This window comes from Mesoplodon densirostris, chromosome 9, assembly GCF_025265405.1.
Source record: "Mesoplodon densirostris isolate mMesDen1 chromosome 9, mMesDen1 primary haplotype, whole genome shotgun sequence".
NCBI classification, from domain to species: Eukaryota; Metazoa; Chordata; class Mammalia; order Artiodactyla; family Ziphiidae; genus Mesoplodon; species Mesoplodon densirostris.
In genome coordinates, this window is record NC_082669.1 from 45,468,248 (window position 1) to 45,540,336 (window position 72,089).

Below are 72,089 nucleotides of genomic sequence, written 5' to 3' on the forward strand. Positions count from 1 at the left end.
AAAGGACAGAGTAGATGGAATCTACTAATATGATTCATTGTAATAACCCAGGCAGGAGTTGATTACAGTGCTAAAGCGTAGCTACAGAGGTGATGAGAAGAGTTTGGATGCTGGATAAAGGATCTGTTGATGGAAAGGATGTGGGTGTGAGAGAAAGAGGGAAATTAAGATGGACTCTAATCTTGTCATTTTATGTGCCTTGAACATGCTATTGAAGCAGCTTTAATAGGATTGTATGTTTGAACCTGTTATAAAAATAGCTTAAATATTAGATCAGCTGGTAGTTACTCTGTTCTATCTTGACTTCAAGATGACCACTCTCTCTTGATTTTTTTTTTCCCCTCCCAACTCCTTTTCTTAAGTTCTTTAACTGGCAGCTGCTTCTCCTATGTGTCCCCCTTAAGGATCAATTCTCCCCAGGGTTCTGTCAGTCCAAGTCAGGTATTCTTAACTTGAAGTTCACAGACCTAAAAGCCATTCTTATAATTCATGGGGACCCATGGATTTGGATAAGAAAAAGCATTGCAAGGCTTCCCTGGTGGTGCAGTGTTTAAGAATCCACTTGCCAGTGCAGGGGACATGGGTTCAAGCCCTAGTCCAGGAAGATCCCATATGCTGCAGGGCAACTAAGCCCATGCACCACAACTACTGAGCCTGCGCTCTAGAGCCCGCAAGCCACAACTACTGAAGCCTATGAGCCTAGAGCCCGTGCTCTGCAACAAGAGAAGCCACCACAGAGAGAAGCCCACACTCAGCAACCAAGACCCAACGCAGCCAAAAATAATAAATAAATAAAGTAAATAAATTTATTTAAAAAAAAAAGAAAAAGCATTACAACTGTATTCATTAACCTTTAATTTAAAATTTGAAGGTAGGCAAAAACCACAGTAGTGGTAACAGTACCTGTATCTTTGTGACTAATAGAAATTGAATATTTTTATATCACATGACAGTTATTGTAGATACCCAATATATCATTTATACCCACCACTAGTTTGAAATTACAGTAGCTATTAGGTTTTCCACAGGAGTTTGTTATTGAATTGTTAGTAAAGAGGCGGATCTGTGATCATAACTCAAATGTGTTTTATAAATATTTTGATAATTGTATTTTAATAAGTTGTTTTCTTTGTGACCCTATTTATTTAATTCTATACATTTAAATGATTTATTTAAGGCTTTCATAGACTTTACCAGTCTGTCAAAGGAGTGAAAAAAATCTGTCAAAGGAGTGAAAAAACACTGAAAAGGTAAAGAAAGTTAAGTCTTTCTATGGGCGAGCACATCACTTCCAAGACTTCAGTAATCATCAAGATCCTAGTGATCCTTGAATCTGTATCTTTAATAAAGACTTCTTTCCTGAACTAGACTATCCAGAAGTCTCACGGGAATGTTAAATTCAACTTGTCTCAGTCTGAACTCACTGTCTGTCTACGACTCCTCCCCCTCCTCATCTCAACCTTCAGATCTGAATAGTCCTGTATCCCCTTGATTTAGTCATATTGTCCACATTCATCTAGTTTCACAAACCAGATCATGTAGTCATTCTTTATATGAATGGCTTAACAAAATTAAAAAAAAAATATGATTCCATCTGGCAGTTTTTGTGCCAGGAGCTATTTGGGATTTGCATCTCAATTTCATTTTATCTTCACACAATCCTCCACAAAAAGAAGGTTATTGGCCCCTTGGTAGACTGAGAAACACTAGCTTAGAGAAACTAGGTATTATTAAATGAAAAAATCAAGATTCAAGTCCAGGTTTGTCTGATTCAAAACCCATGTTGTCTCTATCACATAGGAAGTCAGTGGAGTACATTACGGCTCTTCTCATCCTAGTAGAAATGCAAGAAAGCAAGAGCCATGCTTCTATTCATTCCTCAAATATTTATTGAGCCCCTGCCGTGCTTTAGAGGGTCTCACCTCTCTGTTAGGAGAAAAGACAAAGTTGAATGAGGCATGATACCCACTCTTAAGTACCTTTTTTGCAATTTAAACCTCTTCAGGCAGAGTGAATTACAAAAATTGGAAAAACATTGTTTTAGCAATTGGATAGGGTAATGATAATAATACCAATTTTTTAATGCCAACTGAAATAATGAAAAAAAAGTATAGCTTCAAAGCAGCAGTTACAGGATTTCTTCTGCTATCTTGAATTTGTTACCCAATCATATTCTTATTTGTGAACGTATTTCAGTTTCCAGCACTGTCTCAGATAACAAATTTGCATACAAATGTATAGACTACCATGACAGAAACCATATATTATTGTCAGTGATAAAATCTGAGTTTCTACACTATTCTTACTGTGATTAAAACAAACAAAACTACCACACATTAGTAGGTCCTTGAGAATTCCCACTATAACAGTTATGCCTATATTTCAATATTTGAATAATGTTTTCAAAATGAATTTATTATTTTCTAAAAATAATGCATGTTTGCTATTTTTAAAAATGCATCAAATCCAAATTAAAAAAGTAAAAGATTATCTGGTATTTATATGCAAGTAAATACTGTTAAAAATTAGATTAACACAATTCCATGCATTTCTTTCATATGTGCTAAGAGAAGAACACATGGATAGATAGCTAGAAATACACAGATGGAAAATTTTTAATAAAAATTGGATTATACATGCCATTTTAATACAAAGTATAAATAGTTAAGTAAAAAATTTATTTTTCCTCTCAAGGAAGTTTAATTTCTTAGTGTTTTTCAAACAAAAGGAGAAAACCTAGTTCAGTCTAAGAATGTGTTTATTTTCCCAATTGAGTGAAGAAAATCTGTTATAATTGCTTATTTGATGGCATCAAATATTGTTTACAAGCCATTCAGTAACACTAATTAAAGAAGAAACCATTAGCTCAGTAATTGGGAGGAAGGAAAATCTTGTCCTTGGAAAAAACCCTAAGAGCTGATCCATTTCAATAGCTATCCTCATGCTCTCCACAGAATCACTTTTGCCATGAGCCTGACCTTGTTGGTGGGTCTTTCTGATTCTGTCTACTACTGTGTTTACCCTTGGACAACAGGGGCATCATCATCATTCCTGCATCTATTTTCTCTTTGTGAAGCCAGACGCTACCATTTGACAAGCATTTATCACCTCCCTTAACTTCCTCCTCCATTCACAGCCATAATTACCTTTTGGTTAAGAGTGTCTATCTTTCCGGAGACTGATAATTCACACATGAAGGAATTAATGCATCTTTGTACCCATGTAAGTTGCTTTCACAAACTGTATGTCCACACTGTACCAAAAAGAAGTCGTTGCTGAACATACTTAGTTTTACAAATATTTAAGGTGCTTTGTAAAGCCCTTTGTCTCATTAGAGTCTGCTAGTCTCACAAAAGTCTTCAGAAAGAAATAAGGTATATTGCTCCCTTTTAAAAGATGGAGAAATTTAAAGGGTAGTAATTTCAAAATTTACTGGAATTCATAGAATGTATTATAACACAAGCAGAATCAGGAACCAAATGTCCTTGTTTCTAAAGCAGGACATTCTCCAGTACATCCAAGACTAATCCTTGGATCGCTATTACTAGTGAGGATGCAAGTAGTAAGAAGTTCATAGGAAAGTACAGGGAGGATACTGCTTATTGCATTTCAGTATATATGAACTATTCATGCTATCACAAATTTATTAAGACTCCAGCAGATTAGGGTTAATTTGATTCAGGAAAGGCATTTTACTTGATTTCTTTCTTTTTTTTTTTTTTTTGCTGTACGCGGGCCTCTCACTGTCATGGCCTCTCCCGCTGCGGAGCACAGGCTCCGGACGTGCAGGGTCAGCGGCCATGGCTCACGGGCCCAGCCGCTCCGCGGCATGTGGGATCTTCCCGGACCAGGGCACGAACCCGTGTCCCCTGCATCGGCAGGTGGACTCTCAACCACTGCGCCACCAGGGAAGCCCTACTTGATTTCTTTTAATGCACTGCAGTCATTTCCTTTGAGAAAGCTCATTAACTGAACCAAAAATAGAAGAATCAGTTATTCCATGCCATTTAGAACATTTGTAACTAGGTGCAAAAATTTTTTTTCACAGTTGATTCTTAATGGAACCAAATATTATTATCCCTGCTAGAAAAAGAATTTTGGGATAGGTAAAAGTAAGTATATTAAGTTTGATTGACTACTTTTTTATATAAGGTTATATTTTTCTTCCTGAGCTAAGACACTAATTTTAGAAACTTATAATTTGGTAAAAAACTGAACATTTTAAGTGTCCATAACCTGGCAAATCAGAGATCCTTAGTCCTAACGCAGAATGATTAATGATTTGTCTTTCCGGGATATAAAAGTAGGCTTAGAAAAATTGTTAATGTAGGGAAATCATTTTAATGGAACCCCAGTCTTTCTTTTCCTGGTTCCTTTGCCCAGCTCTTTACATATTCCAGGACTTGTATATTTGTAGTCTGGCTGTCCTTCAAAATCCATTCAGGCCAAGTCATTATCCTCAACTATGATGTTGATTTATCTGAAAGTAGGATCTATTGATTGAAGGACTTCATTTTCTTCTTGAGCTCTGTTCATTGTGATTGCTCTGTTGAACCTATATATGAGGTGAGAGCTGTTCCTCAGGGCTGCCTAACCTTTGACACCTCCATACCTGCTTGAAACAGACAGCCAGCTGAAATCTAGACTTGGGTTTCATGACTTAATAGGCTCCAAAGGATTATCTTTGCACCATGGTTTTGTTTTAAGTTTATAATCCTTACAAGACATAGACCATTCACTATAGCAGCTGTGGGACAAATCACCAAGTTTTATATATTGAATCCTAGAATGTCAAAGTGTGTGACCTTGGCAATAATTGTTTTCCCTTTTTTTTTTTTTTTTTTTTTTAAATAATGGAATGAGGATGCTTCAGTAGATCTAGCCCTGAATTATCTGGGAAATTTTTTTCACTATACAGAAGGTCGGATCTCACCTCCAGAGTTTCTGACTTAACTTGTCTAGGGTGGGCCTCAGTCACTGGTAAATGTTAAAGGATCTTTAGGTGACTGTCATTTCCAGCCAAGGTTAACGCCCACTGATATAGTCTTAGTGATGATAGATGTTTGTCAGCTGAGTAGGAGATAAGACGTCAAGTAATGGTCTAAGCTAGGACCTACTTGCTTTCTCTTTCAAACAAGATCCCAGAAAAGTACACACAAGATATCAATCTCATAACCATACAAATATTAGAAAAATAACTGGCACTAGTTATTTGACTTGGAATTACTTCTCTTTAGTTATGTTTAAACTCCAAATACAATAGGTGTTCACTTTATTTATATAACTGGGATTTGGCTGGTTTTTCTGTAGATAAGTAGTAGGTTGGGTTTAGTGGCTTTGGTCTCTTAGTATTCCACTATGCCAAGAATAGGAATAGGAATATAAATATAATGATTTCAACTATCCTTGTCCTCATTTGCTTTAAGGATAGTGTTGCTACCAAGTATTGCGAGCGTGAGTACTTTGGGCACGAGAAACTTAGTTTGGTTTTATATATATGTATGTGTATGTGTATGTATATATATATATATATATATATATATATTACATAAGAACAAAAAGGATGACTTCCACATAGGTTATTTTTTTCAAAGGACCTATACTTATGTTGGAATGCTAGAGAATGAGCTCACAACTGAGCAAACAAATCTGAGGTTTTGAGATTTAAAGAATATTAGAAACTGGAAGAATGGAAAAAGACACCAAAGAAAGGATAGGAAAGCAATTGCAAAGCCAATGTGTGGTAAAATATCTCAATTCCCATTTGGGATGTGCATGTGTGTGGGCTGGAAACGGGGAGGAGGCCGTGGATAAAAAAAGCTTTCCCAGAAAAGGAAAATATTTTGTTAAAAAGGTAATATATTTTTTGAAAGTATTGGGTGAAATGTAATAATTTAGAGGGCAGCATATGAGTTGTATTAGCCCTATTTAATACAGTGAGGTTGTAAAATATATGATTTTGTTTGGTTAAATACAATGATCAAGTAACTATAACTCATGTATCCTTAGAACAAAGTGTTGCAATCTTTTCAAACTGAGATTATTTTTAGAGAATCCACTAATGCTAAATCTCTCCTCCCTCCATCTCCGTTCCCTAATTGCATGATACTTCATGCCAAGGAGACATGAAGTCTCCTTTCGGTACTCGAAAGGAGTAATACCTACATAAAGATGCGTTTAAAAAAGAAACACTCATGATCATTTACGATATCTGTCCTATCTTGAAATATAATTTGGGGGAAATTTGGCCAGTAGGTTTTATGCATGAACTAGAAAGCTTCATATATATTTCATAAATCTGTATATATATATTTCTGCGTGATTCTTTCTTGGTGCCCTGCCCCGCCCACCAGGAACAAGAGCGTGTTCACTGATGCAGGGTATGGTTTATACCAGATTTGGTACTGCTGTCAGCTAGCATCTGGGGGGAATGGTGTGAAAACTGGAGGAAAGCTGTGAAGTGGCTGCTATTATTCAGTAATGATGACATCGCACAAGTCATGACCACAGTAAATCCTAGGAGATGCCACTGCTGAGTGTGCATTTGAGTGTCTCTGGGTGAAGAGCCTTGTAGGGGACTGCCTTTGCCCACCTCCATGTTATTTAAATCTCCAGTGATGGCTAAGCAAGCTTTTCAAGAGGTTTTAGAATCAGACTGAAATTAAATAAATACATAATGTGAAAAAGTGTAGTTTGTTCTTGAAAACCTTAAGTGAATATAGATATGTATGTGAATATATACATGTTTACACATCCATTTTCTGTTACTGTAATTTAGGCATGATTGGTCCTAATTAGAAACTTGACTTGGTTTAAATCATATTTCTTATAACACAAAGTGCTTTACTGAAAAGAAGAACTTGTCCTTGACTCACCTTCTATTTATCATGGAAATAAATGCTACCTCGGGGCTTCATGGATTAATCATAGGGATGATCCTCAGAAATCCTTTCCCTACAATGTAAAATCAGATACTGTGCAAAAGGGAAGAGAGATGATGAGCTGTTTTTCTCCTAGTGTAGGTAGTCCCATAGTCTAATCAATGCCTAAAAGAGAAAATTATTTTTTTCTAGAGGACAGCTGTGATGGGCATCTGGCTTAGAATTAGAAGACCAGGTGTTGTTTCTGGCACAGCTATGTGATATCTTAGGCCCATGATTTATCTTCTCTGACTCTCTAAACTCTCACTGATAAAGTGAAAGTGGTATTTTTACCTCATAGAGGAATTTTAAGGATTAAATTTATATCCTTTTTCAACTGTATGAACTATGCAAATAATTGTTTTCTACTATGGTTATTAGAATTTATTAAGGGCGTATGAGGTATCAAATATGTAGCACTTCACATAATTTTGTGCATCAGGAATTTGGAAAGTCTCGGCTGGGAAGTGTGTCTCTGACCCTCTTGGTATCAGATGGAGCAGATGGACCAGAGGATCCATTTCCAGTGTGGCTTCTTCACTCACAGGTGTGGTGAGTGAAGTCTAGGTGCCCCTTGGCTTCTCTCTCTCTACCTGGCATTACATCTGTTAGGGCCTCTCCGTGTGGCTCTTACATCTCACAGCATGGTGATCTCAGGGTAGTCACTCTTTTTATGTAGTGGCTGGCTTCCAAGAGAGAGCAGCTGGGCTTCCCTGGTGGCGTAGTGGTTGAGAGTCCGCCTGCCGATGCAGGGGACGCGGGTTCGTGCCCCGGTCTGGGAAGATCCCACATGCTGTGGAGCGGCTGGGCCTGTGAGCCATGGGTGCTGAGCCTGCGTGTCAAGAGCCTGTGCTCTGCAATGGGAGAGGCCACAACAGTGAGAGGCCCGTGTACCGCAAAAAAAAAAAAAAAAAAAGAAAGAGCAGCAGTCAACACCAGTTCAAGGCTGCACCCAGAACTGGCACAGCATCCTCTCCACTGTATGCTCCTGGTCAAAGCCATCTTCAGGACTGCACAGGTGCAGTGGGGAGGAGGAACAGATGCTATCTCTTGATAGGGTGGTGGCCAGGCCCGCTGGGCTTTGAATCAGATCTGACCCATTATCTTCTACTGCTTACATCTGTTTTTTCTCATATGCATGTAATAAATGAACAGTTATAGCTTCTTACATAATACACAAAACGTGCGTGCACACAAAACAGTATATGCAGAGGCAGCTGTTGCCTGCTATTTTATCTTCTGGCAATATCCAGTCCCTTCACATTTGTACGTGCCTTTGTTACCATGACAATTGATAGTTGTATGATGTTGAAAGTGTGTGGAATGTCAAGGTCGAATATCTGTACTTTATTTTGGCTAGGCTAGTCTAAGTCTAAGGAATAGTAGAAGTTTGATGCTTATGACAGCTTGGTGATGAAAATATTTTAAGATGTGGGTACTATGGAGGCAGCTACGTCCTCTGCATAAGACTAGTCATTCTTTTCATAAATTTGTGGAAATACATTTGAGGTGTATATGGTATATCAACCTGGGTGATAATGGCCACTTTATTCCTTAAGATAGTTGACTATCCAGAACACTAAATTCCTTCATTATGTCAGAAAGGAGAGGATTTATTTTTCTAAAACTGTCATGAATTTTCTTTTTAGTGCTCAAAGCTATAATAGCATGAGCTCTACAATGAGCTTAGTAACCATGACAAAATCTTATTGTGGCCCTCCTTCAGTAATCTCAAGTGGACATTGAGGGACCATTTGCTGTGTGTGTGTGTGTGTGTTTGTGTGTGTTACTTCATCCTTTTCCATTCATTCTGGGGAGATTTCAATACCAGTCTTCCTCTGCTTTTCTTTGCCTTGCCTTCTTTTTTTTTTTTTTTTTTTTTTGCGTTATGCGGGCCTCTCACTGTTGTGGCCTCCCCCGTTGCGGAGCACAGGCTCCGGACGCGCAGGCTCCGGACGCGCAGGCTCAGCGGCCATGGCTCACGGGCCCAGCCGCTCCGCGGCATATGGGATCCTCCCAGACCGGGGCACGAACCCGTATCCCCTGCATCGGCAGGCGGACTCTCAACCACTTGCGCCACCAGGGAGGCCCTTGCCTTGCCTTCTTGATGTCCGTTTTCTTTTGCTTTCTCTTGTCATCTTCTGCTACCTCCCTTCCTGATAGGATCTGAAGGAAGATTCACATCATTGGAAAGTGGCAAGACCTTGAACCCTGTGATGGGGCCCTCTTTTGCCCTGTGTCTACATTCCCATTCTCTTCTATGCTGTGAAATCTGATTTCAATACCTGTAAGTGCCTCACAGGAAACAGATGAATAAGAAGAATCATGCAGGCTGGATACAAATAAAACAGGGTCTTCAGGATTACCTGTTTTCTCCCTGTTTGCTTCAGACATGAGTAAATGGAAATATTTTTCTACTAGAAAAAAATTATCAGTGACAATTGACACTCAGACTAATTGTAGAAGAGACAGTGGGGAGTGGTGGAGAGTGTGGCAGATGGAAGGGCAAAAGCCCTTCAGGAGAGGCACAGGCATTACTCAGCTCCAGGTCACTGGAATCTTGTGAGAATGCAGAGCTATTATTACCAGATCCCATTTTATGTGAATTCTCCCAATTTTTAAATGTTGATGACTATTTTAAAACAAAGTAAAATTCTATATAAATCAATAAAATATATCTTTAGACCAAATTTTGCCCATGGACCCCTGTCTATAAATTTGACTTGACTCTTGACTGTTTTCTTCCTCTTGAGCTTTAGATTAATGTCCAGCCTCTCCTACAACATCTTCATCAAATATCTAAAATTCATCATGCTTAACATGTCCAAATCAGAGCTCTTACTATTTCCCCTTAAGTTTTCTTATCTCCAGAAATGACACAATTATCATTTTAGGAATCTACCTTCATCATCTTTCTATTCCTCCCCGTAACCCAGTTTATCAGCAAGTTATACCATTTCTAATCTCCAAAATTTAGCTAGAACATGTCTACTTCTCCCCATCTTCACCACCACTCTTAATATTTGCTCGATTTCACTTTCCTGGACCAGTGCAATAGCCTTTAGGTTGGTCTCTCTGCTTCCATTCTTTTCCCTTTTCATCCATACTATATCAGCATTGGAGAAATATTAGACGACCACAACAAAAACAAGAACATTATTCTTCCACTGGAATCTTTCAATGACTTCCCATTCCTGTTGGAAGAAAAGCCATAACCTTTTCCATGGCCTGCTTTTTATAATACCACTCTCTTGCTCACTGTTTCTGAGCCACATTAGTCTTCCCTGTGTCATCGAAGAGGACAAGCTCTTGTCCCTCTCAGGATCATAGTGGTTGCTTTTCTCCTGGAGCTTTGAATAGTTGGCTTCCTCTCAATTTCATGTCTCAGCCCAAGTGTCTCCTCAAAGAGGAGTTTCCTGACCATTTTATCTAAAGTAGCCCCTTCTACTCAGTTTTTCTCTATCACATCATGATTTATTTTCTCCATTAATAAACTACTGTTAATTTGATTTTTATGTATTTTTTACTAGTTATAACTTCCCCCCCCCTTGAATGTAAACTCTGTTAAAGGAGAAATCTCATCTGTCTTGTTTGCTCAGAATTCCTGGAAATTCTCAAATCATACATTATTCTATGTTTGTCTTCTTTCAAAAAATTGAAATATAAATTGATATATAACGTTGTATTAGTTTTAGGTGTACCATATATTAAAAAGAAGTTGTTTTAATTTTTAAAATTTATTTTATTTCAAAGTATAGTTGATTTACGGTGTTGTGTTAGTTCATATGTTTTTTTTTACAAAACTTTATTCTCACATTTTAAAAATAATGTGAGTACATAGTAAACAGTGATTCATTTTTCCGTGATAGGGTCTAGTCTGGATCTAGCCATAGGATCTAGCCTGGCATATGGTATTTGAGAATAAATATTTGAGGGAATAAATGGTTTGAGTACTTATACATATTTAGCATGAAGACATCACAATTTTACAAAAAGCCTCTAATTCTTAACATGCCCTGTGTTATCTGGACCTGCCTATATTAATCACTGCAGTCAGCACCAACTTTCCTCACTCTCTGTGGACCAGCCACATAATTCCCTCACTTGGCATCATCACAGCTATTGTTTCTTCTGCTCAAAATGATCCTTCAACTCAGACTCCTTTCAGCTAGCCGACTTTTATTCTGTTCTTCCTTCAAATCTCAACTGAATATTGCTTACAGTGAAGATTCCCTTGCCTGCCTCACGTCCCATCACCTGGGGCTTGCATTGGTTTTCCCCAAGTATATACTTTCATGTACTTTTTATTTGTATCCTTTATCCCAATTATAATTAACCTACTTTCTTGTTATAATTTGTTTACCATCTGTAAGGACCAAGTCCGTCTTATTTACTGGAATATTACAGACTTCCTAGAGCAGAGTCAAATGAATGAATATTCACAAACATTTGTCAGTTTATATTTGAAAATATAGAACTCACTTTTCTGCCATTTCTGTTCTCCCAGAGTACAGATTAATTACCATTAATAGAAATTAATTAACATGTCATCCTCAATTACTAATACAGGACCTTCATTTCCTAAAAAAGTCCTCCTCCATTACTTTTGGGAGATCTTAAGGGATTTGCATGTGGGCTCATGAACCATTCCTGTCAGCCACCATAAAGTCTGCTGTTTCCTTTCCTCCTCTCTGACCCTCTCCTGTATTAATATTTGCCACTAGAGGACCTGTGTGAAGGGACCCTGCCACTGTCCCCCAAGCTCTCAGCAAGTTGAATTCCATTTGTTCCTTTTGGGCACCATTGGAATACCATTGAAGATCCTCATACTACCACCCCGCCTCCACATTTTGTGTCAGTAAGAAAACAGCCATGACAGCCAGGCAGATTCAGACCTGTGTTGAAATCTAATGGAAAATGCTTTGCAATTGAAGGGTAGGAAAAATAATTTTCCCTCTACCCTTCTAAGTTCTTGGCTGGAACCACCGCCCACCCCCTCCCCCCGCCTGCACACCCTCCCACCCCACAGTAATAAAAGACAGATTTAACAGGAGAACAACAAACAGAAGTTCAATAACATATATACCTCCTGTATACATGGGAGGTAACCAGGAAAACTGAGTAACTCTTCAAAATGACGGAAGTCAGCACCTTAAATACTTTCTCCAGCTACAAAGGAAAGATGTTGGGGGCAGGGAGGCAGGTTATGGGAAGTGACCAGGAAACACCCAGCCAGCAAGGCTATGAAGGGAACGGTGGTTAAGCAGGTTTAAGTTCTTGCCCTCTCCACTGATAAGAGTTGCTAGAGATTTAGAAATTTTCCCTTATAAATGTAAATTTCTCTTACAAAAGAGTAATTTCTACTCGTTTTTCAGAGGTTTTCTTCTGTCTGCTGTTTCTTAAAAATCCTCAGCCTAAAATAGCCCTTAAGCCAAGGGAGGCATATTTTGAGGTGGCAAATTCTGCTCACCTTCACAATTCCAGCATGATGAACCACCCCGTATTGTTAAATATTGTGACACTGTACAAAGACAAAGTAATGAATGCAGTTTCAGGATCACAGAGCCTGTAATGGGCCTAGGTTTCAGATATATTTATAGCAAATCCATCAAAATGATCAGGGATCCCAGCCAAAGCCGCCTCCTTTCTCCCTTTCCCCATACCATCACTGATGATTGCAAGGAATTTCATAGGCTTATAAAAGTGAAAAACACTGATGTGAGACCAAAGACTAGGAATGGTGTGGAATCTGCTCTTTGGCAGGCAATGTTTTTCCAATATGTACAGTGACTAAACTTTTCCATAGAAAAAATTTTCCACTCAGATAAATCTGCCATGCTTTATGACCAAATGCAAAACAGGATGATAGACACTGAGCAGCCTAGAGACGGCCTGACCTGCCTTTTACAGCCTTGCAGGAGCCAATTTGATTTCTGAGCAGTGAAATGCGTCAGTGCCTGAGAAATACAGAAACACCAGGTGAGAATTCAGAAGAGGCCTGTTGTTCAAATGCAGGAGTTGGAACAAAATAGAAATCTTACTCTTAGAAAATTAGTAGAGATGGAGCAACCTGGGAGAGCAAATGTTTAAATCAAAGGAGATAAAAATAATTAAGGGAAACAAAAATAGACTGAAGAGGTTTCCAGTTCTTAGGCTCTGCTTGTAAATAAAGATCAGAGGGAAAAGTGAATATGTCTAGAAATGAAAAGCATTACTGTGAGCAACTTACTTCAGCATGGATCTCACACGTATTACTTTTGAAATATTTAAATATATTGCATGACTTTCGAATGTGTCCACACAGCAGTTGCAGCTGCATGCTTTGTAATGTCTTTGTTGACTTTTACCACCTGCGAAGTGATGGAAGCTAATACTTCAGTTCAGTGATGAGGGAGTATAAGAAAGCATTATTCACAGTAGGTACTGTTGTATTCAGATGTGCTTAGCCTCTCAGATTCTTGCTGTAATTAAATGAAAGCCCCACCAGGGGGAGTGAGGGAACAAATCTCCAAGCCCTGTCCAGGCACCTTTCCAACTGAAGGTACACTGGATTCCAGAGTGAACTGCTCAATATTCCCTCCACCCTCCACCACTTCCCCACCACCACCACCACCCCGGTGAATCATTTGCAGCCTGCATTTCCCTGTGGGCAGTTTCTTTCAGATTTACTTTCTCTAGTTTTTCAGCTGCTTTTTTTAGTTGTAAATCCATGCTATGGTTGAGCACCAAGCAATATTCCAGCAAACTCCAGCAGGGAAATATTTTCCTACAGGATCTCTAAAACCTTGCATAGTCTCCAGAGCCTTCCCCAGTGCCTTGGCAAAGGTAGCATTCTGGTAACAGCCTGGGGACTGGGAGAGGGGACAAAATTAGATGGGAAGGAGATAACACTGCTTAGGGAAGTTCTGGGAATGGCTTAATGACTCAGAATGAAGAACTGGGGAGCAGGCAGGTCAGCACAATAGATGTAATTAGCAAATGCAATTATCATCAGCATATAAATCCCTCCGTCTTGACTTTCTTCTTTGTATTGCCAAGGCAACCCAGGCAGCCTCCTCCTTTCCCACCCCCTCCATTCCAACAACCCCAGTCCCCTGCCCCTCTCTCTCACTTGCTGCCTCTGCCCTTGGAGTTGATTTTAAACAGGTTGCACCTGGATTAGCACGTGTCTGGGGTGGAGGAAGGGCAAAATGGGCGGGGAGAGCGAGGACCTAGGCTTTGCAGCTGAGACTTTTTGTTGTTGGTTCACACTCTTTCAGGAGTGCCAGTTTGGGAATATTTTATTCCTTTTTGTGATCCTCGCCGGGCATGAAAAACGCCTTTCTTTTCATCCTAACATGGGAGTTTGCAGATGGAGAGAAGTGCACCCAGGTGCTTCACTATATGCTCCAGGTGCACCTTTTGTACATTTAAATCTGTTGTTAGAGCTAGTTTGTTGTATGATGGGCAGTGTTTCGAGTTCATTTTCATGGTCACTGATAGCCAGAAATTGCGAAGAGCAAAGTCACAACTCAGGAAAAGAAATGGGAATGACTAAAAAAAATTGTGTATATATTTATATATGCATATAAACAATAGTAACGTCTGAGTGAGAAGTGGTATTGAGGAAGAACGTAAGCACTTTAGTTTTCTGATTTAAACAGTTTTGCCTTTTATTAAACAAATATGTAATACTTTTAAAAATACAAAACTAACCCCAAAATTAAAGTAAAATTCCCTTAAAAATAAATACATTCTTCCAGCAATCCCACTACTGGGCATATACCCTGAGAAAACCAGAATTCAAAAAGAGTCCTGTACCAAAATGTTCATTGCAGCTCTATTTACAATAGCCAGGAGATGGAAGCAACATAAGTGTCCATCGACAGATGAATGGATAAAGAAGATGTGGCACATATATACAATGGAATATTACTCAGCCATAAAAAGAAACGAAATTGAGTTATTTGTAGTGAGGTGGATGAACCTAGAGTCTGTCATACAGAGTGAAGTAAGTCAGAAAGAGAAAAAGAAATACCGTATGCTAACACATATATATGGAATCTAAGAAAAAAACAGGTCATGAAGAACCTAGGGGCAAGACGGGAGTAAAGATACAGACCTACTAGAGAATGGACTTGAGGATATGGGGAGGGGGAAGGGTAAGCTGGGACAAAGTGAGAGAGTGGCATGGACATATATACACTACCAAATGTAAAATAGATAGCTAGTGGGAAGCAGCCACATAGCACAGGGAGATCAGCTCGGTGCTTTGTGACCACCTAGAGGGGTGGGATAAGGAGGGTGGGAGGGAGGGAGACGCAAGAGGGAAGAGATATGGGAACATATGTATATGTATAACTGATTCACTTTGTTATAAAGCAGAAACTAACACACTGTTGTAAAGCAATTATACTCCAATAAAGATGTTAAAAATAAATAAATAAAATTAATAAAGACATTCTGATCATTTGGGAAAAAAGTAAGATGTAGAATCGAAGTGAAGCCAATAACTCCAATAATAGCAAAGCCTTCCCTGAATGCTTTCTGTGTGCCAGGCAGTATTCTAAGCCCTCAGTTGATTCTCACAACCACCCTGGGATGTAAGTATTTTTATCTCATTTTTGTCAGATGAAAAATGAGGAACAGAGACAGCTAGCCCAAGATTACTTAATGCTCTAAATTACCAAGTGATACTGCCTTTCATTTTCAAAATTATCTCCTGTGATTTGTTTATAACATTGTATTTATCCATTATTCCTTTAGGAGAGAAAGAGCAAAGGAAAGGCAGGCAGCTTGATAACATTAAACATAATTAACCCTCAGGTCAACTTGACTTTGGTCTAGCAAATAATTGTATGGATTTTTGGAGCCAGCTATAGGTAGGTGCATACCTAGGCTTCACCACTTATTAGCCTGGCAGGCTAGCTTCTCAGCCTTAGTATCCAGATGTGTACAATGGATTGAATAATAGTTACCCACCTTCTAGACTACCCACTTTCCTTTAGGTTCTCATCCCACCCACCCTATACCTGTCTACACTTGCCCCCATATTTTGGATACTTTCTTCCCTCTTGATGGAGAAGAAAGGGCTGGATAAACTCATTCAGATAACATTTTAGTTGCATGATGCCTTTCCGAGGGGTATTGACACTCTAAAATAGAACCCAACTAGAAACAAAAATGCTTACACCAAAGGCACCATTGATTATGAAATACTGTGGGAATGAGATCCTTTCAGCAACTACACCCTGATTTGCACCTCTCTTTGTCATTTGCATTTTCTACCTAAGGCTTAACTGTAGTTTTTCCACATTAGTCACAGATATAACACATTACAGAGAAGTAGAAATGAGGGGAAAAAAGTGAGAGACTTTGTAGAACACTCCACATACCTGCATGGTCTCCCCATAAGCGTGCTGAGTCTTGGCTCAAAAGGGTGATACGGCCCAAATAAGGTCTCTTTTTTCAATTGGTTTTCCCTTCAGAGGCTGTTTTATGGGAAAAAAATAAAAGGCTGCCCATTTATGTTTTTCCAGCTTTATTGAGATTTACTTGACATAGTAATATTACACTGATATATCGCAAAATGATCACCACCATAGTGTTAGCTGACACCTGCATCACGTCACCTAATTAGTATTTCTTTTTTATGGTGAGAATATTTAAGGTCTACTCTCTTAGGAACTTCAAGTATATAGTACAGTATTATTAACTATAACCACCGAGTTGTACTTTTTAGATCCCTAGAACCGATTCATCTTGTAACAGGATGTTTGCACTCTTTAACCAACATCTCCCCTTTCCCTCTACCCCCAGCCTCTGGTAACTACCATTCTAGTCTCTATTTCTATGAGTTCATCTGTTTCAGATTCCATATATAAGTGATATCATACAGTATTTGTCTTTCTGTGTGTGATTTATTTCACTTAATGCCCTCAGGTTCCACCGATGTTGTCACAAACGTCAGGATGTCTTTTCTCATGGCTGAATAATATTCCACTATATATATAAAATCTCACATCTTCTTTATTCATTCATCCATTGACAGACACTTAGCACTTAGGCTGTTTTCATATCTTGGCTATTGTAAATAATGCTGCAGTGAACATAGGAGTACAGGTATCTCTTCAAGATTCTGCTTTCATTTCCTTAGAATATATACCCAGAAGTGGGATTGCTGGATCATATGATAGTCCTATTTTTAATTTTTGAGGTACCTCCGTAGTGTTTTCCATAGTGACTGCACTAACTTACATTTCCACCTACAGTGCACAAGGGTTCATTTTTTCCACATCCTTGCCAACACTTGTTATTTCTTGTCTTTTAGATGATAGTCATCCTAACAGGTGTAAAGCAATATCTCACTGTGGTTTTAATTTGCATTTTTCTGATGGTTAGTGATATTGAGTACCTTTTCATATACCTGTTGGCCATTTGTATCTGTTCTTTGGAAAAATGTCTATTCAGTTCCTCTGCCCACTTTTTAATCATTTTTTTTTCTTCTTTTTGCTATTGAGTTGTGTGAGTCCTTTTTATATTTTGACTATTAACGCCTTATCTGGTATTTGATTTGCAAATACTTTCTCCCATTTCATAGGTTGCTTTTGCCCTTAATTTTAGAGACCATCCTTGAATGGGATGTTAAATGGTTTAATCTCATAGAAAAACCTGCTGCCCTCATGGCAGACTTTGGATTGAGAGGTAAACAACTATTAGTTCAGAACAGACCCACATCAGTTCACTGGCTCAAATACCTGCTTCTAGCCACCAAGGATCTGAAACTTTCCTTGAGCTGTATTCAGGCTACAACTTGATAAACACTAGGAAAAAAATACTGCATAGTGTTTCTTGTGTAGATAGTGAATTTGGTTGTATGTCCCAGCTGTTCTATTGAGGCCATAGGGTTTGGCAACTCCCTGAGAACGGTGGGATTTTGGAAGTGGAAAATATGAATTTGGAGGAGAGCTGTCCACTCCCAATAAACACACACACACACACACACACACACACACACACGGGTCTCTATCTCTTTGACTTGAATTTTCAGGGAATGTTAACATGGAACCTGGAGGTTACAGTAGGGACTTTGGTTTAGATTCAGAGACAGATGAGGAATCAAAGAAAGATTTTCAGCCTTGTACAAACGTCTTGACTTACCTTGTTTTAGAGAACAGACACAGGAATGTAGGATATGAAGCAGGGAGACCTGACAGAGGAGGACTGCTGCAATAAACAGATGAATGACGGCTACAGTTTGGATCAAGGTTGGTGAATATTGAAAGAGAATGGATTCTGGATAGACATATATAAGTAGCCCCAAAGGAGGCAGTGACAGGATGAATATAGTACTTGAAAGAAAGAGGAGCCAGAGATAACTGCAGAGTATGGGGTACTCTTTTCTTTGAGAAAACAGGGTTTCATTGCTTTCTTGCTTATCATTAGATGGCACTTAGTGGCACAGTGCTACCTGTAAATTGTCAAAATGGGTTAAATCTAGAGAAAAACTATTCCATAGTTTTTTAAGGACCATGCTTCTGTACTGATTGAGTCCCCTACTGCAAAATGGGCTGGGGTTCTGCATTTCAATCCTGGCGCTGATAGTATCTCACTCTGTTACCTTGGGCAAGTCACGTCAGCTTTCTGGATCTCATTCCGTTTCATTTGCAGAAGTACAATGGCTTTACCAGGTTATCTGAGGTCCATTGCAGTTCAACATTCTATTAATTCTTTGTGCCTATTACCTGATGAGGCAAACAGCTCACTCTTCATATGTAATTGAGACTAATTGTAAAAATGTCACACAGAAGATTGTCAAATGACTTTCTGTCAAAATGAGTTTGGGAAGTATTTTATTTCAGAAATGAAAGCAGAATTATTTTAAAGCATTACCAGTCCGTAAATTGTAGACATTTCTAAAGGTCAGAATATTGAGCCTCAGAAATAAGTGTTTACAAATAAGATAATTCTTTGAATAAATTGCAATTTTTGCTTCCCCCCAAGAAAGACTTTCCTGTTGGCCTTTTTAGCCTAATTGTAAACCATCAAGAAGAAATGTTAATTAAAACCAGAGGCATTCGTTTTTTTCTCAGTGTTTAAGAGTTAAAAAAAAAATCCCTCCAAATTCATTGATAGATTCCCCAGTTTGCATTCTTCATTAACTTAGCTCTATAATATTTATTTATTAGACATCAGTCAAGGATTTACACTTTCTGAGCACAAAGGTTGTATTTTATGATCAAAGTCAGCCTTCAATGAGTAATTTCAAAATAGTAGAATTTTTGTTTTATCCTCCTGCTCAAGGATCTAATCTCATATTTGCCAAGGAACTATTTTTTTTTATAAATTATTCCATAGGTTGGCTGTTTAAAAGCTATTAATTCTTTCATTCACTCAATATATTATACTATGTGCCAGGCACTATTTTATGTAGTAGGGATAGAACTGCAAACAAAGTCCCTAGGCCTCTGGAACTTTGCTATAGTCTATTTCATGTTCACCTTCTACGTGTCAAATGAACAAACTTAGGAGAACCTAGGGTATGATATTGTCTCTAGGTGTTTAGAATTATAAGTCTTAAACAGATGTTGCTGCCTCATATGTTTAAATCCAGTTATTGCTACTATTTGTCATTCTTCCTTCTTTAACTTTCAGTACGCTTAACTCTGAGTACCCTTACCTAGCACTGCTAGGTAAGCTGAAATTTTTAGTTAGTTTTTCATAGACAATGGATCTTTCAACTAGGCCAGTGGACCTTGTACATTTCAATAAATAAAGGTACCATGGTTAAGAGTAAAGAAATTGGATTGGGCTTCCCTGGTGGTGCAGTGGTTGAGAGTCCGCCTGCTGATGCAGGGAACATGGGTTCGTGCCCCGGTCTGGGAAGATCCCACATGCCACGGAGCAGCTGGGCCCGTGAGCCATGGCCGCTGAGCCTGTGCGTCCGGAGCCTGTGCTCCGCAACGGGAGAGGCCACAGCAGTAAGAGGCCCGCATACCGCAAAAAAAAAAAAAAAAAAAAAAGAAATTGGATTGAGAATCAAAAGCTTAAGCTCTGGACCTGTCATGTACTGTGGACTCAAGCAGTTTACTTAACTTGTCTGAGCTGAGGCCTCATTTGTAAAATGGGTACCTCTTGAAGTTTTCTTAAGGTTCTAGTGAAATGATATATCCTATTCTTCTAAACTCTAAAAGGGCATCCTGTCATGCTAATGTCTAAAACACTGATTCTTAGATTTAAAAGTAGCAACCAAATTTGTTGTAGACCTATAACGTAATACATACACATTAAAGAGAATAAAAATAAATAGCTTTTAATTAACTTGAAAATTTTAATCATCACATTATTTTGTTCATCAAGTATATCGGGTCAGAGAACTTTCCAAGACATATCAATTTATTTCCATTTTCTTTAACTTGGAATGGGAAATCAGAATAGCACGCTCAAAACAGAGCATGACAGAAAAGAAAATGTGTTTACCTCTGTTTATCTAAAAGAGGATGAACAAGGATAATTTGTTTTAAAATGAGCGTTTTATTCATTTCAAATAGTACAAATGGCTTGTGGACACATTTTTCTCATTTCTAGGGTGATATTACCCTTCAGAGATTTGTTGAAAGTGACATAGGTGTTCCACAGGTACTAATGATTACTCATCAGGGTGTATTAGGCTCAATGAGATAATAAAATAAGGTACTCATTGAGAGATTTTAGAGTCTCAATAGAGAATGGAAAATGACCGGCACGATCCCTGCAGAATGGTCTTTGAGCTTTCCACAGTAAATTTGAAGACTCCAATGGGCAGAATAAAATAATGGCAATGCCCGGTGTGGAATGAAGCACAGGTTACATCCTAAGACCATATCAGTCATCTCAAGCAGAACAAGCCATCATTTTTAGCTAAATGTTAGCCTCATATTTTACTCTCTTTGTCTCCAAGAATGTCGTAGTTCTACTGTCTTACTAGGGAAAGTGTTTTATTTTAGAATATATACTTTAAATATTTGCAGGGAAGCATTTTATCTTTACCTATTTAACATTCCTCATAAATGGTACAAGACTTCAAGGAGATATCACAGACACTGGTGCCTGAAAGGAGAAAAAAAAATCTAAATGGATGGAGCACATTATTAAATAGTGTTTCTTATTATAAAAGAAGTTGGTACCTAGTCATGTGATTCACATGTGAAAATAATTTATTAAGTGTTCATGTTTGCTTGATGAAGTACTAGACATAGCCTTTATGGATCAGGAAATAGGAATATGCAGCAGGAAACAGACTAGCATAGATCAACACTGAGTTGACGTTCAGAAACTGAATGAAGGAAAAACAAAACCAATGCAAATATCCAACATGGTTGTTTTACATTATATCACCAGGTAAATAAATTAATCAAATGGTAACAGTCTCATATAGAAACCAAATAAATGTATTTGGGGAAAGTTTCAGCTCATAAATTGGTATGTGATGTATGTCTCACACAAACACCTCTGAAGCTGTTCCTTTCTTCCATGCACTAGCAATTGAATGCTCAATGGCTGCACTTGGCAAATCGCTTGTCTCATGCAGCCTTCTACCAATTTTGAGTAAGAAAAAGAGCAAAATTAGAACTCAACTGTTATTCCATTGACAGAATAATAAATAGGAACCCACCAAAAATGTGATTAAAGAACAAAGGCATGGGCAACCCAGTTCTGAAGATGTTCATCCTCACCACGTGTAAATCTAGTTTAATATTTCAAAGAATAAATACAGGAGAGCGAGGTGAAAATAGTTGTCAAACCGCACGACAGTAATCTACATGCAAAAAGGAGAAAGGGTAGTTATTTTAAGAATGCCTTATTATCGCAGTTGACAATATAGACTCATTCAAACTTCTTTCCTCAATAAGTCTTAAATTAATATTTACTTTATTTCCTCGAAGGGCAAATAGAAGACAATCAGATAATATGTCCTAAAACACAAGAGTAGATAAATTTGTAAATTCACTGTAGTGGATGTTGAGGTGCACTCAATAGACCCCCCTTTAGAAACAATGCACTAGTTCCCTCCACGGCTGGGGGTGTTCCTGGCTCACAACCCTCCCCAAGAATTGCCTTCTGCCAAAGGGAGCTTTGTCTCCACAACAGGTGGAGGAGTAAAAGGGAACAAAAGCTTAGCAACCTTGCCTCAATTTGGGAAATCTCTTAAGGGGAACGCTAACTCCAGAGCTCCCCAGGGAACCAGGTCAGTCCTCTGTGGTCACGCTTTCACAGTCTGTCAGTTTCCTCTGACCAGTCCTGCTTGCTTACCTCTCTTTTGGTTGTTGTTCTGAAGAGTGCTGCTCAATACACCACATGCAAGCAAGTGTCAGTCTCAGAGTCTGCCTCCTAGGGCATTGACGTTGGCATTGGCCTCCTCCCTAATTAATTATAATTTGAAACTGTGTACACTCTAACAGGAAATTGGAAAATTTCTGCATTTTCTCATTACTTTACCATCATTTTATTAAATTACTTTGCTCATTTGTCTCAAAACATACTGCTTCCCTTTTATTCATCTTTCACAATCTTGATCAAATTCTGATCACATCAAGAATGCAGGATGCTGACTTTTTCTTTTCTAGATGCATGATTTAATAAGGACAGAAAATTTTGAAAGGTCATTGAGTCCAGTTTCAGTTCTAGTTTTCAAAAGCCAATAGACTATGAACATTCTATTCAGTCCTCCAAATTAGCATTAGTTGTCCCTATTCAAGATGTCCCTGTCTGACAGTTCATTCAGATTTATATTCCCAGACATTGGCTACTCTGAAAATTGAATTTAAAAGAAATAAACCAGGAGTTATATCAGGAGCACTGCCAATTCTATTAGTTACAATTTGTATTTTTAAAAACAACTTAAATGTACCAATAAAATGATTACCCACTATCTACTAATGTTTACTATCTAGTATATATCACACTAAGTACTTTTCCCATATTGTCCCTAAACCTCACCACATACTACGAGATAAATATTATCAGTATCATACAAGGAAAGAGAAATAAGGTTCATGACTATTAAGTAACTAGGCCAAGATGGCATGTTTCATTAGTGGTAGTTTTGAAGCCCATTGGCCAAAGGCTACCAAGGATACATCTGTAGTAATACAATGCCAAGTTTATTTAGCTTGGTGTAGCAAGGGAGGACACTCCACAGGCAAACCTTGGGAGTTGCTCAATCTGAGGAAATAATGACAAGCTTTTATGGGGTATTGGGGCTTGGTTTGAGTGGTTTTAAAATGAGCTGTACACACAGTGTTCATTGCAGCACTATTTACAATAGCCAGGACATGGAAGCAACCTAAGTGTCCATCGACAGATGAATAGATAACGAAGATGTGGCACATACATACAATGGAATATTACTCAGCCATAAAAAGAAACAAAATTGAGTTATTTGCAGCAAGGTGGATGGACCTAGAGTCTGTCATACTGAGTGAAGTAAGTCAGAAAAACAAATACCGTATGCTAACACATATATATGGAATCTTAAAAAAAAAAAAAAAGGTTCTAAGAACCTAGGGGCAGGACAGGAATAAAGACGCAGACATAGAGAATGGACTGGAGGACATGGGGAGGGGGAAGGGTAAGCTGGGACGAAGTGAGAGAGTGGCATGGACATATATACACTACCAAATGTAAAATAGATAGCTAGTGGGAAGCAGCCACATAGCACAGGGAGATCAGCTCGGTGCTTTGTGTCCACCTAGAGGGGTGGGATAGGGAGGGTGGGAGGGAGACGCAAGAGGGAAGAGATATGGGGATGTAGGTATATGTATAGCTGATTCACTGTGTTATACAGCAGAAACTAACACACCATTGTAAAGCAATTATACTCCAATAAAGATGTTAAAAAAAAAAAAAAGTAGCCTGAAGCCAACCTAAGAAAACATCTATTCCTGGGTTCCATGCCAGACTTAACTTAATCAGAATCTTTGGGAATGGGCTCTAGAACCAGCATTTTAAATATGTATATCAGATCATCCCAATGCACTCCAAAGTTTAAAAACCACTACTCTACAACATGACAGTAAGGAAACAGCCAAGAGGAAAACATTTTAAAACTATCGACATATAATTGATATAAAAATATTGAAAATAAATTAGGATTTTGATTTTTTCCTACATATTTTTATTTCCTAGGAGTGTACAAAGGATTTTAGACTGTTTGTTTCCCCTTTCGAGTCTTAAACATTTTGAAATTAAAAATTAAATGTTAAAGATGTTAAGCGTATGAATGTCTATCAATTGAAAAGTTTCCCGAAGTTGCCAAATAATAAATGATCTCTATAATAGTAAGCGAAAAAAAAAAAAAGTTGAGCTGTACAAAACAGTATCAGTTGAGACTGGTAGGTTGAGAGAAGCAGGAGGTATTTACTGATTGGTTGTGGGCTCTTAGTAGAGATATTTTAACCATGGGGAAATGTTTCCTGTAGTTTTCCTTGGTCCATAAGTCTGTGATATATAAGCTAATACCCATTAGAGGGCCCATCAAGCAGTTTCTCAATTGACTTAAAACCCATGGCAGTGATCTGAAAGCAGCCAATGGACATGAGCCCGTTTTACCTATTCAGCTCTATCATGCTACCTTCAACCTGGGCAGATAAGAATGTAACTTTTCCCTCTTCAGGATTGGATCTTATTTACCACAGTTAGCTATACTGACCAGCAGTTTATTTATTTATTTTTTAATTATTTATTTGTTTATTTGGCTGCTTTGGGTCTTAGTTGTGGCCTGTGGGATCTTTGTTGCAGCATGTGGGATTTTTTGTTGCGGCATGCAGGCTCTTCGTTGCAGCCTGTGGGCTCCAGAGCTCACGGGCTCAGGAGTTGCAGCGCATGGGCTCTCTAGTTGTGGTGCATGGGCTCCAGAGCACGCAGGCTCAGTAGATGCAGTGTGCAGGCTTAAGTTGCCCTGCGGCATGTGGGATCTTAGTTCCCTGACCAGGGGTTGAACCCACGTCCTCTATATTGGAAGGCGGATTCTTAACCACTGGACCACAAGGGAAGTCTCTGACCAGCAGTTTAAAAAAAAAGTAAATTTTGGAGTAGACAGGAGAAAATACTATAGAACTATGGAAGGACATGAAAATAAGGATAAGAAGTTGATTTTTAATATCATATATAATTAGGAATTATTGAAAGATTTTAAGATGGAAAACGATATCATGAAAGTATTAGTGGAATGAATTTGGGAAACTATGAAAAAGGTAGTGAAGATATCAAACCCATAAATGGGGATTAGGCAAAGATTTTACAATAGATTTTTTAAATGGTAGACATTACAGAGTTCTGATATTAATTTTACTTGAGCAATACAGTAGTTGAAAATGGTTCTAAGGTCTTGAATCTAACTGACTGAACAGTCAGTGTTAGCTCTTTTCTAAAGAGGAAAGTCAACTTGATCTGCTTTAGAGCCCCTGATTTTGAAGGACATATACACTGACACATCTGCCCTTCTCAGTTTCTCCTAGACCTTGTAAAGCAGAACATGAGTGATTTTGCATGCTCATTATAACATTACATAGTTTTGATTTACTGTGCAAGTGGTGAGACATTCATTTCCACAATTCATCACTGTGGCCACTGCAAAAAGACAGTGCATCCCATTCTGGAGTTAATCTGGTGACATGGCTTGACAAAGATGATTTTCAAACATATAAGGTAATTATGCTAAAGTCAGGATGACTTACTTAGGAGATGTTATGGTTACCTATTGTCCTGATAAACTGCCCTACAGGTTAGTGGGTGAGAAAAACAACTACTTTAATATATCTTCTGCTTTGGGGGTCAGGAATTCAGGTAGGGCTCATCTGGACAGTTCTTCTGCTCCCTGTGGAAATGATTTGGATCACTGGGTGGTATTCAGCTGTTGGCTGAGCTGAACTGGAGAGTCTGAGACTGTTTCACTTATATGCCTTATGTCTTGGTGTGGATTGCTGGCGGGCTGGGCTCAGCTGGGCTTCTCTTCCTTTCTTTTGTCATGCAATGTTAGGGTCTCACCATATGATATCTCTAGCAAGGTAGTTGGACTACTTATGTGGACGTTTGGGGCTCCCAGAGACCACGGTGGAAGCTGCCCACATTCTTAAAAGCTAAGCCCAGAACTGGAATAGTTTCACTGTGCCAAACTCTATTGGTCAGTTGTCGTCGACCAGCCCATATTAAGGGGCAGGGTTGTGAGACCCCAATTCTTAATGGGAAGAGGGCCAAAGCATTTGTGGTCATATTTATTTGGCCATGGCAGAGTGAGAAGTTGTGTGAGGCCTCCACCCACTGCTGCTTCCAACCTGGCAGGTCCTCTCCCTGCACAAGCAGAGTCCACCTGCTCACCACCTTCTGACACATCAACCCTGAAGAAACCAGTGATGCTAGAAAGGCCATCCTTAATGAGCAGTACCCATCCTGAAGCCTTTAGTATTTTTGGTGAAAATACATTATTTGACCTTATCATGGAAAAATGTAGCTTGTAAACAATGCAGAGCGCTCATATTTACCAACTCGCAAAACAACTAAATTGACTTATAATGTAGACAGTTGGAACTAGTGGAAATGTCTGGGATAGCAATATGTATTTAAATACTATGTGAACTCTGCTTTTAATTTTTGTAGGTCATCTAACCAATATATATTTCAATTTTATTTAGATAACTTTTACCAACCTCAATTTTAAAAAGAAATTGGATTCTTGAATGAGATTTTTTTAAAACAGGCAACATTTTTTTGAATATTTTTACTTAAAGATATCTCTAAATCTAGAATCCTATATTGGGCACTGTGCTCATTTAAACAAAATTGTATACATATATTATGTATATATAATATATATATGATGACTAATTGAAATAACAGGTAAATACCATGTGTTCTTATTTTCAATCAACAATTCGTTAACAAGGACATTAGTTTAAATGACAAACATCTTAAAAACAATAAATTTAGAGTTGCTGGTTTGTAAACATGTCACCAAGTTAAATTGTTCATTCTAACCTGTATAATTGAAAGTGAATCATAGTTAGAATACTGTTGTTATTTAAAGGCTGTCATTGCTTTCATTTTAAGAAACATGTGTTTTTATGAATTATCTATATTCATTGAACATAAAAATACCACAGATTAAAATATGAAGTCCAACTGGAATTGAAATACTTTCCTATTTTCATAATTATTAGAGGTCTACATGCATATTTATAGTACTGTATACTTCTTCCCTGTGTATGAGAAAATTATCTCTCTCTTGCATACATCCTATAGTTACTCAATTTTCAGAAAATGATTATGAGAGAAACATTTTCAACAACTTTTTTCAAGTTAAGTGGTAAAAAGATAAGTTATATATGTGTGGTCTTTAAAATAAATGTTGTATACAGATTATCATTTATCCTCTGGCATAGATGTTATAAAGAAAAAAATAGAAGTTTCTGATAAATAGTCACAGAAATTCACCATTTTTACTACAATCTTTGGGTAGATGGTACACATATTCAAAAATGTATTTGTTTATCTTACCAGTTAGATACGAAACAGCTGTGTATCTACCACTGTTTCTCAAACTAATTAAATAGAATTAGTGTTAGTATTTAATGAGATTTATACATCCCCTTAATTCACTTGATAAACATTAATTGAGCTCCTACTCTTATCAGTCTCTTCTAGGAGTATAATGATGAACAAGACAGAGTTAACCCCCATTGTCCCAAAGCTCATATTGTTCTAGAGGGAGCAGACAATAAAATAATAAATAAAATAAATACATATAATTTGAGAGAGTAATTAGTGCCATAAAATTTAACTCAGGCAAAAAGAGAGAGAAAGCTAGGTGGGGGGCAGTGACCCTGTTTTAGATCATGTGGTCAATCAAGTCCTTTATGGAGGTGACATTTGACAGTGCTATATACATAGAGAGAGTGGACTATGCATGATCCTGCCCTCCCCCAGTATTCTATCTCTCCTTCCCTGCCTGAGTTCTTTAATGGCACTAATTAATATCATATATCTATAAATATATATCATAATATTGTATATAAAATGATTTTATTGTCTGCTCCCTTGAAGAGAATGTGAACTTCAAACCTTAAGGATGGTGGATGCTAAGTCAGTCTTATCCATCATTATATTTCTAGAGGGAGTGTTATAAATATATCTAGTTCTATAGATGAGGCAGCAAGGACTCTTTAGTGCTCAGGTGTCTTAACCAAAATCATACAACCTAGTAAATAGGATGAGGAGGTAGAAGGAAGAAAGTGAACACATGAGATTTACACATCCCCTTAATTCACTTGATAGACATTAATTGAGCTCCTACATTGAGCTGAGTGTTAATATGTGCCAGACATCATGGTGGATACTTTATGTATATTATCTAATTTAATCCTTAAAGCAACTGTTGTAGGCTGAATGTTGGCCTCCAAAATATCCACATCCTAATCCTCAGAACTTGTAAATGATACCTGATAACAAAAAGAGACCATATACATGTGATTTAGCTAAGGATCTTAAGAGAAGGAGACTAAGTTGGATCATCCAGATGGGCTGTAGTCTGTCTTTTAAGGGGTCTTAAAATACGGAAGCAGGAGATCAGAGAGGAGGCAGATACTACTTCGGAAACAAGAGGTTGCAGTGATGTGAGGCCAATGAATGCAGCTGACCTCTAGAAGCTAGAAAAGGCAAACAAATGAATACTCCCCTAGAGCCTCTAGAAGGAACAAACCCTGTCAACACCATGACTTTAGCCCAGGGAAAATGATTTGAGACTTCTGGCCTCCAAAGCTGTAAGAGAATAACTTTGCATTGTTTTAAGCCACCAAATTTGTGGTAGTTTCCTATAGCGCTCCTAGGACATTAATACAGCAGCCCAGCTGGGGGACTCAGGTAAAGGTTAGGTAACTTGTCCAATGTCACAACACCTCAGTAACAGAAAGTTAAGTGTTCTATTTCTGTGCTCTCAGATGGTGTTCCAGAGTTTATCATTGTAGGCAGAAATTGCTCCCCTGTTTTAGAGTGTCAAGTAGTTACAAGTAATTCTTACAGTACTTAAAAAAAGGTGGCACAGTAAGTGTTTGGTTTGGTTTTGCTGGGGTTTTTTGATGGGAAACTATTTATTCGTTGTAGGTTTTCACAAACTCAGCATCCAATACACTTCTTCCATAGCAGAGACCACCTGCTCCGGCAGACCAGCAGCCCTTCCTGAATTAGACCTCCAATAGCCCTCATCAACCCGGAAGTGCTCGGCTTTCTTCTCTGCAAAACGGACCTAACACTTTCAACAAGGTAATTCTAACAAGGTTGTGCAGCAATAACAGTGCTTACTGGGGTATGAGATCATTCCAAAGTCTAGTACTGTAGGCTTAGAATGATTGAGTATCAGTATTAGTGGGGTGAAATAGCTGAAAATTCTGTGACGATAATTCTTTTTTTTTTTAACATCGTTATTGGAGTATAATTGCTTTACAATGGTGTGTTAGTTTCTGCTTTATAACAAAGTGAATCAGCTATACATATACATATATCCCCATATCTCCTCCCTCCCACCCTCCCTATCCCACCCCTCTAGGTGGTCACAAAGCACTGAACTGATCTCCCTGTGCTATGTGGCTGCTTCCCACTAGCTATCTGTTTTACATTTGGTAGTGTATATAATGTGACAATAATGCTTTAGAGGAGGCCATCAAGCAGATGCACAGCACCCAGTCCTCTTTTCTGGAGGTAAGTGAGGGCAGTGACCGTAGTCCATGTGGCTTATTTTTGATGTGTCATCCTCAAATCAGATCCCTTGTCTTAAATGGACTTGCTTCCCCTCTGACCCTTCCTTGTTGCTTTGATAAAATAGAAGGCGCTGGGCTTCCCTGGTGGCGCAGTGGTTGAGAGTCCGCCTGCTGATGCAGGGAACACGGGTTCGTGCCCTGGTCTGGGAAGATCCCACATGCCGCGGAGCGGCTGGGCCTATGAGCCATGGATGCTGAGCCTGCGCGTCCGGAGCCTGTGCTCCACAACGGGAGAGGCCACAGCAGTGAGAGGCCCGCGTACTGCAAAAAAAAAAAAAAAAAAAAAAAAAATTGAAGGCGCTGTGCCATATGCTTCTTCATATTCACTTAACACGGTTCTGTTGACCTTCACGCTCACATCCCATTCAGCCTAAATAAGGTCTAGGGCTTCCCTGGTGGCGCAGTGGTTGAGAGTCCGCCTGCCGATGCGGGGGACATGGGTTCGTGCCCCGGTCCGGGAAGATCCCACATGCCGCGGAGCGGCTGGGCCCTTGAGCCGTGGCCGCTGAGCCTGCGCGTCTGGAGCCTGTGCTCCGCAACGGGAGAGGCCACAACAGTGAGAGGCCTGTGTACCGCAACAAACAAACAAAAAACAACTAAATAAGGTCTAGAAGAGTTTATGGAGACAAGGAATTCATCTGGGTTGTTGAGCTGGGAGCTCAGAAGAGAATACTGGGACATGGAGACTTTTTCCCTCCCAAGGTAAGGTGACCTAAGAAAAGCGTACAGAGACTGGCCGTGTCTTTAAGAAAAGTAGACTACAGCACACCATGGTTGAATGCTTTAAGAGGCATAGAACCTCAGCATCATCTTGCAACTTCCCTTGTAGTTGAACGTGAGACATTGCTTAATTGAATCCAGGCAGAGGGGAAGCATTCATGTACATGAAGACTTAGGCCTGTTTATTGCCTGGAGTCTTCTGTGGGTAGGAGAAAGGGTTGAACAGTCCGCCATTGCAGAGAGACCTGAGGGGGTGAAGTGGCTTGCATTCCTGCTGTTGGAAATGACAAGGATTCATAGGCCAATGGATGCAGAATAGGGTAGCCCAGCTCGAGTCTTCTTAAATGTGCCCCATGAAAGAGGGAAGCTGCCAACAAGAGTCCCCAGACCCTAGCATCCACACTACAATCCTATGCATTGTGGAGATCCCCCCCGGCCCTCTGAAAAATCCACACATATGCCCTAAGAGAGCAAACATATAAGAATGCTGTCATGAAAAACAGCAAAGGCCTGACTACAAAAATATGAGGAAAGACTGTTGCCCCTCTTCCTCCAATTCCCCCTTTCTCACCTCAGTACAAGAGGAAGCAGAAAAGGAAGGAGCAGAAGGATGAAGGAAAGTGAAAGATAAGTAAAAATGCCCTTTCTCACAGGAAGACTTTGAGCCATGGGTTGTGGAGAAGAAACAAGCTTTAAATGGAATTAGAGATTGAAGCTCCGATTTAGACTAGATTGATCTTTTGAATAAAGTTGACTGAGAGTGAGTCATAATGATTGAAGAGGAAATAGAAGTGACTTGGAAGTTATGAGATTTGTATAATGTTCCACCAGAGAGGAGCAGGGAAGGATCAAAAAGGAATGATAAGTGGAATAGTTGCTTAAAAATAAAAAGACTTCCAGAACACATTTCCATCAAATTTAGTTCACTCCGTAAACCAGTTAATCTCGTAAGATGTGGGATGGAACAGTTAGGGCTTGAGACCAGACTTCCCATATTACTTTCAGGTTTTCTGGGCTCTGATATCCTTAGAAATCACCCTAACATGAGAATTTAGTCTCTCGTGTCTTTTATTTCCATTGGATGTGCCTCTATAATACATTGTACAGTGCAGTGACTTTAGTGGTCATCTGTCAATTCTCTTCCTGCTTTACAAAATCAGATTAACTTTATACTTCCTTGGTAGGTGTTTTCTCATTTTATTGTTTCAATTTCTGGTTTGCCTAACTTGCCACACTTTGTTCTTGCTTGGAAATTTTTACATTTTCTCATGTAATAGTCAAACGGGAAAGAGACATGGGATGATGAGAAGTTATAAGATATACTTTCAGTAGCAAAATTTAGAATATCTTTGATAACACAAAGACAATATTTGGGACTTCCCTGGTGGCACAGTGGTTAAGAATCTGCCTGCCAATGCCGGAGACATGGGTTTGTTCCCTGGTCCGGGAAGATCCCACATGCCACAGAGCAACTAAACCCATGAGCCACAACTACTGAGCCTGTGCTCTAGAGCCTGCAAGCCACAACTACTGAGTCCACATGCCCCAACTACTGCAACTCACTGTAGTTGCAGTGAGCCCACGCACTGCGACTACTGAAGCCCACATGCTCTAGGGCCCGTGTGCCGCAACTAAACCCAAGTGCAGCTACTCCCGAAGCCCACGCACCTAGAGCCCATGCTCCGCAACAAGAGAAGCCACTGCAATGAGAAGCCCGTGCACCACAAGGAAGAGTAGCCCCCACTAGCCACAACTAGAGAAAGCCCGCACACAGCAACAAAGACTCAGTGCAGCCCAAAAAATAAATACTAAATAAAAAATTTTTAAAAAAGAAATAGTAAAAAAACCCACAATAGTTGTGTTTCTTTAGGGTTTATGCTTTTAACCTAAGGAGAGGAGTAAAGGAGACATTACTTTGTCTGAATGGTTTCTTGAAAAATTTAAGGTGCCTTGAATGTCAACCAATAAAGAGACTGTCGATTTAAATAACTCAATCATGGTTATATGAAATAGGTGGAGAATCACAATGGGAAAGGGAAAACCTATGTTCAGTCATTAAGTGGCCTTAGGACATTTAGAAGATAATTAAATAAACGCATCTCCTAAACCTGAGGCAAATTTAAATACTAAATATTAGTAAAGCTGTCATACAAACTGTCTTTAAAGAAGGAAAGCTCTCTTCCCTTTCCTGTACTACTTGGAAATTATAAGAATCAGCATGTCTCAACTTTCCATTTCAAGCTTCAAATCTTATTCCCCCACCAAAAAAGAAAAAAACTCCAAGGCGTTTAAACTGAAATATGTCAGGTTTAAGGATGGAATTCTTTCGCTATTCTAGTTAAATGTCATGAAAAACATATCTGTCCATCAAAAATGCTTTCAGCCTACTATATATGTGTCATTGCAGGATGGTAAAGATCTATTCTTTTCCCTGTTATAAAATAAGCAGTTCAACAACAGAGTCAGATTGTCAAATCTGGTTGAGATCTTAGGGCTTGTCTAGATCACTCCCCGTGTGGTTGAACTCAGTAGTCCAAGGTTTCTCATCTGCTCAGTTACAGGATTTGAATCACCATTTCTGCTGACTCCTCTCCAGTATACCTGTTCTCTCTGGAGAGCGTTTGTAATTTGTATCCTGGTTCCAAATAGCATACACATTCTTCCCCCCCACCCCAGATACTCCCACCCAAAAATACCAAATAAATTTTGGAATGAATTTTATTTTTCTAAATATTTTTTAGTTTCAAAATTCACAATCATGTTGCTTTGTGAAGTACCTCTCCCCCTCCATTTTTTGTCTCCCTATTTCTTCTGCTCTAAGCCTGAATTCCTTAATTATTTGCACATTTGAGCATCTTTGGACGGTACTGTGGCCTAGAAGCTGGAGGTCAGTTTTAGGGGACATAGGACCATCTGTAAGAAGATGACAAAACAGAGAACTTAGACAATTTGACCCATTTCCCAGTCACTCAATGTGCTTCCAAGGTTGTTGTATTTTGTGTCAAATTGGCTACTCGTACCAGCATGAAAATAAGATAATTTTGGTAATGTTTCCATAATCATTTCTGAATTAGATAGGGGAAGCTTAAGTCCTTTAACAATAGACTCCAAATTTAATGGCTGAAAAAAAAGACATAAAAGACTTTTGTTTCTTTTTGCATAGTAGTCTAGGACAGCACTTCTCAAAGTATGAGAAAGAAAATTGTCAGGAAAGTAGATTCTCGAGCCCCACTCTAGATCTATTCAATCAGAAACTCTGGTGTGGAGGGCCAGCAGTGGGTGTTAAACTTTCTAGGTGTTTCTGATGTACATTAAGGTCTGTGGGACAATTTTCCAGCCCAAGGAGATGTATGTTTATGACAGTGAAAGGGGGTTATCTCTGCTTCACTTAGTCATTCAGAGATCCAAGCTGATTATATCTTTGCCACTTGACTTGCCCCCATGAAACAGGTAAGAGCACAGAGCAGGATATGTGGGAAGTTTCATAGGACCATTGTAGTGCTTCTTACCTACCTTCGGAGGGAATTTCAGCAAATGGTCACAGCCAACTGCAAGAGAAGCTGAAAAATGTAATATAACTGGGCATATTATATCCAGTTACTGCTAAAGAAGGGAGAAGGGACTTTGCTGGATAGTCTATGCAACAATCACATGATTATCTTTGGACAGTCAGGTTTGCTGATGATGTGTTTCATCTCTTTTCTTCTTAAATTCCTACTGATGTTGCTTTCACTCAGGTACTTTAATTCTGGCATTGTACAAGAGTATTGCATCATGAGAGCTAAAGTAAGAGGGTAATACAAGAAAGAGTAAACAGCTAACAGTGCCAGATGCTGCCGAGAAATCAATGAAATGAGCACTAAAAATGTCCCCTAGATTTGACATGAGGCCAAAAAATGGAGGCCATTGATGACCTTAGGAAGAATTGTTCCATAAATAAATGGTACAAAAGCTGTGTTGGCACAAACTATGTTAGTAAATGCATAGGGGATGAAAAAACAAAGACAGCAAAACATAATTTTTTTAAAAGAGATTAACAGTGGAATGGCAGAGAGATAGGGCTGTAAGTAAGGATGATATGGGATAGAGGCATAGGAATGATTCCATATAGATGGAAAAGATCTAGTTGAGAAGGTTTGGTTGAATATTCAGGAAAGGGAAGTTGGATAATACTTCTGAAAAATTATAATGGCGTCCAAACACACAGATGGGAGGAGTTACCTTAGATAGGAAAAGAAAAACTGCCTCTAATGTAACAGGAAAGAAAGAGGAAGGAGGGAAAGAGAAAAAAAAATTGAAGTAATAATTGGGGAAATTGAGAGATGAAGTTTCTAGATTAACACAGATAGATTGCTGAGCAGTATGAAATATGTAATTGAAGTTACTTTGCACAAATCTACATAAAATCATTGTAGTAGCCTGTTAATGTTATATTGGGTTGCTATATTAATTTGGCTGCTATAAGCCCCCAAAATTATATTTATTGGAGTGTCTCTGTTAATTTTTTTAAAACATTTAAAAACTGACCAAGAGTAGGGAAACTATGATATTTTATTTTTGCCTAACCCTGCTGAATTAATCTGTGGTAAGAATTCCTTTGTCAGCAGGTTTATTACAAATACAGCACTTTGTGAAATTCAGTAACTCTCTTAAGGCTTTTAAATGAACACTCATATGGGAGGTTTTTAAGAGCTGACATCATTTCTCCGTATTTTACTGGAATTATAGAAAATTCTGAAAAGAATCTCATCAAATGAACCAGTATTTCATGTTTATAAAAAAGTAATTAAGACAATTGTGCCTAATTTAAACATGCAGTTTATGTGCCAAGAAATGAAAAAAAAATAGGCCTTTGTCAATCATTAAACAGATTTTTTAAATTAAATCTCTAGGTGCCTATAAATTGTGAAGGGACCTGGATATTTATCCAGTGCCAGGCTTTCAGCCTTGCAGTGCGGCTGCTGTCAGCCTCTGAGTGTAGGATGCGCTTTGCTAGAGCCCACCATGTGCTCTGAAAAGTTAACTTCCCTTACCAGGCGCTCACACTCTGGGCCATGTGGCATCACCCTAATCACTGCAAGTACCAGACTAGGGATAAGCCCTACACTAAATGATTCAAATCAGCCAGTCCTCAGGGAGCCTGCAAACCCTAACTAACCCCACACTGCTTGCCAAAGCTGCCTACCTAGCTACAACCCACAACTCTAGTTTGCTGTGACCCTCTCCCTGGGTGTCATTCCCTGTGTGGCCCTGCCCAGCGGCCATCTCTCTCAGTAGCGTTAAGTAACAAAACATTCAGCCTTTCATCTGCATGAATCAGTGTGTTGTATCCCACCATCAAAAGAATTCTTAAAGTCTTATAAAACAGTTGGCACTACGGCCACAACCACTCACTCTTGGATAACTTCTTTCGAGACTGCTCCTTGGCTCTCTAATTGGCTCCAGACCACAAGGAGAGCAGTTTGGGATGGAATTTGGGCTTGGGCTTTAGTCTTGCAGCCTGAGGCTACTTGAGCTGTGCTTTCCAGGCTGGAAGATTTGGTGGTTCTGCTTTTAGTCACAGTCTGTGTTTGGCAGAGACCTATTCCAGGCGACTCTCCTTGATGGTGGTGGTGTTTCTTCATCATTATTTGGGGCAGAACTCTGGTTGGTCTGTGTGTTTCAGGGGACTCCTGTATAGGAAGATGTTGGTTGGGCTCCCGCCATGGGAGAGAAATGGCAGCTGGGTGTCATTTTGATGTTGCTCAGGTGTGGGTAGCAGCTACCTCTCTTTGTTGCTGCGTATCTCCTTGCTGTCCACAGAGAGCTTTATGCTCCCTAGACTGTCAGGAATATCACAGGCTGCACCCTCAAAGAGCAGCCACCCAACACGTAATCCAGAGGGGCCCTCTGGCTCAAGGAAATAAAGATTTCATCCCAGCAACCCCCTTCAGAACACCTGCCAGGTATCCAATTACTTAAATAATACAAGACCCCTAACCATTGTGCTTGGGCCTTAGTAAGCGCCCCAACATAACATATGAAGGGACTGATACTTCTGACAGTGGGTCTTCCTGCACTGTCCCAAGGAGAGGCTGCAAACCCCAGTCCTCTAGTGGTGGAATGGGAAGGCCTGGAGTAAGAGCCGGCTGCCTAAAGGCAGGCCTTGAGCCCCTACCCACTCCTTTCCTGTAACCACCTACATGGTTCACACTGAGTTATCAGACAGAGACAAACTGAAACCACAGGCATAGGTGACTAGAAGCCCAAAACAGAGGGAAAATAATGGAATGAAAGGAAAAAACCTAGATACAGAGGGAGAAAATAAAAAATGAATTATATATGTGTGTGTATAATATTTTTTTAAAAAAAGGTCCATAACTTAAAACAATTGAAAATCCAAAATTTACTAAAATAATTTCTATGACAAAAAGATTAAAAGGGTGCTGATTGCCTTTTGTGCCTCTACAGCATAGGTGCTAAATTAACTAACAACTGCTAAAATGCACCAGTTGACAAAGCTTCATGGATTTAATCATACTGGATCTCATATTACAGTTTTCTCAGAAGATCCTACTAAATTTAAACATGGAACTCCCTGTAACCCTAGGAGAGTAACTAAACATAAAATACAGAAAAAAAAGGTATTCCTTATTTTATGTTATAGCCCTGCCTAAATTTCCCATAGTCATAATATCGCCCTAAAATATTCTATATTGGAAATAGACTCTGTGAAATAATGAGTAATAAATTGAAGCTAAGTAAAGTCTTTGGCACTTAGAAACTGGCTTGACAAAAGAAGACCCAGTTAAAATATTAAAGTGGTCCAATTTAAGTTAAAACAGGGCCTTCAAGAACTCAAACTTCATATAAGACCTAATTAATAAAGGGGTGATTATGTCCACCTCCTCTCCATTTAATAAGCAAATTTTGCCTGTTCTTAAACCTTCAAAAATTGAAGAAAAAAAAAAAAAGAATAATGCCTCACAGTGGATTACTGCAACTTTAATACTATGATCCCATCCATTAAGGTCCCCATTCCCAATACCCAATATTATTAAAATTACTGATGTCATCCAATTAACAACCAGTAAATATTTTGATAGTAAAAGGTTTGGCCAATATGTTCTCTTCAGTGCCTATTTTAACAGCCTCTCAGCGTCAGTTTGCCTTCACCCCCAAGGGAAGCAATGCACCTTTTCCAGCCACCTTCTAGAGTAAGGACCTCTTTGCAATTGCACACAATCTCTGCAGACAACATCTAACTGCATCCACTGTTCTCCATCAGCACGGATATGATATTCCAGCGATGACATCCTCCTTTAAGGACGTTTGTTAACACACTCATTAAGGACATAAGACTCCAGCATCAGTCAGTCAGTGTTGCATTCTGGAGGCAATATAGTCCTCATATAGAGATTCTACTTACTCTCTCTGATACTCTTACTTACTAATCAGCCCACCTTGAATGGGGCCCCCTCCAACAAAAGGCTATAAAACTGGTCCAAATTAACATCGATAGGCCCCACGGGGAAACATTCCAGAATGTACACCTGGGTAGTATGTGGGGTTGGTCCAGAGTGGTTCACTCTGGGCAGAGTCTTGGCTGACTGCACATGGTGACCACAAGGGGCCACATGTGTGGTTGCCTTCTTGGCCCTGCACGGGTACTCCCTGGGGTGCCTGGCTTTGATCTCGGGGTCAGTGTCCTTCCTGCCTGTCACTGATATGTTCTTTGCAGATGCTGTTCACTGGGGTAGGCAGTAGCCCAGCCCAGCCCCATCCCACCCCTGCCCTTGCTCCCTCCCCCACTCCCCATGGTCCCCAGGAGGTTCTTTTGCTCCTTACCAGACTCCAGAGCCAATCGCAGTAGGCCTGAAAGCTAGATATGCACCTGTGCAAGCACATGGGGAGAGGGCATGGGTTTGTGATAATGAAGAGTGTAGCCAAGCCATCACCAGGGACTACCCTGGGAGATGCCACATCCTGATCCACATGGGAGAACAGCTATTTATTCTTCAGAGAGTGGTTGTGATTAAAAATTCAACACAAGGGAATTCCCTGGTGCTCCAGTGGTTAGGACTCTGTGCTCTCACTGCCGAGGGCCTAGGTTCAGTCCATGGTTAGGGAACTAAGATCCCACAAGCTGTGCGGTGTGGCCAAAAACATTTTTAAAAATAAAAATTCAACAAAATCAAGCTTGAAGAAACATTCTGAGTGCAAACATGAAAATCAGCAAAAACAATACGTATGCCAGTTTGAAGGTTGTAAGAAGACCTTTAAGAACATCATCAGCTAGAAATCCATCAGTGCCAGCAGAAAAATGAATCACTGTTCAAGTGAAACCCTGAAAGAAATGGCAAGCACTTTGTTTCACCCGGCAGTCTGAAAGGATGAGAAGAAAAGTCTACGAGAGCCACGTTATGTCAAAAGGGATGTTCACTGTGGCAAAAACATTTGAGAGAAACCCGCTAAAAAGAAAATAATGTGAAGTATGCCAGAAAACATTCAAGCAGAGAGGTGAGGGTAAGCAACACGTGAAAACTCGTGTCCCAGAAAGGGATGTGTGTCAGTGTCCAAGAGAAGACCATGGTGGAAGCTATGCAACATGCTTGGTCTCAGGAGCCGTATTTTCTCTCTGCCTGAGGAAAAGCACCCATTTATGTATGAATATGCTGGCTGGTGCAAAAGGTTTGCAATAAAACACAGTCTCACAAGGCATGCCGACATGAAGAAAATGAAAATCAAAGTAAAACCATCTCATGAAAAATCGAGTTGGGCCTTTCATCTCAGTGGATGTATCTCTTCTAAAAGGAAACACCAGTGAGGCTTCTCTTTGCCTAAATACAGAGTCACTGAATGGTATTGACCTCAATAATTACTCTCAGCTAAATATCAGGTTGTGTTGTTGAAAGGACTACAAACCAACAAGCTCAGTTACTTTCTCTCAGAAGCAAATTTCCCTTTATTAAAAACACTGATTTAGAAAAAAAAAAAAATTGACAGGCACTCGTGTTACTCTCCTCAGAGGCTCCTTCACTACAGAAGTTTTAGCAACCTCTTCTCACACCTTCAGGAGTCTCAGGACTCTTATGAAGGCCATAGGTTGCTGTTGGGCTTCTGATGTTAGAAACTGACCTTGGCTCTGTGCTGTACACCATTAGAGCAAAAATCACTGGCCACATACTGGTCTTTCCTAGAAATCGTGGTTCTGATGTATCCCTGGGCCTGTGACTTTCTATACCCAGTTACCCATTATGCCTTGGGTCATAAATGCAGCACCCCTCAATCTGAGCACCTCTACATAGGCCTCCTTGATAAAGAATGGAACCACACCTGGGCCTTCTGGCATATTCCACCTGGAGGGAGGGGTTTGTCTCTCCTCTCCTCAGTTTCTTGCCAGATGCCAGGCTGCTGGATGAAGTTTCCCTTCTCCCAGTTACATTAGCTACCTGGGGAGTCCCTTGGGATCAACTGATGGAACAGCAGTGAAACTTCATAGACTATATGGGTGACATTGCCACCATCATAACTGATGCTCAGTGCTATGGCACTGCTTTCCATCTCCTAACTGGTATGTCCGTGATAAAGGACAGGGCCCAAGAGTCAGAAAATTTGCCATTCCACCCCCATAGCGCTGGAGGCCAGATGTAGGGTACATACTCTTCTGGGACCCATTAACCATAGACTGTCCCATGGGCCAGGAACCTGCCCATCTGACATGTGACTCATTTGAGCCTAAACTTCTACCACTCAAAAAATCTTCATCAGTATTCAGGTTATAAGGGGTAGATAATTAATCCTGGCTCTCCATCTGATTCCCTCCAGAAAATTAAAATTATTTTTCCAGGACTATTCCCTCAGACAATGTGGGCTGCTAGGGAGCTAGGAAACTGGACTTGGTAAATAAAAATGGAGATAACATTAGGAGCTAATAATAAAATCAACTCCATATCCCATAATGATGAAGCCAGACAACCCTTCACTGGTAATAATACAAGCCAGAGAAAACTTGACATCAAACAACAAAGGTCTATCAAGTGCAGCCACACACTATTTTGTTGACAATTGGTCTCATTGCTATTGGTCTGGATGTTTTCATTGGTTTGAAATCCAGAGGCTCCAACACTCCAAGTAAACCATTGTTTTAACCAAACTTAGCAGATGCTGGAACCCACACCCCTACAACCTGAAGTCTTCACTGCCTTGTCCATTACCAACCAAGCCAACATCTGAGGCAGAGGGCCCATGGTAATTGCCTAAATTGGAGGGCTTGCCTATAGGCTATGCTGGAGCTCCAAGCTCAGCCACAGATATTTTAATTGACAAACGTGACATCCTGTTAACAAGATGCACCCCAGTTAGGCCATGTGATTTAAAAACCTATCTGCAGTAGAATCTCTTTCATCACCCATCTGGACAGAATCTTGGAGAGTTGGGAGCTTTTAGATTTGGCCACCCTTAATCAGGGATTTAATTACGTCAGTTGGGTTCCGGTGCTTCGGTTCAATGATGGCAACTTCGTTGAGGCAAGCGTCATCTTTGCTAGCTGTGCACCCACGAAGCCTTGGTTTGAAAGATATTTATAAGTTGAGCTCCCAGGACCAAAATCGCCTTGATATTTTACAAGAAGCTCAGTCTTGTTATAATACCACAGAGCCACAAAAACAAAACCCATGTTAACTTGAGTGGGTATCCACTTATAAAGGATAGCCCCAGTGCCATATCCCAAACCGCATTGCCCTGGACCACAAACTTGTTCTTCAGAAGGTATCACCCTAGATGACACTACTTGGGCCTAAGACTACTCCACTGGAAATGACTTTGCACCCTGTGCCAGAGACAACTACTCCCTGGACACCGAGACCACCATACCAGCAACACCCACCAGTTGCCTCTCCTAAGATGCTGACATGAAACAGTTATTGTTGTTTTTTTTTTTTCGTTGGACATTAGGGATTCTTTGTTTCCTGAGTTTGCTGTTTACTTAGCTTGTGGTATGCTCCTTGTTCTATAGCTATACTTGCATACCTAAAGGGAAATCTTATAAAGGTTACTGCTCTCTGTGCTATTAAAAAATCAATGGAAATTAGTTCTTTCCCAGGTAGGTAACTTCCTCACATTGGTCCACCCTTCAGTTGGACTGCCCACTCCCCAGGGCCTTCTCCTACTTCCCTTCTCGCTCTACCTTGCCCCCAACAAGTGCCCACCCTGTGTCTACGGCCACCAAAACCGCCCCTTCCCCATGGCTACAAACAAGTAAGACTCACCTATACCTTGCTGAACTAGCAGTTCACACTCTCCATCAACAAAACTGCTGTACCTACCACCTTGACTCAAGGGATACACCAAGATATTATTATCAAAAACTACATAATTCACACTGTCACACACCTTACAAGTCCACCATGATATTGTTAGAGACCCCCAAACTTCAGATCTGTTTTTGCCATATAAACAGTAAACTTGGATACGGTTGACCTATTTATACTTCTACTTGTTTCCCTCCTTCTGACTCCCATAATAAAATGTTTTCCTAGGCAGTTTAGGGGCATATATATGCCACTCAGTAAAAGTCTCCTCTACTACTTGGGCTACTGGAATTCTTCAGATAATTGAACTCAAAACTGATGCCAAGACAACAAGAGGTCAACTGTAAGAGAGGTTTGTTTTTGCCCTGTCTTGACCCAGTTTTGAGGACCTGACTAAAAGCTGGTCAGTTCTTCTTGAGCGGCTGATTAAGTCCACAATCCAACCACTTCCCTTATCAGGCTCTCACGTTCAGGATCACGGTGCATCCATGCTAACTGCCTCAGGGTCAGGAACCAGACAAAACTGAGGACAGCCCCTATGCCCTGAGCCTGAAAAATCATCCAAATTAGCCAACCCACAGGGATTCCTCTGAACCTCGCTAACTCTCTCCCCTTTATCCCCTACAGCTATAGCTTGCTGATACCTGTTGGGGTGGTAGAGAGGGCAGTTCTTCTGTGTCCCTGTCTGGCAGCCATCTCTCCTCTGGAGTGCTAAATAGCAGACTTCTCCCTTTCATCTATCCAAATGTCCATGTGTTGTGTTCCTCTATCAAAAAAATCCTTAAATCTCATAAAACATGTAGTTTGTTTTCTTTTACTATAAATCAATTACAGGAATGTTTCACCCAAATCTGAAGTTTCTAAATTCTTAGAATTGCCCCAAAGCAAAAATAAGTCACATCAAGTTGCTGAAAAATTAGATAAGACATTTCCACCTCCAATAAAAGCCGTGTAACCTAAATGTCAAAAGAACCTAAATCTCAAAAGAAGATTAAACTCTTATAGGCGTTGAGTCATCATAATCATTTTCCTTTTTTGTCTTAATATTTCTTCTGTCCTTCTGTTCAAACCGGTTTTATCTGTTTCCTGTAACCTCAATTTCTTTGAGTCATTGGTATTCTAGAATTGCACTCTTCAATACACTAGCTCCTAGTCAAAGGTAAATAAAATAAAATTGAAAAATGTTTTCCTTAGGTACACTGACCACATTTCTAGGTCTCAGTAGGCATGTGCTACTAGTTGTGACTGTGTTGGTGGGTGCAGAACAGAATTTCCTGCAGAGCAGAGAGTCGTACTGGACAGTTCTCTTCTGCAATACCAGTGCCTAGTAATTCCCTCAACTACCTCCAGTATTATTTGTAGGAATAATTTTATGGAGTATATCAGGTATTTTAGGTGAATGTTTGCTAATTGAAGGATAAGATAGGACAATCTGGGAGAAAAAGTGATGAGAAGTAAGAAACAAAACATGCAGTTAGGGAAAAAAATCATTTTTAAGCTAAAGAAGACAGATATACCAATTATGATAAAAGATTCTGTGCAATCTTGATATCTCAAATCTTTCTGAATTAATCTTTCTTTTTCTTTTCCTTTTTTTTTCTTTTCTACCAGAGATAGTGTGTTATCTTGGATTTGATCTCTACTCTTCTGGGTGGTAAATGTTTTCCTGGACACATGTTTAGTAATATAAAACAAAAACAAAGCGAGCCTATGCTCTTATGCAGCATCCAGAAGACTTTCCTGAATGTGTCTGAAAATATGCTCTGGACAATATGGTTAGCCATCCAGACAGAGCATGTGCACAATGTAAACAGGCTATCATGCATCCTTTAGGGTTGTACTGTCTAGCAAGTCTTGCTGAGTGGAAGTATGGTGACTTTCCCAAATAGATATGTATTGCAGCAAGATACATTCATCTCAATTCAGCAAACCACATGTTTAATTGCAACATATAAGAAACAGTGTCCAGCACTGGTACTGGTTTTGAGGTAGCCTGAGCATGTGTCTGAAAATTGGGATGGTTCACCACATACCATGCTTCAGATTAAACCTTGATACATTAGCATTTTATAAGATGCAAATTATTTGATCTATTTTTCTGAGCAACAGTATGTGGCCATGATTATCAGCTTGTTTTATATATCCTGTGTGTGTGTGTGTGTGTGTGTGTGTGTGAATAGCAGTGTTTCTACCCCGTGACACTGTTGACATTTGAGGCGTTTGAGACCGTGTCAGTCTCTGTTGTGAGAGCCTGTTCTATGCATTGCAGAATGTTTAGCACCTTCCATGTCCTCTACCTAATAGATGCCAGTAGCACCCTCTCTTACCCAGTTGTGACAAACAAAAATATCTCCAGATATTGGCACATGCCTCCTGGGTGGCAAAATAGCCTCCATTTGGGAAGCTCTGATCTATGATAATTTCTCAAGAGTATGAATATATTCATATGTATGTTTCTATAGATGTAAATACAGCGAGTAAACAGGTTACTGACAGCAAACATTCAGTATTGCTTTTGGCCTCCGATCCCTCCACACTAAACTGGTCTGAGATGGTATGGCATAAAGTAAATACTCAAAACTGCAAATATCAATTCTGTGACTTGTGAAAATTGCCTAAATGGAAATAAAACCCTCGATTAATAATACCGAATCAAAATCAGCTCTATGAAATCTATCTTTATTAACAGAGTCCTGAGTAAACACATCCTTTTTTTTTTTTTTTTTTTTTTTTTGCGGTACGCGGGCCTCTCACTGTTGTGGCCTCTCCCGTTGCGGAGCACAGGCTCCGGACGTGCAGGCTCAGCGGCCATGGCTCACGGGCCCAGCCGCTCCACGGCATGTGGGATCTTCCCCGACCGGGGCACGAACCCGTGTCCCCTGCATCGGCAGGCGGACTTTCAACCACTGCGCCACCAGGGAAGCCCAACACATCCTTTTTTTATTCAACTAAAAGATATTCCTGTCAGTGCAGAGACATTATCCTGTTTGGCCATGTCTAAGTCACCGTTTTTGAAGTGAAATTACAAGACTGGCAAAGAAGCATTGCTACTTTTCAGAGTCCAACCAACGAGCATGATTAATGAAGCAAATAGCTAACTGAAAGTAATCCAGTTATGGTTTTCATAGTTTATCCTCCAAAAATTGATAGATTTTTTTTAAACATCTTTATTGGAGTATAATTGCTTTACAATGGTGTGTTAGTTTCTGCTTTATAACAAAGTGAATCAGCTATTCATATACATATATCCCCATATCTCCTTCTTGCGTCTCCCTCCCACCCTCCTATCCCACCCCTCTAGGTGGACACAAAGCACCGAGCTGATCTCCCTGTGCTATGTGGCTGCTTCCCACTAGCTATCGGTTTTACGTTTGGCGGTGTATATATATGTACCTGCCACTCTCTCACTTTGTCCCAGCTTACTCTTCCCCCTCCCCGTGTTTAGATTTTACACAAATCAGAAAGTGTAAATTTAAAAAACAACAAATAAAACTTCTGAGTCTGGAATTTGGGTATGGTAAGGTCTACTTGGCCCTGAGTGCCTCTGATATCCCTTTATTTAAATTAGGATTAATTACTCATAGATAAAGCATTATGACTGGCCATATTCACACATGCATGAAGGCATTAAGGTCTCAAAATGAGGCTGCACAATCAGTTACAGAGACTCGCTGCCTGGATTGGAAAAGAGTAATGTTCTTCCAGATTTCAGCATGTGATCCCTTACTGGTTAGTATCCACGGTTCATTATGAATTATTATTTTTAAAATACTATAATTTTGTGTGAAAGGCTTAATTATTGTATCATAGTTTGATGTTAAAATAGTTTATAAAAAGAAAACATTTTAAATACACAAAATTATAACCCTTTTTGTTTATATATGTTGTTTTCATTTTTAATGTGCTGGTGACCTAAAAACGGGGGATTCCTCTCCACCTCAGAGAGGTTCTGCCAATGTTCTTCACGTTGCTTATTGTGACATTAGTCTGCAAGGCATTGGAGTAAGAGGTAATTGAACTACCAAGTGTAACATCTGAAGTTTCAGTAGCAACCCTTTGGCATGAAAGGTGAGGACTAAAAGTGTTTTGCCAAGATTGTGAGGGATGGAATCCAGAATTCAGGACTATCACCACCATGTCACTTTTGGAGTCCAAAGAAATTAAAAAGGATTTAACAAAATAATTAAACTGAGCCCATGACTCGAGGAGCTTTTGTGTTTGTCAAAGTCACTTGAGAGCAGGATCTTCCTTAGCAACCGGTTAATCATGATCTCCTGGCTTGTTCATCAATATCCCCTTTATCCATTCAGATGCTTTTTTTTTTAATGTACATTTTGCAGATACATGGATCAATCAATCTGTCTAGAGTTTTGGTCTGCTTTACTTAAGTAAAGCCCATTTACCTGTAATATATTAAATAGTATATTTTTCAGCATTTTAAAATGTAAAACACATCAGGAATAAGCACTAATATTTTCTCAGATAAATCGCTGCACTGATTACCATGAAGTACATTGATGTCACTATTACTATGACAACATTATGGCAAGAACTAGTCACTCTAAGCTACCTAGTAAGAGGAATTGTCATCTCTATTTCCAAATAAAATGTAACACATATTATGACCTCTACTTTCTTGCATAAATTAGTACCTTAATGGTTAGGGAATGTTGAATCACAATTGGATGAAGAAACCATTCACATTTATGTTTCTCTAAAGGTAACATTTGAATATTTGAGGACTGTATCCTGTAACTTTTCAGTCGATTAGAAAGGAAGCAATTATTTTACCATTATAAGGAACTATTTGAGGCAATAAATACCCTTCTCTTTACCTGCTTTTTTGTTTTGTTTGTTTTGTATTTAAGAAAGGACAGTGCTGTGATATCAACAAATAGTCTAAATAAATAAGTGAGCTTTGAGATCTATATGAAGGTTTTTATGTGAAGTAGCATTTGAATCAGTCTTTTAGGATATTGCACATATACTTTTAGGATATTGCTTACTTTTTAATTTTCAGCTCCTTATGATAGAAATGAGTCACCCTCTTGTACTGTTCCATTTTTAATTAAGCAAGGATTCAAAATCTTTTTTTCATTGTTAACTTTAAAAATAACTTGACTCTCATGTGTTCTCTGTTCCCCTCCCACTAAGGATGTCCTATAGAAAATATATAAAGGTGTACCAGAGCCTTCGGACGAAAATATTAGTCATCACTAACTCCATTCATCTAGTAATGTACTGCTGCCAATATTTTGAGATTATTTATGCTCAATTTTGTACTTGTTTTAGTTTGTACAGTAGTGTCAGCATTCTGACATTTGTTGCATAGAGAACTGTATCACCACACGATATGACATGGAACAGTTGACAAATGGCAATTTTCCCAGTAATGTTTGCCTTTTTTATTTGATCTGAGCCAAATAGAAACTCTGTAGAGGAATTCCTTCCTTGAAAGGTATGGTTGATTATACAAAGAGAAACAAAGGTATAACCTATCTTGATTTTAAAAGTCTACTTTTCATCTTGAGCCGTTAGAGAATATGACAGGCAGGTAAGTGATAGGAGCTGTAATCATGGAGATGGACACTGTGTTACCTTAATTACAAAATTCTTAATGAACATTATAGAAACACTGTTTCTTTTATTGTAAATTTATGTTGTATCATTCGGTGCTAGAAATGCTGAAAGAAAAACAAACATTCTCGGCAAAGGGTGTGCTATTCTGAGTATATTATTTGATGCAAAAACTCAAGTATGTTTTTTGTGTTACTCAAGTATCTGGAACAATTGGGAAAAATAATTGCAAAAAATTGAACATGGATAATATTTATCTATAAACAGCCTGAAGTTTCTATGAGAAGTGATATGATTAATTCAACATTCAATATATATATTTTTGTGTGTGTGTAAATCTCTGTATTAGATCACAAATGTACATAATCTGATTATAACATTTCCCCTCAGTTATACTATTTTTAGTAGAAAACTAAACAACTTTTGTTTTCTAAATTCTACTTATATAGCTGTATTATACACCATCTAGACAAAGAAGAAAATAAATATCATTTCAATAGAAGACATTTTAAATATGCTTCAGTTAGCATTTTAAACAAAAATTAAACATAGATAAGCATAGATACAGAGAAGAAAAAGAATCAAAGTCTATTGGATATGCAAAAGCTTCAAGAGGAGAGAATTTCAGACTTGTATTTTTAGTGAAAAAAAAAGTCAAATTGATTGCTTTAAGAGATTTGTTTCCATGAGTCATAATTTCCTTGCAAATTATAGTTTCTATTTTAAAGTAAGCCTTTAGCAGAGCATATTGTATATCACTAAAAAATCTGTTCAATACCATTCATCTAACCTATTTTTATCATATAATAACACAAGCATTAGATTTCCTATATCTATATAAAGTTAACCTAATTTCTCCAGTCTTCCCCGCACACACATACAGAAACATACACTTACATGCTTTTGTGTTTATTCTTCTCTGTAATCCAAGTGATATATTTTACAGTAATTTTATTTTTATGTCTCTCCTTAGAAATTCTTATAGACGTAAACAAATTTAAAACTCAGTACCCTGAGAACAGTTTTTTTATTTGAAGATTTAAGCAACAGTAGATTTTTTTGGTAATCTCTGAGAGAGCTAGGGCATCAAAATCATAAAGCAGTTCAAATCTTAAGAAATATAGTTCAGATCTCATAGGATATTAGTCATATATTTTATTAATTATTTTAATGTGATGATTACTCCCTCACCTAGTGTTTTAAATTTATTTAAGTTCTGTGATTTTGTAGCAAGTCTGAAATAGAAGGCAGCCAAGTACTCTCTTCTTTTTCTTTCTTTAGGCTTTAAAAAGCAAGTGGTTTAGTTAATTGCTCCGGAAATAAATAAAATCTGCTGCTTATACATTTAGGGCAAAAGGACAGCAAAATCTTTGTGTTATACATGGACTCTGATTTATTACAGTTTGCCTGCTTAAGCTACATCAGATAGCTTTTATAGTACAGAAGGAATCCTAACGCTTAAAAAAATATTTAATTTAAAATGGAAACGTTTTTCTAGTGTGTATGTTAGAGTATATATCAAGCCTTAGTTTATTTGCAGTGCATGGTAAAAGTGGCATTTGTGACTAGAATGACAAGCATTCCAGACACTGATTTTTGTCACATCCAGTTCCTAAGGCAAAGTAGTCTGTCGTTATTTTACCAAAACAATATCATCTTGACTTACCTTAAAGTTACATTCAGTGTTCTTTTACAAGCAGGTTTAGGCATGACTGTGACTTAAAAAAAAAAAAAAAAGACCTTCATGAATCCAGGAATTTTTCCGCATACAGTATTGCATTTCATAAGCTTAATGTTAATATGCTTAATTATTTTTCCTTTCTTTTTTCTTGAATAAACCTAATTGGCTTCACAAATGTTTGTTTTAAATTCAGTTGATTCTTTTTTATAGACTTTTAAAAAAATTTTATTTATTTATTTATTTATTTTTGGCTGCATTGGGTCTTCGTTGCTGTGCACGGGCTTTCTCTAGTTGCGGTGAGCCGGGGCTACTCCTTGTTGCAGTGTGCAGGCTTCTCATTGCTGTGGCTTCTTTTGTTGCGGAGCACGGGCTCTAGGCACGTGGGCTTCAGTAGTTGTAGCACGTGGGCTCAGTAGTTGTGGCTCGCGGGCTGTAGAGCGCAGGCTCAGTAGCTGTGGCACACGGGCTTAGTTGCTCTGCAGCATGCGGGATCTTCCAGGACCAGGGCTTGAACCCATGACCCCTGCATTGGCAGGTGGATTCTTAACCACTGCGCCACCAGGGAAGCCCTAAATTCAGTTGATTCTGTCTTGTAGTTAGGAAATGGAAAATCGACTAGATATTTTTGCTCACCTACAAATTTTAAACCAAATAACCATTTAAAAAGTACTATATTTAGTGTCCACAAAGCAGATATCTTTTGGCCAGAATTTTCTGCCAGGAACTCACCATAAGTCTTTTGTTAGTATTGTGAGGAAGTAAGAAAGGAGGTAGGAAACTTTATTTTCTGCAATATAAATGAGATTTTTTTCCTCTACGATCTCAGAGCTCAGTAAACATAGAGATGCCTTAAAATATATTTATTTATATTTATTTCATGAGCCCAGGCACTTTCCAGCCTCTGAAGTACACAGGCCTTATTTATTGCTATATCACCATCTGTCAGAAAATATTTTGAGTTGAACAGAAACAGCAAAAGAACAATCCAATTTGCAGATGTTGTTCAACTGAGAAATTAATTCCAACGACTGAAATTGTCATTTAGGGAGCATGGGTTTATATTTTTTTCTCATTTTGATGCAATAGTTTACATGATCTGACTCCTTGGGATAAGGAAAGAAAATGCTAATTATTTTTCATTTAGATTTGCATTTGCAATTTCACTTTAGGGCTTTACACAAAAATGGTTCAAGAGCCCTGTGACACCTCCTGTTGCCCTGTGTTCTGTGTTAGCCTACTATAAACAGCTGATCTGCACTCCAGAGAGAGATCTATAAATACTCTCCATAGCAGGAGGACTTCAGGGCCATCTTTTGGAAGAGAGTCTAGGAATAATACAGTGTGTTCTCAACAAGATTTGTTTCCCTGTTGAAACAAGAATAGCCCTTCCAGGGGAAAAATCACAAGAATGCAACTTTGGGGAATGGGCAGGAAATTCTGAGGGGCAATTTTATCTGCATTCTCTTTGAGATTGATGGGTGGGCATTTTGAGAATGATTTCTGTCCTATATTGTCTTTTTCTCCTCCAAATCATTCATTCATTCATTTCCTTTTTCCCTTGTGGCGTTCATTTTTTAATTTATTCATTCAACTAACATTTATTAAGCAATTTAGCATTATAAGCCACTCTTTAATTTTATTTAACAAATTTGTTCCAACTACAAGACTTTACATTTTCCTATTACTATATTTTATTTCTTCAAAGCATTCGTCACTGCTTGATACCATCCAAACAAATGTTGCTACTTTGTCTGTTTCCCTCTCACAAATTTTACTTTGTCAGAAAAAGAAATTCTCTGTGTTGTTCAGTGCTGAATTTCCCAGATCTGGGGGGCATCTAGTGATAGTAGTGTTGATAGTAAATAATAGTAATAATAATAATTATTATTAATAGCAGCTACCTTTTGCTAAAATATTTAAATGTTCAAAAATGAATGAATGAAGTCATACTAGAGGAATCACTGGCATTGATTAGGTCCAAGTCATGTTAATGCACTTAATGACCAATTGATCCCATAAATTTTCACTTTCAAATAACCCAGAGTTTCCTATAGTCAGAGGGTTTCTGCAATCACTCCTTTTTACCATTCCTTCAGCATAGTTGTATTCAACAGGAATTAGAATTACTTTTTTTGTGTGAGATCTTAACAGTGTATTAAATGAATGATCACTTGAGGCTGGGGCCCTAATTGTCTTTACATTGTTTATGATTCAAGAATCCTTTAAGAGGACTGATGGTAACACCAAGAGTCTACCCTTGCTTTGATTCCGGCATCATCTGTTCCTTGCACAGTTGTTGTTATCAGAGTTTTTGTTAATTCTTTTACAAATGGCATAATGCCAGACAGGACAGTGAAAGTTCAGGTGAGGAATGAGCAATCAAAATAATTTTGACACATGGAAAACAAGTCAAAATAAAGAGCTAGTGTTTTACAAAAAATAATGGAAACTCTTGTATTTAAGTTAAAAAAATAGTTGACAATACATAATAAGAAAATGCCCAGAATAATAGTATAATGTGAGAACAAAATACATCACATTCTTTGAATGATGCAAATGTATGGTAAATATGCTAAAAGCATGAAATTTTATGTTCTTTGATAAAAATATATGCTCAAATAAAGGATACCATACATTGCATTTATAAGATAGGTACTAAAAATTTACTTCCATTTCAGCAGGGTCAATTTAATTTAGTCCATGCTTTCCCAGAGAAAGGGGCCTGACTCTCACCACAAAGAAATCTTTGGGTAAAGAATAAATAACTGTCTGTCAGTCAGGTTATAGGTAGAATTCAGGCAATGGATAGTAGAAAGGAGTGGATGATACTCAAGTCACTTCCACGTCTGAGATTTGATTATTGGCTAAATAATTCAAGACTAAAAAAAAAAAATCCAAATAGTAACAACAACAAAAACCCCTGAAGGTAAATGGGAAAAGACAGAATCTTTTATTTCCAGCCATCAAAGGTAGAGGATATATTAATTTTTTTTATCATAAGAGCTCTCTTGAGAACCTATGATTTTAGTTTTGTCTTCTATATTAAAAAGAGCTATGAATGGGTAATTATCACAGATATTTTACTTCTCACTGTGAAAAGAGCACTATTACATGTAGCTTGATTCAGTTAGCCACACATACAAACACAATAAATCAAAGATCTCTCAAATAAAATTTTCTAAAGCCTCAAGTTAGGAGCTCATTTTTTTTTTTACTTGTTCACATTCTAATTGTTGCTTATCATCTAAGAGCAGGCTTGTTATATTGTGTTTCTTGATTATGATGAGAGTAAGTCAATGGAAGCTTGTTTTTATTATCTTTTTTGTCTTGTTTTTTGTTTTTATTATTATATGTATTTCAGTATCTGGTGGGGGAAAATGGAAGGGAGAAAAGAGATCAAACTTGCCTGAGATAAAAAGATATGAGAATAATAGAAACATATGTGAATTCTCTGCTGTCGGTACCATTAAGCAGAAGGTGGGCACAGATATATCAGTTCTGAATTTCTCTAATATGTGGAATATGGCTGAGTGGGCTGCCACACTCTCCTCTCCATGCCTTTGTCAGAAAGAAGACTATTCCATTCACAGATCCCCAGCAACTATTAGAGTAGGTTCCTACCTTGGACTAATCTTACACCTGTCTGTCTGTCTGTCTGTCTTTCTCCCTCTCAGTTTCTCAAATACCTTTTGCTCTAATTATTTTTCTGACTAATATTCTCCAGTGGAATTCATTAGTTTTATATACTTTACTGATTTTTACATTTTAAACAAGATTGTTCACCAGCAAAGATAATTCAAGTCTTTTAAGCTCTACAGTTACATTTTGCCCCCAAATACTCTGAAATTGTCAAATAATTTTTATAGTTGTTTTTAAAAATTATGAAAAACATCCACCTTAAGTGAGTCGATCACATTTTCTAAAGTTAGAAAGCACTTCTTGTTTATGGTGTGACGTGGGTAAAAATAGTTTGTTTACATTCTGTGGGAGTTTTTCAGTCCTCTTAGATTTTTCCCTAGTACATTTAGATTAAATTTTTCATTTAAAATTGTCTCCATCTTTGATGTAAAAAAAAAAAATTCTGTAGATAACCAGCTGAAGTTTCTGTCTAAAACTTAAAGTTAGTATTCATTCCGTAGTTCAACTGAACCAATAACTACTATGAGGCATATCACTAAAATTCATTCATTTCAAATAACTGGCTCCTGCAAAAATTTGCATCATGTGTAGAATGAATAAAATGTGTCAGAATCTGTGGTAAAATGTACAGTTTATGCATATTATGTCCTTAAGATGAAATTCTAAAGGGCTTTAGCTATTAAGAATCTTCTATCATTTTATTTTTATATAATGTTCTGTAACATAGATTTTATATGGTATATTTTAACAAAATTGTGTTAGCAATCAAACGGAAGTATTTCCTTCTTTAATTCTCAGTTATTTGTCTTTACAACATCCCTGTACTTGAGGTGACCAAAAAAGAAAATTAAAAATTAATTAGACTGCCTGAGGTTATCGTGGAATGGGGCCAAGGAAAAAATCCAGCTCGATCTCTCATCTGGTCATTCTCTTCTAATAGAAGTAGCACAAACTCAGGGAGTATGCGACATTGATTGAACATCCTCTTAAAAACTTCTACCATTGCTGTTTAATTAGGATTTTTCCTTGAACAAGCAAAATGATGCCAATCCATTCTGATATCACCAGCATGAATCACTGAAAAGTTATTTAGCAAAATTTTACTATGCCTTTAGTACTGTGCTATGTGAAATATAAAAAAGCCTTTTAAGACTTAGTCCTTCCATCAAGGTGCTGTGTCTAATGAGGGAGATAAATTTAAAAGCTAAATTGTATCTTGCTCCTTCACTCCTAGGAAATAAGAGAAGGAAATGATTAGCATGGGCTGTTACAGTAAATCACCCTGGAAGAAAAAAGCTCAAGCCAGGCCTTGAGAATTTGGGAGGATATAGTTGTGTTGATAGAAGAATGAAAGGCATGTCATGATGGGATAAAATACAATTAAATGTATGGAGTCAGGAAGAAAATAGAGCATTTAAGAGGGAGAAGGGAGTGGCTGTTTTCCAGTGTGGCTTCGGAGTGTCAGTTGGAAACGTCTTTTAATATATGGGAGTGCTGCCAAATAATGGAGAGCATTGAAAAGTCAAGTACATGATTTTAGAACTGATCAGAAGGTTTTCTCATAATGTTTTCTATTCTTTTGATGCTAGGCCTGTAATAATTTAATAGACATGGATAGTGGTGTTAATATGTTACTATCACTCAGTTCTATTTTCTTTTTCTGTGTTTTGAATCAAATTATATATTTACTTATGACAACTAAGTGGTATGTATGTGTGATGAATACAAACCATCACTAAACCATAATTAAGAGACAAGTGTTTCGGTTTTGTTTTGTTTGTTTTAGTTAAGGTCTGTTCTAAAGCATTTTTCTTAGAAATCATGCTGTAAACGATGCTCAGGTTTCTATCATTAGTCTTCAATCTTGGGTGTCACTGATTTGGTTAAAGAAATTATACTTCTTGCCCCTGATCTCATTTAATGGCCAACAGTCAATTACTCATGAATCTTTTCTACATACACTTACCAGCAAGATCTCTTTAAAATGAAAATTAAAAAAAAATTTTTCACTGCCCCTAGCTCACCCAAATCCTGTTTAAAATTTTTAAATTATGTTAGAATAAATTCCAATACTCTTTTCATAACCTATAAGATCTTTCTTTTTCTGGCTTTGGCTATCCATCTAACTGTCTATTAAGCTTACTCATGTGCTTTTTTCTCCATTTATCTGAAATAGTTACAATTATTCTAAGTGCTGTGTTATTCTGTGACTCTATGCCTTAACACTTTATATTCTTATTTATAAAATTCAACTGTTAAACACATCAATTCTTCCAAATGTTCATCAGGCATCATCTCCAATGTAGAATCTCTCCTTACTCCCAAATTTCTACCCTTTTTTCCTAAAGATAATCAAGTTTACTAATGTAAAGTTTTACATATAAATTTCTTATAACAAATATATATATTTACATTTTTGTTATTTTATTTTTACATTTTTTCTTCCTTATTATATTATATACTACCTCAGGGAAAGATCTATACTATATTTATCCATATATTTCCAGTGCTTAATGTAGTGTCTGCAATATGGTAGATTGTTATTAATATTGGTTGAATTAGAATAAGTCTTCCACCTACTGAAAGGAAGAATAAAAAAATTTTGATACATGTTAGCTGTGGAATGGGTATAGAGCACATGTTAACACCAGGAGCTCTAGAGCATGCTTATTTGCCAATCAAATCTTGCTCCATCACTCCCTAGCATATCAAACAGTTGTCAAACAATTGCCTGTGGATTTTAGTAAGGTAACTGATTCTCAAGGACAAATATACCAGCCACCCCCAATCCAATGTGAATTTATGAAAAAAGCAAGTATGCCAAGAGAGGCAAAGATGAGCAATGGAGAGAGAGAGAGACAGAAAGAGGGGCAGAGAGCACAACTGGTTCACAAGTTCTTGGTTCTGGTGGCCGTAGTACACATCTGGCCTAAGATCATTTTACCTGCATTTCTATCACTTGAAATCAATAGAACCCTAAATAATAAAATAGAGTATACATTAGCATCTGTGAGATTTTGTATATTTGTTGAAAATAAGATGGAAAATGAAAACCACCACTTGAAATAATTGTAGGAGCATTTATTAACCTTGCTACTAGTACTGCCTTATTTTGTATGTATACACACACACACACACACACACACACACACACACACACCCGTACATGCACACCTACACCTACATCTAATTACAAGGAATTCCATAAACATTAGTGTGTTCTAAAGAGGCACAGGGAGATGTTTCATTATATTTTGAATGAGTTACATCAACATCTGGATTTGCTAGGATCATGATGAAAAGCTTGTGCTTTTAAATGTAAACATGTACTCTCTACCCCAGAATAAATCATTTTATTCAAAACATAAAATGTTAAAGTAATTTGGATCTTTGAAAAAAGCAGTGCTGTACTTTTGCTGTTGTTGCTGCTGTTATTTTAGGTAAAATAGGATGTCCTCTGCACTTCTGCAACCGAAGTGAAGAATGACATTGAAAACAGCTCTTTTCAAACTGGAAAGTACCATATTCATTTCTGAAATTGTAGAAATAGGGGAACTTATAATATGGATGTATAATTTATTTCTCACGTTTGAGGGTCTGAAGTACCTCATAAAAATATGTAAACCATTACACAATATAATAAACCAAACTGATGATTATTGATGATTATAGACTTTGTCACACACTATTCATATTGACAAGTACTTTTTTACAATTCTAGACAAATGGTTGTATGGTTGGTGAGACTGTGATTATAAAGGACTCATAAATATATCATCCCACATGATATCAAGGCTAAGAGCAGAAATGTTTTTACCCAGTGGATAAATGTCATAATTCAGCAGCCTGCACTAATGTGTTTTCGTCATGCAATTTTGATCCTCTGAGAAGTAGATGCTGAGGATCTACTCAGAAAGGCTACAAAGGTTCATTGTGGAGTAACACCTGTAAAATAAAGAGGTGGGGAAGAAGCAGGATTCTGCAGGAGAAACTTTCAGGCCAGGTTTTGGATTTATTAAATTTTGCCAATCCAACAGAGAGAGGTCTGAATGAAAGGTTGCCTGTTAGAAGAGTCCTTTCTTAAGCAGAAATGATGCAACCTTTGTACCACAGTTTACTCAACTATCCGCTGCATCCAGAGTGGCCTTGGCTCAAAATTTGTGGTGAATGAGAAGGACTTAGCAAGTGGAAGCTGTCATCTGAACCACACTCTCCAGAGCTGGACAGGGAGTCTATCCTTGCATCATCATGGCACATCTCCGTGACTGCCACATTGGAGATATATAGGTTAATAAGAAAGGTATATTTTCATCAAGTTAGTGAGCACAACTCTTTGAGAGACAGGACCATTGCCTAGAATTCCAAATTGTGTGTTTTTAAATTAGAAAGGTTTTGCTTACTGAACTACCTAGTGGTTACCAGCAGGAAGTGCTTGAGTGGAAAATGGAAGGAGAGATATGGAAATAAAGTCAATATTCTGTTCAATAAAACTTTATTATGTCAAAAACAAGCAGTTGGGACTTCCCTGGTGGTCCACTGGTTAAGAATCCATCTTCCAATGCAGGGGACGTGGGTTCGATCCCTGGTTGGGAACTAAGATCCCACATGCCGCAACTGCTGAGCCCGTGCGCTCTAGATCCCATGTGCCACAACTAGAGAGCCTGTGTGCTGCACCTACTGAGCCCGCGCACTCTGGAGCCTGTGCACCACAACTAGAGAGAACCCTGTGAGCCGCAACGAAGATCCCAAGTGCCGCAACTAAGACCTGGCACAGCCAAACAAATAAATAAATATTTAAAACAGAAAACAAATACAAACAATTAACCTGCATTCACACTAATCTTCAAAACAAGTGAAACACCAGGCCATTTTCAAAATAGGATACAAATTCAAGAATAAAAGGAAAGAGAAAACGAATATAAGTAGAGTTATGCCAAAGAAAAATGCAATGATGAAAGAACCTAAAAAAATAATTTCTAAACTGGAACACATTAAATAAACCATACAACCCCTAAAATCACTATCACCTCCAAGAATGGGATTGTCAGATGTGAAAGTGAGTGTGTGGAATTAAAACATATAATAAATCTTTAAGTTGGGATGTCATGTTGTCTGGTGTTTGTCCTGAGCCCTTCTGCCTGAGATCCTGGGTAATGAAAAATTTACCAATGCCTTATATTTGATTTGATTTGACAGCAAAAGAAGTATTTATTAGTATAACTTTCAAACTCTGGGTAGAGAAGATAAGTGGATTCACAGTACTAAGCATACAGTATTCACATCAACTTTAGAATGAATAAAAAGACAATGCTATGTGACAGTGACAATAGTATCACACTAGTCAGTATCAGTTGAAGTTTTGGAGGAAAATCACAATTGTCATTGTCATTTTCACTCCTTGGCTAGATTTGCTCTATTAAATAAAGTAATATTTATAGATTAAATTTTCTCAAATTACAATATAAACAAGTTTATATTTACATTCTTTTCTACTTTCAGTGATAAAATCTAACGTTTGGAGCTTTTCATTTCTTTTGACAGCAAAGATTGTGGAAGAATAGACCTAAGATGTTTAAATTACTGAGATTTCCAGTGACCTCTTTCAGGTGGGCATATTGGAGCAGTTACTTAGTCAGCTAGCACCACAATGTGTAATTTAGTAACAAAAATGGTTACTAGGTTACAAATGAGTTATGTTGTCCTTAATGGACTGTAGGGCTGTGAATACCCAAATTAGTTTCCTCCCCCAAATTTAAAAATATTATTCAAGAAACTGGATCATGATGGCAGATTGAGTGAATAAAGGCATATAACTCTCGTTTTCTTAAAATATCCTAAAAGGATGAAAAACCTATTTTTAAAAAAACTCTCTACTACACTGGCAAACAAGAGAGTCATGACCCAGGTATAAAATCATTCTGTCAGAATCAACAGTTTTCATATAAACCAGCTATAGGCAATTAGATAATGTAACTGAAAAAAAAACTATAAAATACCTAGAAATAGACCTATCAGTAAAGATGCACTGATTTTATGAAGAAATTTACAGTATTTTACTAAATTATGTAAAAGATCTGAGCAAGTGGAAACGTATTCACTATTCCTAAATGTGAAGACACATTTGTAAAGATGTCAGGTTTCATCCAGCTTCCCTTCCTGTTGATATATAACTCAGTGGAATCCCAAACAAAATACCAAAAAAATACTGAATCAACATCAGTGATTTTTCCACAAAAAGAAATTAATGCCAGAAACAATGTCCACATTGAAACTTTGGCATTACGTAGTTAGGTTCTTTCTTGGCTTTTGATGTAAGAATAAAGATTATTTATTGAGATATGAACTGGGACATTTCCTTATGCCTAGAATTTTAGCCCACCTAAATGTTCCTTCTCAAGAGAAGCTCCTTGTTAAGGATGAAGAGACCACGGTACAATATGCAGCAACAACATCCGCAAAAACATCCAGCTGTGCGCCCAGCAGGTGGCAGGAATCATCATGAAAAGAGCTCTATTCACATATGAGGAGATGAGATGATAAAAATTGGCTAAGGATGTGCACGGTACTCATGTGGAGATGCTCTACAAAGAGGCTAGAGTTGAAAACCCTGAAGTAATGAAAATGCAGGTTACTTTAAGAAAATGGAAATGGCATCTTTGGGACATTTGGTCATAAAACCAGTCATTAAAGAAGGAAATCAAGTAGTTTTGGCTTAAAATAGTGAAACAACTTTCCTGAGGGTTTGACTTTCCCTCCCTCTCTCTGTCTCTCTCTCTCCACCCCCCCTTCCCTCTCTCTCTCTTTGCTATTTTAGTAACATTTTCTGGAAGGGGTTTGCATGTGTGTAGAGGTATTGGTGGAGAGGGGTATTAGTGTAATTAAACAGGAAGGCCATTAGACTGAGGTGGCTTTAATGCCTCGGTAGCCTATGTAAGCAAACCAAAATCTAAGTCAGAGTCAATGCATTCACCTCTGAGGAGATGAAACCCAAGAACAACCCATCGCAAATAGCCAACTAGGCTTTCCCATTTAAGGCAACTGTCTAAGATTTAGCCAGTCAATGTCCTTGCTTCCCTTCCTCATCTTTCTAAAAAGGTCTCCCCTAATTCTTGTCGGTAGAGCACTCTTAACTACATTGGCTTTCGTGTTGCTCAATGCAAACTGATGTATGCTCAAATAAACTCTTGAAAATTTAAATGTGCTCAGCTTATCTTTGAACAGGGGGTGCTTAACAAATTAGGAAACCACTCAATTCCTTTTTGCATGTTCACCATCTGCCATCAACTTTGTCTAAAACTAAACTACCATGTCTCATGTAAGGGTCCCTCACGAAGAGCCCATCCTCATGAGATCACAGGAACCTCCTGGAGACCTTCTTAGTTACATCATGGAGAACTTTGCAGATGGAAGGGAAACTAATGCCTATCACAGCAGTTGGGGATGCTGATGGATACAGTGATATGGGTGCCAGGATGTTGACTGGATGTTGATTCAATTCTTACCAAAATTGTTTGAATAATATAAGAACGATTTAGAAGTTGTATAAGGGTTTCAAAACGGTGCATTTAAATTGTACGTGTACAAAATAACAGATTCTACAGTTTAACAGATTCTGTGCAGCTATAAAGTGTGAACTTAATTTTGAAATTTCACTCTATGTTATATTCACCTATTCATGTATAACTCTATAAATGAGACTGTTTGCCTTATTGTCAAATTATATATTGTAGGCATTTTATATATACAATATTTTGGGACAGGTATAAAATCTGTAATATATAGAAATAGGCATGGTAATAAATCATAACAGTCTCATGTAAAAAAAGGAGCTTACAAAACACAATATATGTCAATATGTAATGTGAGGAAAGAGTATCAGGACCATTGTTAGGTGAATAATAGCTAGTCTCAGAAAATACATTCATAATCCCTCCCCATCCTTGTAGACACTTTCCTTTAGGCTTTCTCAGTCTTCCTTGGTTGGAATTAATCTCTCCATTTCTTTATCCTCATGTTCTTTTGCTCCCCAATTCTCACTTTTAAGGTATTCTACTTTATATTACAGTTGGTTGTATAAGAAAATGTCTCCAATACTAGGCAACATTATTTATTTTACCATCCCAAAGGTGTCACAAGATAAATAACTCCTTAAGTGGGTCAAAGCAGCATTCCACACATTTCTTCTTGGAACATTTCCAAAAAGCTTCAGAAATAATATAGTTAGAAAGAAAAAAAGGAGTGTCAGCAATTTTCAAAGTTTGTCTGGCAACTAACTTTTGGAGGCATTGAAACAGACTAAGAATTTTTTAATGTTTCTTATGCCATGTTTGTTTAAAAAAATGAAGCAAAATATTTAATAAGACAATACATTTAGAAATAGGAAATTTCAACCAGGAAACTAGAAAACTAAGAGACTCACATATTCAGATTTGGGCCTTTGATAGCCCATGTTAGCATATGATTGGCATGCTTCAGGTTAGAGATTTCATTCCTTTTGCAATGGAATTGTGAAGGTTGAATTAGAGGAAGCCAGAAAGAGAGAGACAAGAAGGAAGGCTGCAAGAATGTTTAACTTTGTTCTCTGCTCATTTGCCTTTTTATTTTTTTTTTCATGAAAAGCCTTTTCTCCCTTTTTTTACCTAAGTGAAGTCTCCATGCTTCAGATACAACCAAAACTTCATCTTAACATCTGCTGTGCTGCACGCATGGGTATATTTATCTTTCTCTTCTCTAAGAGCCCATGTATTTTTATGCAAGTACTTTGGTCTGTGATGTTACAATAATATTTCTTGTACAGGCACTGGAATGTTGTTAGAAGATAAGAACTTCTAATTAAAAGCTGAGAAGCTTATTCATGTAGCCTCTCTGGTACAGAGAGAATGCATATTAATTTTTGGATAAATGGAATTAATTGGCAGCTCACTTTCACATCCCCTAAAAATTTGGGCCCCTATAATATGTTACTACTTGGCAGCAGATTTTGAATTTTAACAAAGGTTTCATAAAATCTTTACCAGATATTGAGTGATACTAATTAAATCACAGCATATAGGTGTGATGGTAATCAACTTTACTGTAACAGAACTCAGTCTTTTAACAAATTTAGTCCTTTACTATGTGGACATCAGAGTTGTGAGGAGGCAAAACTAATTTTGGTTTTGGAAAGATTTTGCTACATAAATCACTGTATTTGAAATTCTTTGAAAAGTGTCAAGTATCTTACACATGAATGGCAATGGCAATTATTTTAGTTAATCTCTCAGTCTCTATCCAATTTTGCACTTCTGTCAAAGCAATCATGTTTCTTAAAGTTACTGGACATGGGTCTTAACATACTTTGAATTATATATATATATATATATATATATATATATATATATATATTTTTTTTTTTTTTTTTTTTTTTTTTTTTTTTGCAGTATGTGGGCCTCTCACTGTTGTGGCTTCTCCCGTTGCGGAGCACAGGCTCCGGACGCGCAGGCTCAGCGGCCATGGCTCACAGGCCCAGCCGCTCCGCGGCACGTGGGATCTTCCCGGACCGGGGCACGAACCCGCATCCCCTGCATCGGCAGGCGGACTCTCAACCACTGCGCCACCAGGGAAGCCCTATATTTTTTGATACATCTTGTTATCACTTGAGCTTTAGTTTTAATATCTCTCTTAGAGTAATCACTTTTTCCACATTACAGGTATTACTCTCCTCCAGATGACACACACCTCATACCTGCTTCTTCAATGTAACTTCTAGTAGTTCTTTCTAAATCGTTAAACTCTAATGACCTAAAATCAAATTAAGAGATGTCCACCTTCAGATATGCCTTCTGCTTATAGTATTTGTAACAGCAAATACTTACATGGTTATTACCTGTATATTCATGATCATATGCATCATCTGTGAATGTCATCTGAGCACAGTTTCAGTCAGATATTTTAACTGGCTATCTTTATCACTGCCCTTCTTTTCTCATTGGGTGTTGAAGTTTTAAAGCATCCCTTTTTGTTCCTTCAGCTCCTGCACTCTTTCCTTCCAGCTAACATATTCTTGGACAAGCAGCTTTAGATTTTCCTGAAGCTGAATGTTCACATGAATAATATTAAATGTTTCCCTCTGATGTTCTACAGTCTTCTGAGATGTTTTTAAGATGTTTTTGGACTCAATCACTTTGGAATGGAGTGGTTTTGATGGTTTTGAGTGACCTTGACTGTCCATTAAGATAAGCCATCATCACTCCATGAAGTAAAATTTTATAGGACTTGGCTTTTCTGTTCTCAGTCAAGAAGGTTGACTCTATCCCCCAGTGAAAAGTTAGACCTGTTCACATCAATATTAAATTCTGCCAAACACAGAGTTTGCAGCATCAGAGGACTGGCCTCCACTGCAGATGGCTCAAGGGTATCAAAGGTGTATGTAATGAGTTTTTTCCTCCTACTGACTTTAAGATACTCTATCCTTTAGGCAGCAGATCCTTTGGCTAGGTCATTTTACCTCAAAGTACATCAACTTTTTACTGTACAATCAATCAAAGCAGCATAAACCAAAAATTTCAAGGGTTGCTCAAAGAGACTTAAGCCTTGTATCCATAATTCAGATAATACCATCAAAGTACCATACAGCTGCTGCAGGAGTAGTTGGAAAGACATTTTCATGACTATAAACAGGCCCTCCTTGGTTCCAAAGGACACTGAAGCTCTGCCTCTGGCCAGTAGCTTCAGGGTTACAGCTGCCTGCCCAGAACTCTCTTAGTGTTCTACTTTAAAAGCAGTCAGTGCCTGGCAACCAGGACAGACCATCGGTGGGCAGTGGGGCTGGCGGGGAGGTGGACTGGTTTTGTAAACTAGTGATATCTAACTTTGATGCAGTCACTGTACAACTAGAAAGTGTTATAATTTGTATAGTACATTGGGAAAATGGAAAAGGCCAATTACAGCCAGAGCAGATGAATTGTGACCACTCTAGGCCCACATGGCCCCACTGGAAACGTAGGAGATCCAAGCAGTGATATGCCCAAACCAAACCTATAGAACCTAGATTTCTGGTCCTGGTTCTGCCTCTTGAATAGCTTCATGACCTGGGTCTTCAAAATTATAACCAATATTTGATAAAAGCAATGGAGAGCATAAATCATTTTCTTATGCAGTATCTTATTTAAAAGCCTGACCATCCTATGAGCTTGACCATTGTGTTAATTCATTCAGGCTGCTATATCAGAATCTCAGAACCTAGGTAGCATAAATGATAAATATTTCTCACTGTTCTAGAGGCTGGGAAGTTACATGATCTGGGTGCAAACATTCAGTTCTTGGTGAGGGCTCCCTTCCTGCCTTGAAGACAGCCACCTTCTTGTATCCTCTAATGGTGGAGAGAGAGAGAGAGAGAGCACTCTGGTTTCTTCCTCTTATAAGTACACTGATCCCATCATGGGGCCCCACCCTCATGAGCTCGTCTATACCTAATTGCCTCCCAAAGGCCCCACCTCCGAATATAATCACACTAGAGGTGGGGTTAGGTCTTCAAGATAGGAATTTGAGGAGGACACATTCAGTCTATAACACCATCCTATGAGGTTATTAAATCTCTTAACTGACAAACTTAGGTTAAATGGTTTCCCAAGGACATTAACTGTTACATTGCAGTTGGATTTTTGAATCAAGATCATCTGTCTCCAGCTATCATTTTTTGTTTTAAACCATTCTGTATGACTTAATAATTTCACCCCACTTTTACAACAAAGTATATGTTAAACAATTTTTAAGGTCTGTGTAACTTTATAATTCTCTAATCCCAACAACATTCTTTTTGATTCTTAATACAATAGCAAAGCAACCATTTTTGTCACATGTAGTATTCACCCATTTCCTTAACAAGCATTAATAGAATTACTCCTATATGACAAGTACTAGTGCTTCAAAGAAAAGGAGCTCACAGTTTGGTCAAGGGGACAAACAAGTTAACACACAATTACAATTTTCAAAAAGTGCTATAATAGAAACAGTACAAGCCTGGGGAGGATACCTAGCCAGCAGGGGTTGGGGAAGGGAGATGGGCCAAAAAGCTCAGTTAATATGGGGAATTATACCTGTACTGAGTTTTGAAAGATGAGTAGGAGTTAGTTAATTTCAGATGGTGTGGCCGAAAGAGTTTTGAGCATAAAGGAAAGAATTCATGTAAAAACAGAAAGAAATAATACAGTACTTTGGGAAACTGGATGCTTTATTGTTTAAGAATTGTGTATGGCAGTGGAAGTGGTAGGATATAGTCTGACTAGATTGTCAAGGGGGAGTGATGTTTTAAAAATTGTTCATTTTGCTAAGGAATTGTGGATTTCCTCCTGGTTGCACTGAGGAACCTCCAACATATTTCAAGAAAGGGAAGTAAGATGATCAAATTTGACTCAAGTAATGCATTTAATTTGGAGAGTAAATTGTGAGAGGAAGAGGGCTGTAGACTGGAAAAACAAAATTGAGGTAGATTGAAAAAAGAAAGGTTGAAAAGAAAGGTTGAAAAAAAAATGACTGGCATAAGAATAGAATCCTTGGTAGAGTGGTAAGAGAGATTAAAAATCAACAGGACATCTGAATGTCTATATTTAGTCATGGAAAAGACTAGAAAGTTAAAGATAACTCCCAAGTTTCTGACTTGAGCAACTTCACTGAAGCTGTTGCCAATCACAAAAGAAAGGAGGATGATCAAGAATGTGCGTGTTTATTTGGGGTGAGGACTCGGGGTTGAAGTACCACTGAGAATTTCAAAATAGAAATACATTTCCAGAAAGAAGTTAGGTGACTATAACGAAATAGCTCTGAGGTCAAAGTTTTGCTTAAAGGAAAAGATATAGTTCAGAAAACTTATGAAAGTGTGTAGAATGAAATTCGAAGAGAGGAATCCCAACATTTAAGAAATTAAAAGAGAATTGAGCTTGCAAAAGAGATTGAGAAGCACTAACTTTGACAAGAATTGTTCACAAGGGTACTCTCTACTTCTCTTCTTACTGCAGTTGAAAAAAATCTGATTTCTACCCTGAAGTTTGCGCTGGACTTGCTCCTGCAAATTATCTTAATTGTTAAATCAAATGTGTGCTTCCAAGTCCTAAATTTATTTGACATCTCAACAGCTCATCACAGTGTTGCTCTCACATTATTCTAGACACTTTCTTTTCTTGCCTTTATAACCTGATAGTCTTCTGGGAGTTCTTCCTAACTCTTTGGCTTCTTTTCTTAAGCCTCCTTTGTTGGCCACTCTTCCTCTAGAAAATCTTTTAATTTTAGACTTTATTCAGGCTCAATTGTATGCCAGTTTCTCTTTGTATACTCTCCCCACAGCTTCAATGTATTTTTAAAAATATCTACATACAAGTGACACCCACGTTTGATCTTGAACTCAAACTTCTCTTCAGAGCTCCAGACATGTGTAGACAACTATTAACTCATTATCCCCACTTGGCTATCTAGTAGGTACCTACTTTACATATTTTGTATATTTTATACTTTCACATTTAATATATTTCATTATATATGCATTATTCATATCTCTTTTTGTCTTTACCTAATATCTAACATATCAATAATTATTGATTTTGGTTCTTCCTCCAGAATATGTCTCAAACATGTCCACATTTGCTGATCTTGCCACCATAGCTATAATTCAAAAAAATCACCACACTTACCTGAATGACTCTAATACCTTCCTATTAATCTTCTAACTTTCACTTTTTCTTTCCTTGCAGTTTATTCTCAATTCAGTGGCTGGAGTGATTATTTTAAATGCAAATCTAATCACATCCCTACACTTCTTAAATCTGTTGATGACTTACTATAACTTACGATAAAATTCACAACCTTGGTGTTCCTTACAAGGCTTTGTGTAATTTTACTTTTTATTTTTTAGCCTCATCTCGTAACTCTCTACCTGACATTTAATGTATTTCTCTAAACTCTCTCATCCTCCATGCTCATCTCCCTGAAGTGCTCTCCACCCACTATTAAAAGACTGTTCTCATATTCAGTGTCATGGACATCAGTTGTCAGCTTATTAGAAATGCAGCATCTCAGCACATCGTGAACAATTTAACTTGGGGGTTGAGGAATCAGAAATGCAGACCTACGTCATTTTCCCTCTTCACTCCTACTTAAAACCTGAAGTCCCAAAATAGATAAAACTTCTTTTGGAAAAACCTTTGATCCCCTGATAAAGTGATTCTCAAATTAGAGCAGCGTCAAAATCATCTGGAGGACTTAGTAAATCACAAATTGCTGGACCCCACCCCCAGAGTTTCTTATTCGGTAGGGCTGGTGTGAAAGGCTGAAATCGGTGTTTCTCACAAGCTCCCAGGTGATGTTGGTGCTGCAGGTCCAGGGACCACACTTGAAGGATCCTTTTGCTCTACTAAGTGGTTCTCAGCCTTAGCTGCACAGTAGAGAAATACCTAGTGGAGTTTTAAAAAACCTTGATGCCTGTACCATATCAAAAGTCAATTAGATAAACATTTCTGGGACCTTGCTATGGGTCCTGAAGTTCATGTGGCAAGCTTCAGCTTCTTCAGATACCTGGGGGACCTGTAAATAGCATACTGATGTCTGATTGCTGATATTTTAAGGTAAAACACTTTATGTTTTATATTTTCCTTGTCTCTTACCTCTGCTAGAAGTTAAACTTCATATTTGTTGTTGTTGTTGTTGTTTTACAGTTTGGAAATTTCCTTCACGTTTTAATGAACCCAATAACGCATTAAACTTTTTGTATGTTGTAGTTAATACGGAGACTTAATATATTTTAGCAGGGTGAGGGGGTGCGAGAGGATAGGTTTGCCAAATCACTATTTTAAATGCCATACTGCTAAGTTTGAAATTAAAAAATAAAATTTCAGTAGAAACATAAGAGGGAAAAATTAAGAATTTTCATAATGAGTGGATTTAAAGTAAATGATCTTTTAGTCCAGATTAGGAAAAAAAATAGTGAAGATAGAAAGGGGATAAGATTAGGGTGTTTGTAATCTCAGTTTTGTTATTCTATTTCAGATGCTCTGATACATTCTTCCTACTGACTCTCATTTTCTAGGCCCCATAAATATTATTTGTCTTCTGTTGACAAGTGTCCTTTCAGATAAAGGAAATACAATTCTCAATATGTTATACTTAGATTTGTAAACTACCTAGTTAAAGATAATTGCTTCAGGTGTGTTGGTTGAACAAATGACTTTTTATCCTTTATTCTTTTGACCCTTGGGAGGAGTATTTTTCCCTTTCGCTCTTCATAATATGCTTATTTTATGTGGAAGCCAGTGAATGGGAAAGAATAAGAATTAGTATGAAAAGTTCTGCAGTGAAAGCAGTAGATTAATGATAATGGGCTGAGTGGGATTATTGAACTCATTGATATAAGGAAAAAAAGTAAGAGATGCTTGGACAGAAAAAGAGTAGGAGGAACTGAGAACATTCTCCTATGTCTAGTATATCTCTTTCAATGTTTGCTTTTCCCCAACTTCTCTTTGAATGTACATGACAAACTATATGTCATATAAATTAAGATACACACATACATATATTTTCAGGTTTGTTTGATTTTAAAGCTATTCACATATGTAAACATAGAAGAGTGTTTTTCTTATATAGGTATTATTCAGTACCTACTATTGTACGATCATATAATTACATTAATTTGACTCCAGTGTGCTCAGAATAATCATATTAATACAAGGATAACACTGAAATATACATGTACATATTTTCTGTATGTTTCAAAAAGTTAAGCATGCAAAAATAAATCTTATTAGGTAAAAATTTACATTTAAACAGTAATTCATCCAGAAACAAGTGGAATGCCAGAAACATAAAAGGTTCATAACAGAACAGTTTTGTTTTTCCATTTCTATGTAAAGGAGTTTGTTTAACAAGCAAAGTAACAAATGGCTTATAACAATCTTCTTGTTGCTAGGCTCTTAGATACCTAAGCAGACCTTATACTTTTTGGGTTTAAACATAACAAACTGAAACATTGTGAAGATGCTTAGTAAAATAAGAAGGTGACACACTACAAAAATCAGAATTTTTCTTTTCTACTAGAAGTTCTTGACATTGTATACAACAGATATTAATTTCTTTTTCAGATTTTCTCCCTTGTTTGTTAATCCTTGTGACAATAACATAGCTATGTGAATTAATTTCTTTTAAAAAATATAATGCCCTTTAAATAATTTCTTAGATTATAGCGGTAAACTATCTCCATGGATAACTGTATATATTTATAAATTATGCATAAAATTTCTACAATGAACACTCTCCACGAAATCCATTTAAGTACCCCTTAATTCTGTGACCCTTGTGATAGGAATTCTGATTTAAATTACTATTTTAGAAAATCATTTTTTTAAAAAAAAATCATCTAAAACCACATATTGTATTCTTTTATGGATAAGGCAGTCTCTTCATAAAACCTCCCCCATACAATCTCAAGCCAAGATTCTTTTTCATTATATAAAGCACTACTGATTCAATAATTTAATTTTTTTACATGTGCTTGAACAGATGCAATTTTTATGACCATATCAATTCTATTTGTAATCATTCCCACTGTCCATGCCCCGTTGAAGTTAGTTGACCTTTGCTTTGAGCAAGAATAAGTAATTCATCTCATAAATTTTCATGAAAAAATATAACTCTATCTTCCTCACATCTAGTATTTAAATCATGGTCCTTTGTGTTCTGTTTTCTCTCTTAGATGTCATTTCTAAAAGTACATTTAAAAGTCCTTTCACGGCCTTTTGGAAATGGGCAACATAAGCATATTTTTAAGCAATTTGAAAATGTATGTGTGTTGAAGAGTTGCGGACAATATGCAGTATGTCCATAGATTTCTGTATCACTCACTGCATCTGTGTGAGTATAAACACATGTGCCTGCTCAGGTCCTAGTGTGTTATGTGTATGTTCACATATACTATAGCTGGGCAGAGAGAGAGGCCGTGAAAACAGTAGAGGAAAGAAAAGATAAGGAAAAAATGTCTTATTTATTGCTTGTTTGTGTCAGGTTCTGTCTAGGTATATTATATAAATATTTCATTTAATCTTTGCAACAGTGCTATGAAGCTGGTATTAATCATTTTCCTATTTTACAAATGAGATAAATTAGATAATGTATGTTATATGTATCATATATGTTTTGGAGAACATATATATTATATATATTTTTCGGAATGTCATGTAGGAAACAACAATGAACTTGGAGTTAGAAAATCTACATCCATATGTACATGTGAGCATGATTGTCCAGTGGCTGGAGCTGACTTGCCCAATTATATTAACCATACAGTCTAGCTAGATTTTTATAAATATAGATGCATGCTGTCTCTTCCTTTCAAAGGGGAGCATCTTTCCTTAGGAAACCCTCCCTCCGTATAAACTTTATATTCAAAAAGGATTTGAATATGTGTAAAAATTAAGCTACATTTATTGATATAAATAGAAAGATGCCATTTATTTTTATCTTAACTCTATTAGTAATAAATCAGTAGATTAATGCATTGATAGTATTGTGTTGTAAAAGCCCTGGATATATTATGTATTATGTGAAATAATAAAAAGATGAAAATGTAGGATAATTGTAAATCTAATCATATAATAATGTCATTACCATGATGCTCAATAATCTAAGGAAGAAGTCAGGTCCAGTTGATTTGGGATGAAAAATAATGATTAGATCAAAAGTGAGTTTCATAACACTTTAGCAGAAAGTCATTATAAGGGGATATTTAACCAGCTCCAAAGTGAATTTTTTTTTTTTTTTTTTTTTTGCGGTACACGGGCCTCTCACTGTTGTGGCCTCTCCCGTCGGAGCACAGGCTCCGGACGTGCAGGCTCACTGGCCATGGCTCACAGGCCCAGCCGCTCTGCGGCATGTGGGATCTTCCCGGACTGGGGCACAAACCCGCGTTCCCTGCATCGACAGGCAGACTCTCAACCACTGCGCCACCAGGGAAGCCCTCCAAAGTGAATTTTAAATAGATTTCCATAAAGGTAAAATCGTATTTTATCACATAATTTTCTAAAACTACTGAAAGGCAAAATTGAGCATGGAGTCATTAGTTTTTGCAAACTAACATGGGAGGCTCATCATTCTACTTGCCCACATTGATCAACATTGTCCCCCAATTTTTATTTATTTTAGAAAAATTGAACCATGTATGTTACCTTTCTTTAATAACCATATGCTTTTTACCAGCTAGATTTCTGAGATACAGGAATGTTGATTGCGCTAAAATTTTCTTGAAAATTCTGAATTTGTCAGCATTGCCACTCCTTCAGGGCTGTCTGTTCTGTTAAATTTTCTCAGAATTTGAGCATTGCATAAAGAAGATTTTAAATAGAGAAAAACATTTTAACCACCAAGGTTAAGAATAAAACACTTAAGGGAGTTTTGGACATTTCACAAGCCACTAACTATATGTTATCAAATATAAGTGCAAGTGATGATTTTAGTATTGAGACTAACTGTTTATAACATACAGAAAAAAGATCTGATCTATTATTGTCTCTTTCATACTGGGGAAAGATGTATATTTATTGATCACCTACTTGATGATTGCCACAGAATTAAATGCATGGAACAGAAATATAATGAAGAGGTAGTCTAGCTTTGAAGAGTTAAAATTTGGTGGGGAAGGTGACTATATCATTTAATATGATATAAGGTATGCACACAGAATGCTAGAAAAGCATGCAAGAAGAACATTTAACTGCCTGGAGGTTTGAAGTCATCTTTCTAGTAAGAATGAGTAAGTCTATTTATCTGTATTAAATATCTCTTATTGTTGCTTGTAAGAAACTACCAAGTAAGTCAAATTGTCACCTCCAGTACTTAGTACTGCATTAGGTAAGGTTCTGTGGTTGCAAAACCAATTTTGAGCAAGTATGTTTAAAAAGAAGACAAAAAGAAAAAGAAGAAAATTAAACTCAGAGTTAAACCTTCACATCATGGGAGGAACAAAGACGAGGGCAGGGAGCTCAGTGATAGGAATTAAAGGCCAGTCTCCCCGAAATCCCACAAATGGAATGATTTTACTTTAATCATTCTGTATCCTGGTGTCGTACTACTAGAATATTCCTGGAAAGGCAAGTTTTATTGACCTGGAAACTTGGACACCTGAGTAACAGTTTGAGCAGGATCACACAGAATGGGCAAAAGATAGTCTCCCAAAGGGAAGTCTACATCTGCTCCCAAAAGAAGGTGGAAATGATGCTGAGCCGGGAGATGGGCTTGCCCTATATTTACATGCAACCCTAAACTGTGATCTCTTCCCTCTCAATTCCTCTTTTCCTTCCTTTCATGTTTTCTTTAGGGAGTAGAAGAATGATCTGTATAGACAAATCAAAATTATGCAGGACATTTAAGGACTGACAAAGGAACAGAAAGTGCACTCTAGAAATACCTGTCTGACACTCCCCTGGTCCCCCCTGTTGTAACATGTAGAAGCTTCCAAACACTTTCTTTACCTTCATCCTCC

At 37.8% G+C, this 72,089-nt stretch overlaps 1 pseudogene; it reads left to right on the forward strand.

The window, feature by feature from the left end:
* Positions 1 to 18,093: 18,093 nt before the first annotated feature.
* LOC132495764 (transcription factor IIIA-like) lies at positions 18,094 to 39,212 on the forward strand (annotated as a pseudogene).
* Positions 39,213 to 72,089: the final 32,877 nt, after the last annotated feature.